This window comes from Camelina sativa, chromosome 20, assembly GCF_030686135.1.
Source record: "Camelina sativa cultivar CO46 ecotype springtype chromosome 20, ASM3068613v1".
Classification (NCBI taxonomy): domain Eukaryota; kingdom Viridiplantae; phylum Streptophyta; class Magnoliopsida; order Brassicales; family Brassicaceae; genus Camelina; species Camelina sativa.
In genome coordinates, this window is record NC_141899.1 from 25,667,033 (window position 1) to 25,727,980 (window position 60,948).

Here is a 60,948-nt window from a genome sequence, read left to right on the forward strand (position 1 = left end):
GTGTAGATTGAATGTGAGATTTAATTAAGAGTGGGGTAGATATTTTTTTTAGTGTACGTTTCTCTTACTCTTAAGTCGTTTCGATTACACAACATGATAAGGATTACTGAGCGAGTCTCACTCTGTTTTTGCTGGTTTTTTTTTCTAAGTAATTGGGTGTAATTTTTAAGAGCTGAGACATTTATCAGTTTGGCCTTTATTTGTGCAGAGTTATAGAATTTTAATGTGTGAAATAGAATTTTAGACTACTTTATGTAGTATGTGAACTCTTGTTGGTGTGGGCGTTCTCAACACAAACTTGTGGGTGTATCTCTACACAGACGCAAAGTAGTAAAGCCAAGTTGGATCTTACTTTGTAATTGTAATAGATTTTAGGCAATAGCAAAACAGTAAAATGTTTGTTTCAGTGTGAAGAGAAATAGTAGTTCCCATTAATGCGAGACTCATATGGTAATAAGAAGCAAAAGTTTTAGACGATAAGTGGAAGAGAAGGGTAGACTTTGAAATAAGCAGGAAATTGAAAACTCGTTAATAAAAGCTGGTGGGGTTTGCACGTCAAGGGTATTATGAGATTTGGTCACGGATTTAGGTGTTGTGGCGTTGGATCTTGTTGTTATTGTTGTCTTCCAGTTGTAAGTGCGCAGCCTTCTTCTTCGACTTTCCACTTGAAGCATTTGTAGATTGTCCGGGTTCCTTTCCTCCCATATCTCCTTCAATGTCTTGCTCAGATGGCTTGCTATGGATGTTAATATTATCTTCCACTATACGGTTGACTGTGAAAGTTTGACGGGTTGCCCTGAAATTGTATTCTGTCAGCTTAACCTGAAATTTGCATGAGCGACCAACAATGTCTAGGATACATTGTGGTGTCTTCTTGCTAAATTTTCCAGAGTCGTCTGAATCATCACCCTAGTAATAATTTGATAAAATGGTTAGCATTTGATTTATAGTTTTATATTTTCTTCTTTGTTTGGTAAATTATCTTAAATAATTTACCTCAGGGAATTCAAGTGAGAAAACTTCTGCAGCTCTTCTTCCGAGAAAGTGTAACCCTTCACGGTCAAAAATGACAAAGGTTGCGACGTCGTTGTTGGCATCAGAGACTAATACTTCGAAACGGTACCTGAACAGACATTCGCAGGTGACGTGAAGGGTTTAGATTAGAAAATAAAACGTCCCACAATATGGTGGAGATGTGGTTGTTCTGTTTTAAATAACTGAAAATACCTTAGCATCCCAACCTTGTTAGGTTTGTTACAAGTTGTGCAAATCAGTGTAGTGTCTGATTCTTCCAACATTGTATTACAGTAGGTGCAAGAAACATAATTCCAGCCAGATTCGCCAAGTATCTTGATGATGGTGACGGAGCATAGAAAGTTGATTTTCTGTTTTACTTTTTTTGTTACACGTATATGAAGTGAACGTGTAGTGAAGAAGCAAAGTTATGAGATAGTTTAGTAGGTACCTGTGGGATTTCCTTTTCGATAAACTCATTGAGCTCATTTATAGTCAACGTTTCAACCTTGGCTACGGCGGTGGATGAGCTCCCAAAAGCTGGGTCTTGTTCACTTAACCTGATGATTGGGTAGGGTTTTATTCAAAAGTAGTGGATGAATGTGTGATGTGAAAAATTGCAAAGAAAGTGTAAACATACCATGTTATAAACTCTGAGGTTTCAGCAATGTCAGCGTCGAAGAAGACGCGAGAAGCAGATGTTGAGCTAAGTGTTACAGCACCTACGTAGAGGATGGTGTTAGTTAGTTGGTTTTTTTTGGTAGTATAGAAGTATGATATAGATTGTGTACCTCCCAAAAATTTTGCATTGGCAGTGGTGAGGAGCAGAACATTTGGTTTTAACTCACTGGCATTCCATCTTGTACGGAAATTTGCAGCAATGATATCCCAGAGGTAAATACGAATTGTTTCGCCACTGTTAAGAAGTAGATTGTAAAGAGTCAGTTGGGAATTATTTGATCAACATTTATACAAATAAAAGTATGTGAGACCGTACTCTCTCATGAGGAGGTGCAAGAAGATTATGTCCTTAGACTTCCCGTTGGCAGTTCTTGGTGCTTCAGCATTTGTAGTAGTGTCTTGTAAGTTGTCCCCAGTAATGAGACGAATTTGGCCAATGACATCTACATTAAAACAATATATAACAATTAGAATGAATTAGATTTTTAAATCAAAGAATCTAAAATATGTTTAAGTAGAGAAAGCGTTTCTTACCATAAAGCTCACCGTTTCTGTCAACGATGGATGCAAAATCATTGAAAGGTCGGAGCCTAAATTTCTGAGAAACGATTTTGTGGTCTCCTTTAGTAACTTCTTGCAATTCGGTTTGATTGCAGAAAGATATGCCGTATTTGTGATCAGAAACTTTGAAAAGTTTCTTGCACGGGCTGATTATGAATTTGTTGATGGTGTAGACTGAATTAGCTTTCAGGAAGACTTCATACCGACTGATTCTGTTAGCAGGTATGAAGGCTTGGATTGTTGTTGCCTGGTGGGAAATGCCGTAGTTAGCAAATGCTTTATTTAAAAATATGGTAGATGTGCGCAAGGACATAAGGGATTTCATTACTTACATTTTCATCTATCAGTAACAGTTCTAGACCAATGAGAAGGTTGCCTCTAGTGTGATTGCGAGCCTCCTAGAAGTGGATTAATCTGAATAGAATTTCTTCTTTGCAGAAAGTGCCTTCAAGGGTGTCGAATGTTCTGTTTTTTTTTTTTCACAGGGATGGAAATAGATGCAGATGCCATGGTTGGTTTTGAAGGTGGTTTGACAAAGTTGTAGTGGTGATGGTTTCATTACGGCGGTGGTGGTTTTATAGGGTATGGGAAGTGAAGATAGTAATGAAATTATAATGGTCATTTAAGTGTAAGGAGAGTGGGGGATGGAGTACTTTAAATGGAAACGGTGGTCTTCATTGCAGGCTCTAGGAAGCTGACTAGATTTGAGATGGTGGCTGTTAATTGCTGCAAGTAGGGTTTACGCAGAGAAGAAGAGGAACAGACCTTCGGATGATGATGAATTCATTATGATTGCAAAAACTGAGTAATCGTAAATGTGATGTGTGTATAAGCCCGAAACTTAATTGGACCTAAAAGCCCGATATAAGTCACTCGAGAGTGAGTGGTTTTTTAAATTTTTGGTTCTTTTTCATTTAGTCGTGGAAGCACAATTTATTGTATTTGTAATTTAATTATTAAGTTTTTGATAAATTTGTAAAGAAAAATTAAAGACATAGAGGAATTAGATTTGAGAACTGCTGAGGTGGCTTCTTGAAGAAAAATTAAAGACATAGAGGAATTAGATTTGAGAACTGCTGAGGTGGCTTCTTGATAATGCTTCACTTTTTGCTTAGGTGGACACTCTCAGAGGGCTCAAAATGTCCCTTTTATTATTAGTAATTTTTAATTTAGATTCGGCTAAACAACATCCAAAACTGGAGTACACGGCCCATTAAAAAAAAAATTACACAGTTTATCTAAAATTGCTTTAATTATATATAAGTAGAAATTAGTAATATTATTTCTACGCTTATAAATAGTATCTCTTATCGGCTTACCAATATTATAGTAGTGCTAGATTAGAACACGTCCGATGTGCGGGTTTAGAATATTTAAAATAAAATAAAATTTAACAAAGAATATAAAGTAAGTATTTATAGTAAGTATTTCTAATAAGTAAAAACTATCTATAAAAGTAAATAGATACATCGAAGTGTTCAATATAAATATCTGGTGTAAAAGGTGCGACTCTGCGGTTGAGACTATTAATCACGTTTTTTTTGAATGCTCTCACTCGTGGGAAGTTTAGGATTTATCTCTAACTCCGGTCTCATCAGAGGGTTTTCCATATGAGTCGGTGAACTCAAATTTGGATTTTGTTTTCTGGAGGGATGTACAGGATGATCCTGATAACTTCTTCAATTACCATGATTTTTATGGGCAATCTGGAAGGCCATAAAAAAATTAAGGTTTAGAGATTGAGATGAATAATATAATTGCTCAGGCTTTGGGCGATAAGTTAGCTTGGGAAGAGGCGCTATCTTTTACGGCAGTCATGTCGGCTCCATCTCCGTCTTCGAATGTCCAGGTTTCCTCACCTTGTTGTCAAATTGATGGTTCTTGGAAAGCAACCAATGAGCATTCATGATTGGGCTGGTGGTGTTGCATTGGTGAGGAGCGAACCTTATTGTTGGGGGTCAAGTGTCTAAGACGGAGCCCCTCCCCCCTGCATTCAGAGTTAGAAGCGTTGTTGTGGGCCATGGAGCGGATACGTGCTGAGTTACTCACTATGGTGCATTCTCTGAATATTGGCCATCCTTCTTCAACTTGCTTGATGAGTTTAATTCGCTGGAGTTTATTCCACTATTCTCTATCTCTTGGATCCCGCATGCGACAAATTTGAAAGTGGATTGTCTTGCCCGTGCTTCGCATTCTCTTATCTCTGAAGTTTCTTTTGTAAACCTCTTCCCTCTGGCTTGGGCAACTAACCGAGGAAATTTCTTTTAAATTATTGTTTGGTTGAAATAAAAAATAGATACAATTTTAGTTAAAGAAAATAGTTGTAGATGAGTTCAAAAGTATTTAAATTAAATTAAATTTAATAAAAATATATATTTAATATTTTTCGTAAGTAAAAAAATGTATAAAAGTAAAGAGATAAACTTTTAGTTATAGAAAATAGTTGTTTTTTTTTGCTATAATACACTAATGTATATCCATTTACAAATGTACTGTCTACATTACCACCAAAAGTTTATTTGTACATCCAAATATATTTTATTGTTAAAATATACTCTCTAGTCTTAACTACTACCAACAAATTGGCTTATGAACACATTAAATAACCTATTATATGTCTCTTCACTTTAACATTTTTATAATTACAAAAACGCATACGTTTAGTTTTACACATTCCTATCATATATATTATAATAACAGTCTTTTGAATTAATTATTTGATTGATGAAAAAAATATGAGATGATCTATTTTTTTTTTTTTAGTTCAACAATCTTTTTCTTTATGTAAAAGTGAGTATTTACATTTTTTTAGAAACAGTAACTAATTGTATAATTTTCATAGTCATTTTTTTATCTTATATAAAAAGTAATATTTTTCTTGTAATATAGCAACTAAAAATTAAAATAAGTAAACAAAATTATAATTTTATATTTTATGGTATACATATGTTATCTTATAATTAGATTCTAAATAAAATTAGGTTTTATTTTAGGGAGATTCTCAAAAATAGCACAATTTTAAGTTTTTGTTCCAAATTTAGCATACACTTTTGTATTTTCCAAAATTAGCACACAAATTAAAGCACTAAAATAATTAATTAAGTATTAAATAAAAATCTCCATCTTTATCTCTACAATAATGAGATTTCTGAGATTTCGTTTTCACCGGCGTCATCTTCTCCAACTCAGCGAGCTCATGTCTCGATTTCTCCAGAACCATGTGCCCTCTTCTTCTTCTTATTCTTTAATTTGCTCTTTAATCGTTTCACCAAGCTTTGCTACTTGTAATTACCAATTCACAAAATTATATGAGCCGAAGCGTGACAAACCATGAGCCAATCGAGTCCTTACTCTCCCAAGACCTTAAAGCATCATAAATTTCTTGCCAATCAATTTTTATTTCCCGATCTTTCGCTGTCTATGGGTTTTCGCCGCCGTGTTCACAGCCGTGTTCTCATCATTGATCTGTCCTCGCCGATCTCGCTTGGAGCTCCGATTACATGTTCATATATAGTTCCGATGAAGCATATGACCGAGATATTATCGATTTCGTATTTTGGAGATGTTGGTGACGGAAAGACCTTGAACACCAGCACATTCATTTCAATGATTAATCAAAAGGTACTCCAACATCAACGATGGAATGCTACTCTATGTGTCTTGTGGTATGTATTTGACTCAGAGCTTCAATCTCACTAGTCATATCACTCTATACATCGCCGATGGAGCGGTTATCAAAGCCCTTTAGGTGAGTGATTGATTTTGATCAAATAAACCTTATATGAAGAACTTGATTCAGGGAATATATTTGGAATTTTTTGGTTTGTGTGTTCTCTAATGATGTTTGATTTTTGAAACTGTGTTTATAGTTGGAGATTTAGGTTTAGACGTGTATCATTGTAAAAATGTGTTAATGTTTTGAGTTTTCCTTGGTAGTTGGTGTGATTTTCTTGTGTTATTTTGTGTGTATTGGTTTAGTTTATAACATTTTGTTGATGGATAAATGAAGTTTCTGTAAAAGTTTCAGGATAGCTCCAACTCTCTGTTTCCTCTTTGGAATCATAGTAGGCTTGAAGACAATATTGTAATCCTTTTAGCTTATTGTTATGTAGTATCTCTTATGTTCAAAGCATTGGATTTGTTTGAAGTGCTCTTAACAAGAATCACTCTAGTTTTTCCTCTTGTTTAAGTTCTCTATTTTTTAGAATCCCTTCTTCTGTTCTTGCAATTTGAAATCCATCATCCAGCAAGCAGCATCCAACACTCATTGAAAATTCAGGAAGGATCGCAAGAAATTCAGGAAAGCTTCTTTCCACTTCAGGATGACCTTCATAAAAAGTTTTGATTTCAGGATGAACTTAATGATAGATAATCAGAGAACACTAAAGATTTTTTTCACTCATGGTTTTTTCTTCCTTTTGTTGTGTGTTGGTGTTTAGTTTGCTACATATTGATCAGATAAATGAGTTACTAGTAAAGCACCAAAAAGAAATTGTTTCAAGAGATTTTAGCTAAGACAACAACTACAAGTAAAGAAAATTGAAAGATGAGAAGTGAAATTACAATTGTGCAACCACATACACTAAATTTCTCCTTTATGTGTTTCAAATTTTGTAGTAATGCTGAGTTTTTATGTGGAATATATTCTTGTTTTATGAATTCAAATTATTTTCATAAAATTATTATTTAAAGATGCTTTCTTACTTAATGCATACCTTTGTTGGTACTTTGTAGACTCCTTTCAACTTGAAAAACCATCACCTAGCACTCCTTGGAAATTTCAGGAAGGAATCCACAAAACTAAAGAAATCTTTCCTCAATTTCAGGATGACCTTCATAAAAAGTTTGAATTTCATTATGAACTTAAGGATGACCTTCAAAAAAAATCTAGATAATGGTAAACACACAAATATGCACAAAATGATATCATTACCCTTCACTAGTGGAGTAATGTGAGACAACATATTTAAAATAGTTTTAGTAATATATTATTTAAATTGAGGAAGAATTCGATAATATTTAGGAAGAAACCCTTAAACTTCAGGATAGCCTTCATAAAATATGTAGGAAGACACAAAATCAAATTATTACTCTTATAGTTAAAATATCAAGATGTTGCCTAAAATAAAATAAAAAATCAGGATGTTGCACAAAACAAAATCAAATATCCTTAATAAATGGAGTTATGTGTGATAGATTAAGGAAAAAACAAAAAATTAAAAGATGCAAAAACTTATTTCTTTATATTTAGGAAATATTTCATAATATTTAGGAAAATATTCTTTCAATTTAGTAAAGCTTTCCTAAATATTCAGAAATCGTAAAAATAGTAATGAACATAACCAAAAAATCTTATCTTACTGTCCTCCACCTCATGAACACAACTAGGCAACTCCAAAAACTCATTTCTTTATATTAATGGATGAAAGCAAGTTCAAGTTAGTTCTTGGTCTTGCTATATATGCTGAGCTCTGACTACTGTGTGGTTTCATATTCTTTTGCATTTGATGTCTCAGGAAATTGATAGTATACCCGGTCTGATGTCTCAGGAAGACCTTCCTAAACTTCATGGAAGCTTTGCTAAGTAGTTGTTCAACTCGTTCAAGTAGTTGTTACCATAGAATCTGCTCAATCTTTTCTTATCTTGGCAATCTTAGCCTCGTTCAGAGTTCGAAGTCGTACGTCTACACTCTCTCTCTCTCTCTCAAATTTGATCATTGTCCACTATTTCCCTGAAATTCTTCTTCTTCCTCCGAATCTTGTTATTTTGTAGTTGTATTTTGAAAATTCAGGAAGCATTATTGAGAATTCAGGAAGACTTTCCTCAAACATATTTCCAGATTTCAATTTTTATCCCAAAAAATGGGATTGAAGATTTCTCGAAGCTATGTGATGTATCTACATACGACACAAGATGCAAGTATTATTTGGATATAGTTAAAGAGTGTGTTGACATTTTATAGGTCTATATTCCTTTATCCAGTTTTACTTTATCTGTTTTTAGACATGTATGATGTTTGTGAAACATTTTTGGATTGTTTTTGTACTTGTGTGATGTTTTTGCGCCATGACAGTGTCATATGTTTCTGTGTTAGCATTTAGTTTTAACGGTGATTGAACTATATAAATGATTCTATGAAATTCAGGACTAATTCTATGAAATTCGGGAAGGAATCTATGAAATTCAAGAAGCCTTACTTGAACTTCAAGATGATCTTCATAATTTTTTTTGGATTTTCTAACATCAAGATGTGCATAAAAATAAAACCATTACCACTTACTAATTGAGTAATCTACTAATATTTGACACATTGAAGCAAAACAAAAAAATAATAATTTAGAAAGACATTTATTTAAAATTTAGAAAGGATATAATAATATTTAGGAATGACTCATTGCAATTCAGGATCATTTTCATAATAAAAAAATAATTGAAATATCATATGAGATTACATATTTAAAGATGGTTCCTGTATAAACCTCATAATGTTTGAAAATAACTCAATGCATAAAATTTATCATATTGGAGTAATCTGTGATACATTAAGACACCACAAAAAAATAGAAGATTAAAAACTCATTTCTTTAAATTAGGAAGGATTTTATAATATTTAGGAAATTATACTTGAATTTTAGGAAGGATTTCCTGAATGTTCAGAAATCTCAGAAATGGTGACGAACCGTTTACTCTCACCAACTGTTTCTATAACTTATTTTTGTATAGATTTTTACACACACAAACTTATTTACTCTTACTAATTGTTTTGTTCATAATGACATTATATCAAACACTTGGTATGCAATAACTTTGGCAAGAAGAGAAGAGAAGAGAAGCTTCTATTGTTTCTTCTGAGTAAATTTGGCTCCATAGCTTCACCTGGATCAATACATCGACCTCTGCGAATTTAATACCCATCAAATCATGAATAATCACCTAATTAATAATCATCAAATCAGATTTGTTTTGCTCTTAATTTCAATAATTAGAGTGACAGATTTTGTTGACGAGATCTCAATCTGATCCTTCACGGTGGCATCAACGTACGGGAAATGACACGCTCTCTCCATAAGAAAGCCACTATCATCATCTCCTCCTTCACCACCAGCTTTGGCTGTTAGAGCTCCTCCGGCGAGGAAACCGAGTCATGAATATCCCTTTTGGCAGCAATACTAGTTTATCGGTCTTCTCTTTGTCATGCCTTTGAGATTCTTCTATCTTGTTCTCTTCCCTTACCTTAGCCTCGATCTGATTTCGATTATATGCTGGCCTCCGCCGCTGGGTCTGGTAAAGAAAGTGTTGAGCTGTGTTTCATTTCATTAAGTGCCTTGCAAAATCGGAAAGACGATTGTTGGAGGAAGACGATCCTGGAGATGACGATTATTGGAGGAAGACGATGCTATAAGAAGACATATACGACATCACAACTAGATGGAGCCACCTCATCTCGCCGGAAAAGACATCGGAGCATGTTGACGAAGTTAATGGATTTGATATCACACAAAATCAATAATTTATTTTGTTATATAAAATAAATAATAATTTGAATATATAAAAACGCTAGTTTTAGAAATTTGAGAGTGTGTGCTAACTTTGGAAGAAAAACTTAAAATAGTGCTATCCTAGGGTATTTCTCTTTATTTTATCTATTTATTTTTATATAAAACCTTTTAAGTTAGGTTTTGAATTTTCATATTTTTATTTTTAAAATTTTTAATAATAAATTAATATATGTTTACATCTGAATAATATAACTAACATGTGTCATAATTTTGTTAATGAATAATTTTGTCTATCAAAGTTTATATAATAAGATATCTCCTTGTCCCATGTTCGATTTTTTTAACAATTTCCATTTAGTGACATACTAAATGTCGAATAAGTCCTTGTCTTCAACCTCTTAAAACCGAGATCTGCAACCCTAAATCCGCCGTCACTTTTTTTTCCCGTAGTTTTGATCATCACGATAACACAGTATCCTTTTTCTCCTTTCCGGTACTCTGTATTCTTCTATTGTAGATCCAATGGCGATTTCCAAAGATTTGTATCCTTCTCAGGAAGACCTTTTGTACGAGGAAGAGATATTGAGGAATCCGTTCAGTCTGAAGCTGTGGTGGAGGTATCTGATTGCGAAAGCTGAGTCGCCGTTCAAGAAGCGTTTCATTATCTACGAGAGAGCTTTGAAAGCTCTTCCTGGGAGCTATAAGTTGTGGTATGCTTATCTTAGAGAACGGCTCGATATCGTTAGGAATTTGCCTGTTACTCATCCTCAGTATGATTCTCTCAACAACACTTTTGAAAGAGCTCTTGTTACTATGCATAAGATGCCTAGGATCTGGGTTATGTATCTTCAGACTCTTACTGTTCAGAGACTGATTACTCGTACTAGGAGAAATTTCGACCGTGCGCTCTGTGCGTTACCTGTTACGCAACATGATAGGATCTGGGAACCATATCTTGTGTTTGTTAGTCAGGATGGGATTCCTATTGAGACTTCGCTTCGGGTTTATAGGAGGTATCTTATGTATGATCCTAGTCATATTGAGGAGTTTATTGAGTTTCTTGTCAAGTCAGAGCGTTGGCAAGAGTCTGCTGAGAGATTGGCCTCTGTGTTGAATGATGATAAGTTTTATTCCATCAAAGGGAAGACCAAGCATAAACTGTGGATGGACTTGTGTGAGCTTCTTGTGCACCATGCCAATGTTATTTCGGGTCTTAATGTTGATGCTATCATTAGAGGAGGTATTAGGAAGTTTACGGATGAAGTGGGAATGCTGTGGACTTCTCTTGCGGATTATTACATTAGGAAGAATTTGCTGGAGAAAGCTAGGGATATCTATGAGGAAGGCATGATGAAAGTGGTTACTGTGAGAGATTTCAGTGTTATATTCGATGTTTATTCCAGATTTGAGGAAAGTACTGTTGCGAAAAGGATGGAGATGATGAGTTCAAGTGACGAAGAAGATGAGAATGAAGAGAATGGGGTAAAGGACGATGATGAGGATGTCCGTCTCAATTTTAATCTGTCGGTGAAAGAGCTGCAGAGGAAGATACTGAATGGGTTTTGGTTGAATGATGATAATGATGTTGATCTGAGATTAGCTCGCTTGGAAGAACTGATGAACAGAAGACCTGCACTAGCAAACAGTGTGCTCCTTAGGCAAAATCCACACAATGTTGAGCAATGGCATCGCAGAGTCAAAATATTTGAGGGAAACGCAGCAAAGCAGATTCTCACATACACCGAAGCAGTGAGGACTGTGGATCCTATGAAAGCTGTTGGGAAGCCTCACACGTTGTGGGTTGCGTTTGCCAAGTTGTATGAAGACCACAAAGACCTGGTCAATACAAGAGTGATTTTTGACAAAGCCGTCCAGGTAAACTACAAAAACGTAGATCATCTCGCCAGTGTGTGGTGTGAGTGGGCTGAGTTGGAGCTGAGACACAAGAATTTCAAAGGAGCATTAGAGCTGATGAGGCGTGCTACAGCTGTACCTACAGTCGAAGTCAGACGGAGAGTTGCTGCTGATGGCAATGAACCTGTCCAGATGACGCTGCATAGATCCTTGAGGCTTTGGTCCTTTTATGTTGATTTAGAGGAAAGTCTGGGGACTTTAGAATCGACAAGAGCAGTCTATGAGAAAATATTGGATTTGAGAATAGCTACGCCTCAGATTATATTGAATTATGCTTTCCTTCTTGAGGAAAATAAGTACTTTGAAGATGCGTTCAAGGTGTATGAAAGAGGTGTCAAGATATTCAAGTATCCTCATGTGAAAGACATATGGGTAACTTATCTTACAAAGTTTGTCAAAAGATACGGCAAGACAAAGCTGGAGCGGGCAAGAGAGCTGTTTGAACATGCTGTTTCAATGGTAAGCTCATCTATCCTTTTATCCATGCTGGCTGCTTTTTGTTTTGTCTGACCACAGATCTGATCAAACAAGCACCTAAGTTAACTGCTTGTCTATTGATGTGGTGATATTGTTCGTGATCTAACCTGTGATTTATCTTTCTTTCAGGCTCCGTCTGATGCTGTCAGGACCTTATACCTTCAGTATGCTAAGCTAGAAGAGGATTATGGTTTGGCCAAGCGAGCCATGAAGGTTTATGAGGAAGCAACCAAAAAGGTTCCAGAAGGTCAGAAGCTGGAGATGTATGAGATATACATTTCTCGTGCCGCAGAGATATTTGGTGTTCCTAGAACAAGGGAGATATATGAGCAAGCAATTGAATCTGGGCTTCCTCACAAGGATGTGAAGATCATGTGCATAAAATTTGCAGAGCTGGAGAGAAGCTTGGGAGAAATTGATCGTGCTCGTGCACTCTACAAGTATGCCTCTCAGTTTGCAGACCCAAGGTCCGACCCTGAGTTTTGGAACAAGTGGCATGAATTCGAGGTCCAGCACGGAAATGAGGATACTTACAGAGAAATGCTCCGTATCAAACGAAGTGTTTCCGCAAGCTATAGTCAGGTTAGTCTCTTTGATCCATGGGTAAAGCATAATACTTTGAAGTGTGTTTGCATGATTCACCATTTTCTTCCAGCTCTCAGAGGAGCAACTTTTGTTGTCAACTCTGAGAATCCATTTACTGTAGTTGTTGACTTGGATTTGCAAACTGACTATTTATTTGATCGTTTTGTTTCAGACTCATTTCATTCTACCAGAGAACATGATGCAAAAAGACAAGATGGTAGATGTGGACGAGGCAAAAGACGAGCTGAAGAAAGCAGGCTTACAGGATGACGAAATGGCAGCTCTAGAGAGGCAGCTTTTGAATACAACGAGTACCAACACAGAGGCAATGAAGGATGGCGGAAGAAGAGTTGGGTTTGTCAGCGCAGGAGTCATCTCACAGTCTGGTGAGAATGCGGGGAAACCAGTGACAGGGAATGGAGAAGACATCGAGCTTCCCGATGAAAGTGACGATGAGTCTGATGGGGAAGACCAAGTGGAGATCGCTCAGAAAGAAGTCCCTGCTGCTGTTTTTGGAGGGCTCGCCAGAAAGAGAGACGGAGATGAAGAAGATGGAGAAGACGGTGCAGCCGAGAAACTAGGTGCACTAGAGAGGATGAAGAGACGGAAGCTTGTTCAGTGAACAATTAGTCTTGTGCTTCACTGATTCTGGTTCTAAACTTAATTGTATAATCGAGAAACATGAACTTAGAGAGGAAGGAATTTTGTATTCTGTTTTGTCTTAATTTGACACTTTGTCTACTGAGTTATCTGTATTTCCTTGGTCTCTGAATTATTGTGCATCATGAACTTTTTTGTAGGTTCTGAAAATGATTTGCTTTCACTTGAAAAGAGAGTTTTATGGATTCAAACACAAACTGATTATACTTTTCATTGGAAGGACATTTCGTTTCTTCCAAAAAGAGTATTTGATCTAAAAACTCATCATCCCATAAAAATTGTTGTAAGCTACAGGGGAAACACTAAAGTCTCTCATCTTCATACATTCTCGTTTGAGCTTGAAGAAACCTCAGCTTTCTTCTCCTCTTCTTTGTTACTCATTGCTACTGGAGATGAGTCGGTAACAGAATCTTCAGGTTCCGTCTTAAGCTCAGACTCGAACTCTTTTGCAGCCTACATTATACAAAACACGCACAATGCTTCATCAATGCAAGTAAAATGATAAAAGGAACACTAAAATCATACTACAAGAAGCTATATATCTCAGAAAACCAAATTAGTTATAACCAAATCACAAGCAAACCCTTGTGATTGGATTTTTGGAAAGTATTAACCAAACATAACAACATGTTTACATCTATATTATACAACAAAGTTATCAATAAACTTATTGTTTAGAAGCAAAATAATTTTCTATATAGCAAAGTTGTTTCCATTCTTTGTTAGTGTTCTTATGGATTCCACACAAGCACTTGAAACAGTAAAGTCCCAAAAACACATTCCTTCCTAAGACCTTTTAATCATGAGAAGCTTTTCCAAATGCCTTTGCACAAGAAAACTCCAGAGCATAAAGTTATCAATGAACTCAATGCTTATGCGAAGGAATGTTTTATTCTTGATATAATACAATATACAGTGAAGTTATAGCCACTAGATTCCCAATTTTTCTGAGTATTCTTATCAATTCCACACAAATCCAGACAGAAGTAAGCACTTGAAACATAGAAATCCCCAAAAACACATTCCAACAACAAACTACAAGCTTTTCACATGACTTGTCACTAGAATCTCATAAAAATGTTGAGTCTTCTTTTTATCAATTCCTCACAAATCCAGACACAACTCATACAATAACTAAGCACTTGTAGCATAAAATTCCCAAAACATACATCAATTTCAACAACAATCAACAGGCTTTTCACAGTAATTGGCAATAAGAAAACTCCAGAATTGCACACAAACAAACCTGCTGAAAGCTTTTGACGGTTTTACCAATACTCTTGCCAATCTCAGGAAGCTTCTTAGGTCCAAAAAGCAAAGCAGCGACGCCAGCAATCACAGCGAGCTCAGGCACACCGAGACCAAACAGGGCATTACAAGTCAGTGGCTTTCTTGTCTGTTCCGGTCGGATTCTGCGTCGAATCGCCACCAAAGAACGGTAGTTTTGTCGTGTCGGCACTGTGAAGCAATTGGAGAAGAAGGAAGAGCGAGATGATGCGAGAGGTAGAGATACTGGTGGAGGAGAAGATAGAGTCGCAACAGATGTCGCCATTGCTGCTACTGCCTTTTCTTTTTCTTTTTTGTTCTTCTGGTTCTAAAGCTATCTGTTTTTTTTTTTTTTTTTGTGCTTTTATCCAATACAATCCTGAATTCTACAGTTCCCCATCTAACAAAATAAAATATTTTTTCATATTAAATGAAATATTAGTAGAAACTATTGTAAATCTGACTTAGTCCATATTAGTAAAATTTAATGTGTAAATACAAAAATTCATTTAAAATGAAATAATTTTGAAGGTAAAGTAAAGATCTACTTAATAATAGTATAATATATTATATTATCTTCGGAATTTTTCTTTATAATATTTTCAAAACGATATTGAATATTATACTATGTTAAACAAATCCATTGCATAAAATAAAAACAATTTAACATAATCAAATTATATATATATATATACATAAATAATTATGTCTGATATAGTGATATGGTATCTTTTTTTAATATATATGTTTATATGATACCAACCACTCAATATATCGAATTGAAACAAAAAAACAAAGACCAATACATAGTGGGATTACATTACAAACATCTTGTGTAATGGGTTTAAAAGATGGCAAAAAGAAATCATCAAGATATCAATAGAATTCCAATAAAATTTTGGGAATAAACAAAAATCAAAAGTAACTAGATATTCACCCGCGGTACACCGCAGGGCTATTTTTTTTATAAAAGATTTAATTTGTTTTATAGATTAACTATATATATATAAGTAATGTTTAATTTGTATTTTTTAACATGTACAACCTTACAAATATAGATATATTAGTTAGTATAGAAATTATAAAGTATTTTGTTTGAGGTTTATTGTTTTTTATTATAGTATAACATACAATTAAATAAGTAGTGATTTATAGAAGGAATATACTGTGTTTTTTATTTATTTACAGATAGTAGTATTTTTATTATTTTAAATTGTTTAGATATATGTACCGGATAATTTTGTATTGTAGTTTTGTATTCCCTATATAATAAAATGGAAGTACACAACTTTTTTGGTAGACTATATAATTTTTATAAGTTGGTTACAAAATAGGCTATAGATTAAATATAGGTTGGTTACAAAAAAAGGTTATAGATTAATTGGTCAATCTGTAAGCTATATGAATACACTTAAGAATATCCCGAAAAATCCTCTTAAAGAGAATATTCTAATAATTTATACAATTCATCAAATAAAATCTTTAGTATTTGATGTATTGTTACAAAATATATATTATTAGGCATAAAAATATACTGTTAAATGTAAATTTTTTTTTTTGGCAATTTATCACACTTAATTTTGATTTCCGAGATCTTATTGTGCTGTTGAAAATAAAATCTTAACTGAGCACAGATCATATTAAAAAACTTTCACCAAACATGTTCAAAAATTAAAATAAAAACAAACAACAAACATAACCATTTCTCATACATAAAATTACAAAATTAACAATATAACACTTACAAAATAGATGTTTTTTAAAGTCATTATATTTTGCATATGATTTTATTGCATAATATTTAATCCAAAAAACTTCTAAAAACAATCATATTAAATTATATTTTATTCTAAAGTTATAATATAAATAAAAGAAATTTCAACCCGTGCTCTAGCACGGGTCATAATCTAGTGTTTTATATATAAAGAATCAGTTAATTTTAGTATATATAATTTTGTTGTGAAATGCAAATAAAAGTTGTTAGCAGTTATTTGTTTGACATGAATTCCACATTATTTTTCTTTTAATAAACTTTGGTTATTAAAATAGACCCAAAATGTGTATATATAATTTGTTTAGGAAATGTTTTTATGGAGAAAATATTATTTTGTAAAATGGGAAACTTAATATTAATTAAATTTGTTATAAACTTAATATTTAATGTTAAAGAGAGTGGTTCCTATTGTTTTGGAAATTTTCTTAGGATGAAAAATCTTATTTCTAAAAATTGAAATTTAATATTAATAAATTAAATGAATAATAAAATTAATAATTAATGTCAATGGCATGGTTGTAAATAGGTTGGAACTTCAAGATTTATTTCATAAATGTCTCCAAAAATGTATATATAGATTAAGAAACTACCATAGGACCCACGGTGTATTCTCTCTCCTCATATACAATTATTTTTATATCCATTACATATATTACATGTTATTTGTTTAAATATCATGTCATTTTTGTTTTAATGAAATTATATATCGGTTTGGGTTCACAAATGAAATGATTAAGGCTTAAATTTTACAATTGGAACGAAATTATATGTCGGTTTGAGTTCACAAATGAGATGGTTTGGGTTTAGAGTTTACAATTAGAACGAAATTATATGTCGGTTTTGGTTCACAAATAAGATGGTTAGGGTTTAGATTTTACAATTATAACAAAATTATATGTCGGTTTGGGTTTAGATTTTATAATTAGAACGAAACTATATGTCGGGTTGAGTTCACAAATGAGATGGTTAGGGTTTAGATTTTATAATTAGAACGAAAGTATATGTCGGTTTGGGTTCACATATTATATGTCGGTTTGGATTCACATATGAAATGATTAGGGTTTAGATTTTACAATTAAAACGAGATTATTTGTCGGTTTGGGTTTACAATTAAACTCTATTTAGTTCAATATAAATATCACATGCTATTTTAAAAAACCACACCAAATCTTTCACTCTTTCTATCTAACAATAAAACAAAAAAGGTGATCGTGTTTTTTTACTCCAAAAAACATGGGTCCTATGGTATTTTCCTAAAAAAAATATGCTGTTGTACCCGGATTACCCGAAGTTCACAAAATTCAAAATTTTAGTATCTGATTTACTCTAAATTATTCAATAATACGCAATATATCTGAAAATTTAGAGTATTTTTTACCCAAGTTTACTAATAAACAGTTTAAATACTTCAAATATCTAAAAATATGATTATTTTAGATACTTATATTATTAAAATTATAAATATTACTAATATATTAGTACTATATATTAATAATATGGGTATATTCCGATACCCGTTCGGATTTCGGTTCGGATCGGGTTCGGGTTCGAGTTTTCGAATTTTCGTATATTTAGAACCCGTTCGGATATTTTACAATTTTGGATACGGGTTCGGATCGGGTTTTTTGGATCGGGTTCGGATCGGATCTTCGGATCCGGATATTTTGCACAGGCCTAGGCTTGAGGTCTCTTAATGGTAAGTAAGAAAGATGAAGTCAAGATTCTTCACGTTTAAAGACAATATTCCCTCAATTTTGGTGAATTCATTAAAATGTGAGTATTTTATGTATTTTTGATTAAAATTATGATGTTATTTACAGTTAAATTTATTTTTGATGTTCTAAATCTTATACCCTCAGTTTTAACCAAAGTAAAATGTTTAATCTGCTATAATTAAACTATATATCAGATGGAATATTTAACTTTGATATTCTATTCTCCGCTTGCCTTTTTTCTTTCACCATCTGGTCCGAGCTCACCCATCAGTTACTACGCCGTCAGCTCAGCCCGGACTGGTCAAGAACCTGAGCTCCACTCTGCTCAAACTTCGATGTCATAAAGACATGACACTGCTCCGTATGGTTTTCCGACCTACTCTCTACATGGTTTGGAGATTTCACACAACAACCGCTTTGGTTGGTACTATTACCAAAGCCATTACCGACCGTATCACTTCTCTAAAGATACCACCAACAACATCGAAGTTTCATGGCCTACAAGTTCGCTGGGACGAGCTGCGACAATGATATGTTCTTAAGCTGTTTCAGTTTTACTTTCTTTGTCAACCTCCGTTCTAGGCTGCTCTATTTTGCCTGAACTGTTTGAGTCTTCCCCACACAATGCATAGCCACGTTTACTATATATAAATTTCAAATTTCATAAAAAAAAATGTTTAGTAGTATTAAGTATTAACCACTTAGGTTATATTATTATTTATGGTACCAGATTATTATTAGTAGGATATTCTTATAAATCTTAACAGAAATTAGAAAAGGTGATTAAACTTACAAAGTAAAATACTTAAAAATGAATAAAAATTAGAAGTTCAACACAAACAATCAACGAAGAAATGGGTTAAAAAACAAGAAGAATGAGTAGTTAAATAATCTGAAAACAATTCTTTACAAAACATAAAACATTTCATTTTGTCTCAATATCTCTCTTGATAATGTTACAAATCAAGATTCTTCTTAGCAGCTACTGATCCCCAACGCTTCGAATACGTTTCTGCAGATGTTCCAAGCTCTCAACTCTACGCATGGAAGCTGTTCTGTTAATCTTGCACCCGGTCAAAGCCTTGCTTTTGTTACCCGAGCTGACGATCTCTGGCGTGGTCAAATGGCTGCTTGTGGTATCTGGAGAAGTTAATGTCACTGAAGGACGAGAGAGAGTTGTTACAATCTGAGGCATAGTGTGGAACATTGGGTTGAAACCTGTGAGTCTCTTCACTGTCTCTTCAGCCATTTTCACCTTAAGAAAAATAAACATGTTTTCAAAAGTCTTGTATAATGCTAAGCGGAGTTTCCGTAGAGAGAAGAATAAGGGTATTACCTTTGCCCGTAAGGTCTCGATATTGGCTTTCAGAACTCTGTTTTCTACAGCTGCGTCGTTGAATGTTTGAGTTACATCAGTGAGACCTTTCATGAGCTTTGAATTCTCTACACGCAGCTGAGAAACCTAAAACGAGATGGAGATTGTAACAAGTGAGCTAAAGAAAGTTTAAGGAGAAAGAATAAGAATGCGGGCGAGATTTAAATACTTGTGTCTCTAGCTCACTCAAGTGTGCTTGCTTTCTTCTTCTGGACCGTCTAGCTGATTCCCTGTTAGAGAGCATCCTGTAACAAAACAGATGTTCTAATCAAGATTTTGTCTTCTCAGTGGATGTTTAAATACAAGAAAGGATGTAAATACAAGATTTACCTTTTGACGCGTTTAACATTGGTAGGGTTCATATTAGTTTCACCATCAGCTTCTTCTTCATCACCAGAGAGCTCAGATCCACTTGTTATAGCACTGCTCATCATTGGTGAAACTGACAAATGAGAAAAACCATACAGACTAGTCCATTAGCATTTTTACAAGAATCTTTAAAACAAACACAACATCTTAAAAAGGCTGCTCCTCATAGAGGTACAAGAATCAACTCACGTCATTGCTTGTAAAACTACATAGAAGCACACGAGTAACCAAATTCAAGAACCATGAGAGCATAGTAAGTAAAACCTTTGGAAGAAGCTAGAGAGTCTTGTTCTGATGTATTGGTTGTATATGCTCCTCCTCCATTGTCAGATCTACCAGAATTAGTATCCTGAGGTTTGATGAAAGATCCCTATCAAGTTTCAATAACAACACCACAAGATCACTTTAGAGACAAGATAAGGCTCATACACTCAAACCATATCCCAATTCAAAAAGAACAAAACAAGCTTAGTGTTCTGAGTTTGGAAGAACTCATCAACTTAATCCCAAACCATGTGGGTCGATTCACCAGATCAAAAGATTTGATTTTTTTTTTTCTAATGCTCAAGTGAGTTATCTAAACTCTGAAGATTACTAAAAATGAAACGTGAGCTGTACCCTTTTCATGGCGACAGCAGCACAAGCTAGATTGAGTTTACTCTTCAGAAACGCTCTGTATTCCTCTGAATCTACCGGAACATTCGGAGGAGAAGAGACGGAAACACCAGTCGCCGTAGCTGAAGATTCTCCGGCATTAGCGTCGTCTGCGGCTGCGGCGGCGGAGGATTCTTGTATGAAACGATGGAATGCCCATTCGGAGGCACTGCGATTCAGCGCCGTCGCTCCATCCACCGCCGACCGATGATGGTTACCGGAGATTTCTTCGATTGAGAAATCTTTTTCCATATTTTTGTAGTTTGTAGTTTTTTCTTTATTTTAGTTTTTTTTTTTTTTTTGTATATTTTTTTTTTGGTTTCAACTTCTGCTTAGTCCTTACAGTTTCTTCTTATCCGATTGGGCAGTCTTTTCATTTTAACAATGTTCTTTTTTTTCAATTGTTTTCTAAGATATTTAATTATCAGGTTATTACACCAAAGCCCCCGACAAGAATATTGTATTCCCATTCACAACTAAACCTTTTGTTTTATTCTGTTTAAGTCATATTTTCTCTCTTTTATGTTAACAGGTCAACAAAATGACAACTGATTATAACTAAGATTATCGTAAATATAATCCCTTTATCAAAAACTTCACTTCCTTATTACAATTTTTTTTTTTAAATCATTTCGAATGAAAATATGTTTCCTCGTTTGGAAGCCCATGGCGAGGGGCTTCTCTTTATAGAAACAAATATTGGTATGAATTAATGAAAACAGGAGACTATGAGGAGCTTAAAGTAATATTGTTGATGCTACCACCAAACTACACGTAATAATAATATTGTTTTTGCCTTATTGGATAAAATAATAAGTTGTCCAACGCTTTTCGGGTCAAATCCAAGTCAGACTGACGTGGCAAAAGGTATTTTATTCAATAAGAAATTGGTTTCCTAAGAAATTTTGATTTGTGTCGCTAGAATATTTACAACATAATACAATATATATAGTATATACAGAATACATACAGTAGTTCTCATTTCCATTTGATTTGTATTGTTTTCATTAACTTCCTTCATTTCATGGGTCCATTTAATAATATTTCTATTTGCATTTTATAAACGAGGACAGATCCGAGAGGAACATAATATAGAGTTTTTTATATCTGAAGTTAGATTAGGGAAATGTACTAAACTTATCGGTTTTGGATAAGAATCTACCAAAAAGTTAAAGTTGCACATTATCTTGGGTCCTTTTAGGTTTGCATATATTAGTACACTTGTGAGAAGTCTTTTTTCAGGGAAAAAAATAACACTTGCAATTGTATGTGTCATATTCTATCTTTATTGTCGGCCAAAAATAATATTATGGATATGATTGGTAATACCAGACAGAGATTAAATATCCTCTATTGCCTAGGCAGGCCTGTGATTATTATCCTCTATCCCTAGATATCTGTATTTGTATCCGAATCCGCTCCGAAAAAATGGATATCCAGACAAACGGATACGAATACGAATAGTGAAATAGCGGATAAAACGGATACGGATACTGATACGGATAGTGCTAAATTTTAAAACGGCTAACAGATATCCGGTTTTTCTCGGATACTCTGTATAATATTCGGATGCGGATACGGATAATACTAAATTTTAAAACGGATATTCGGTTTTTTTACGGATATCCGATATTTATATACAGATATCCGGTATTTTTGTCCAAAATACATGGTATTTTAGTCTAAAATACATATTTAAAATATATATATATATATATTTACGAATATCCGCAGATATTCGCGGATAATCAATTTTTTAACAGATATCCGGATAACGGATATCCGAAATTTTCGGATACAAATACGGATAACAAATTACGAATAATACGGATATCTCAAAAAAACCGGATATTCGCTCCGTTTACAGGCCTACTATTGCCCACCCATCATCACCAAGCAGTTTGCATGCTTTAGTGACAAGAACGTTGATCCTCAATTTAATCTCCTCATATTTTCTCTGCTAGCCTAAGACATAAATAATGTAATATTTTTTTGTTTAGGGTCTGAATAGTAACTGCAGATTTGATAGTGCGGAACAAATGATTTAATAGTACGATACGGTTTAACTGCGGTATGTGCAAAATAAATATATATGTGGGATAAGTGCGGTTTATGGAAAATAAATGATACAAAATAATGTTTGATTGGTGAAAAATAATTTACGATGCGGATTTCATATTATTTTATTATTAGTTAGTATAATCATATATTTTGATTTGTTTTAATTAATAAATAAATATTTTAAATATAGTTAAAAATTAAAAAAGTTAGTGTTATTGAACAAACAATTTTAAAAAAATTACTAAACTTTAAATATAAAATTCCGCTTTTAGGTGTTCCTCAAGTAAAAACCATTTTTTGCAATTATAGTAGTCCAAGCGACTTGAATTGTCCGTCTCTCTTTGAGAAAAGAAGACTGGATCTCGTCTTTTGAGTAATCTACTTTTTGGGATAAGGTTCCTTCAAAAACAAGGATTTAAAAGTTAACATGGCTGAACCATCATCTGTAATATATAACATGCAATTTTATCCACTAAGTAGTCATCAACAAGAGTAGAAAGAGGTTTTTGTTGTTATAACAGGAAAGTCTTTCGTTAGATCCACTGCACTAACAAGGACATCATGTTTACTTTGAGCTAAAAGATAAAAACCAAGTCACACTAAATAAATGAAACTGATTTACTTTGGGCTTCCTCGTCAGTGTTTTTGGGATGTGATACGTTTGTATTATAGCTTATTTATGTCTTTTCATTGTTCTTTAATTTGTGAAGAGATTAAGATTAGAAATTTTGGTGTTTATAAATAGGGTCAAACATCATTGTATTTCTTCAGTTTTTAAATATAATAAAAAATGAGAGTATCTTATCGCTAGCCTCTCTAAGCTATGTTACTGCTGCAATAGTTAGCCCAAATATGAGAAGTAAAAAGGAAGAAAAGAGAGTATAGATCTACCTGAATCATCTCAGGATGATCTCTAGGGTTGTTACCAAACAAGAGATTAGCATCCTACATTGTTTTTCAATTTATCGCTGAAGGTATGGATGAGATAAGAAGCTTTACACAAGATAATTGTATTCAAGATCTTTACTTTCAAAGGAAGATGATAGATTCTGGATAAATCTAACTCAATTTGCTGAATAATACTTCCGTAATCAATTAGAACTCAAAGAGATGAACAGAGTTTAGGGAATTACAACGAGAGAGAAAACTTAAACTGAATAGAACTGATCAACATTGATCAACGAGCACATCACTCGCTCCCAAGCACATCGCAAGAGAATTAAACCCAGAATAAGCATGAAAGTCACACAAGACAATACAACGGCTCTTATAGCCTTCAAGGAATAACAGAAAACCCTCTGAACCGTTCCGAGTCTCTCAGCTACTTTGACTTCAGTTGACCAGTCAACTCCTTCTCCTCATTTGACTCATCCGATGCTGACGTGGCTGACGACTTCTTGCGATAATAAGCCTGATGAACCTTATCAATACTTCCCCCCCGGAGAAACAGCTTGTCCTCAAGCGTGAATTGTGGAAACAGCTGCACAAAATCCTTAGAAAGCATCCATGAATTCTCTGAGTCTGGCCTATCGAACCAATGGACCAAAAACTCTCGACCACCAGTGGCATTAAAGCGAACCTCCAAGACTTTTTCTGGAAATAAAAACTCATCTTCGATAACCTCAGGAGGGTCTGTATATTGAACCTGTTGCGGATCACCAACCACGGCCTTCAACTGAGAAACATGGAACACATTGTGTATCTTAGCAGAATCCGGAAGTTGTAATCGATAAGCCACCGGTCCAATTCGCTCCAGTATCAAAAAGGGGCCAAAGAACTTTGCTGCGAGCTTGGGGCAAGGGCGTTTAACCACATACATTTGTCGATATGGTTGCAGCTTCAAATATACCCAATCCCCTATAGCAAACTCCACATTCCGCCTATGCTTATCTGCCTGTTTCCTCATCAACTCTTGAGCCCTCTGTAAATTTCCCCGTATATGAGTCAACATAATGTCACGCTCCTTCAACTGCACTTCTAACTCCCAGTTCGTGGTTGAACCATTCTCATAAGACAACAAGACTGGCGGATCTCTTCCATAAACTACCTTGAATGGTGAAGATTTAAGAGCCGTATGATATGCCGTATTATATGAATACTCTGCCCAAGACAAAAACTTAGCCCAAGTGCGTGGGTGACTTGAGGCAAAGCAACGCAAATACGTCTCCAGACACCTGTTCAGTACCTCCGTTTGTCCGTCAGTCTGCGGATGATACGCTGTGCTGAACTTAAGCTGAGTGCCTGACAAGCGAAACAGTTCCTTCCAAACACTACCCACGAACACCTTATCCCGATCAGATACAATTGACTTAGGATAACCATGTAGCTTAACCACATTTTCAACAAACTTCTGTGCCACATCAACAGCTTTAAATGGATGTTTAAGGCCTAGAAAATGAGCTGCCTTGCTAAGTCTGTCCACCACTATCACGTTGATACCTCCCGACGTTGGTAGTCCTTCAATAAAATCAAGAGACACATCTTCCCAAATAGCGTTTGGAATAGGCAACGGCTGTAATAAACCCGCAGGTGCCAATGTTGAGTATTTATGAGTTTGACAGATCGAGCATTCTGAAACATACCGTTTAATATCCTTGTACATACCCTCCCAATGAAACACAGACTGGACCCTCTTCATCGTCTTCAATATGCCTACGTGGCCTCCCATTTTACTGTCATGAAACTCATGGAGGATCAACGACACAAACTTTGAAGTTTTAGGGATCACTAACCTCTTTTTATACCATAACCTTCCCTCCACAACATGATATTTGGGATGGGAGCCTGGAGATGAGAACTGTCGAACCAATGACTGAAGAGAGGCATCAGATTCTATTTCCTTGAACAAGTCTTGCAGTTGGATTGCAGAAGGAACAGAGAAAGCCAATAGTGAAGCTGACATTGTATGAGGAATTCTAGATAGGCCATCCGCAGCTTTATTTTCCACTCCCGGTTTATAAACTATATCCATATCAAACCCCAAAAGTTTAGTCAGCCAACGTTGATACTCCATATTGACCTCTTTTTGTTCCAACAAAAATTTGAGACTCCTTTGATCAGTGTGTACTTCAAACTTCCTCCCCAGCAAATAATGTTTCCATTTTAGAACTGCCATCACAATAGCCATCAACTCCCTTTCATATGCTGGTTTCAGTTGCTCCCTTGTGGTTAAGCCATGACTGAAATAAGCCAATGGTCTCTTGTTCTGAATAAGCACTGCACCCACACCAGTTCCTGAAGCATCAGTCTCCAAAATAAAAGTCTTGGTAAAATCTGGTAATCCCAAAACTGGCACTGATGACATTGCAAGCTTCAAGTTATCAAACCCCTCTTGAGCTAAGCCACTCCACTGAAAACTATCCTTCTTCAACAAATCCGTTAATGGCCTTGCTAATGTCCCATAATTGCGAACAAATTTTCTATAATATCCAGTAAGGCCCAAAAAACCCCGAAGTTGTTTGATATTAACAGGAACCGGCCATTGCATCATCGCTTCAGTTTTGACTGTATCCGTAGCTACTCCGTCTTTAGAGATAACATGACCCAAATATTCCACCTTAAATGCCCCGAACACACACTTCTTTTGATTAGCGAACAACACATTATCATGCAATAGTTGTAGCACCAAACCCAGGTGAATTGCATGATCTTCCACACTGCTACTATACACCAAGATATCATCAAAAAACACCACCACAAACTTTCGCAAATAAGGTTTGAATACATTGTTCATCAACGCTTGGAAGGTTGCAGGAGCGTTTGTAAGGCCAAAAGGCATTACTAGAAATTCGTAATGGCCCTCTAATGTGCGGAATGCTGTTTTCATGATATCCTCCTGCTTCATCCGTATTTGATGATACCCAGACCGTAGATCAATCTTTGAAAAAATCATAGCACCATGTAATTCATCGAGAAGTTGATCAATGACTGGGATAGGGAATTTATCTGGAATTGTAGCTCGGTTAAGAGTCCTGTAATCAACACAAAAACGCCAAGACAAATCTTTTTTTTTAACCAGTAAGACAAGGCTCGAAAACGGACTGTTGCTAACTCTGATAATACCCGAGGCTAACATCTCTCCCACCATACTCTCCATTATTTCTTTGGTGGCATGAGGATATCTATATGGGCGAACTGTGATCGACTGCACTCCTGGTTTAAGGTTAATACGGTGCTCCTGTCCTCGTACCGGTGGTAAACCGACAGGAATAGCAAACACAGCCGTGAACTTCTCTAACACCTTGGTAATGATCGGATCAACAACTGAAGCTGAATCAGTGGACTGCATAGCAACTAGTTGTGTCTGACTATCAGAGGCGAAACATTGTTGAACGGGAGCATCGAGAGTCTTTGTTGATAATAAAGGACCATGTAAGGAAGGATCACCCCATAATGTAACTTTCCTTCCTTTGTACATAAAGGACCATTCCTGTAACTTCCAATCTACTTCACACCTCCCTAGTGTTTCAAGCCACTGTACTCCAAGGATGACATCTACTCCCCCCACTTCTAACGAGATAAATTCACTCTCAAACTCTTCACCACCAAGCTGGAATTTGACATCTTTGCAAATACCATAGCCGTGTACAGATGCACCGTTCCCCAACAACACTTCCAAGTTTCCTGCTGCACATGTTTTCAGTTTGATCTTGTTAACCACTGATGGAGTTATGAAATTATGTGAAGCTCCCGAGTCCAAAAGTACCACCACCCGACACTTGCCAATAAGGCCTACCAATTTTGTTGTCTTTGGAGAATGAATACCAAGAAAAGAGTTAAGAGATAAACATCTCACCTCTGCAGTCTGAACTATTTCCTCTATAACCTCAGTCTGAATCTCCTCAACCATCACTTCCAACTCTAACCCATCCACAACAGTCAGTATTTGTAACTCTTTTAAGGGACAAATATGACCTCTAGAGTACTTCCCTTTACACTTGAAACATATGCCCTTACTTCTCATCGCATCCAGTTCCTCTGATGTATGTCTCTGTCGTGGTGGACCTCCTTGTTTCTCTATCGCCCCAGGTTGTACAGCTTGACCCAGTCCCTTAGGCAATAACACGGGTTTAGTCGCTGTATAAGTAACTGGTGACTTGGAAACAAATTGCTTCTGTGGAATAACTGGTCTGTTCTCCTTCTCACTGATTAATTGACAAAAAGAGCTTGATTCCATTCTCAACACTGCTGCTTTCTGATAATCAATCCCTTTAGGCTCCTTCATCTTGATTACTTCTTTCATCTCTTGTTTCAATCCATTGTAGAATATTTTCTCCAAATGAGAATCATCCAAACCAGGAACCTGAGCAGATAAATCTTCAAATTCTGTTACATAGGCTGCTACTGTCCCAGTTTGCTTGATCGCAAATAAACGATTACCAGGATCAGCTTCAATAGATTCAGCAAACCTCAAAAATAGTCTCTGCTTAAACTCGTTCCACGATCGAAACTCTCTGCGATTCATCTCCCAGTTAAACCACTTCAATACATCTCCCTCCAAACTTAACGCCACCAAATCCAGTTTATCAAAATCAGAGTAACGACCAACGCGAAAAAATCTCTCTACCTTAGATAACCACTCGTATACTTGAGATCCATCAAAAACAGGCATATCAATCTTCCGCAATAAGCTAGATCTATTCTCTAGTGGTAGATTCCGATCATCAGCAACACGCGGAGAAGTATCGTAAGTATACCGTACCTGTGGTGGAGGACTCGACGATTCCGACTGCTCCGGTCGTTTCCCAAGCTGAATTTCAACTCGCGCTAAGGTACTGAGCACTGATTGCAACGTCGCGTCCAACGATTGGATCTTATCCTCGTGTTCCACCTTCGATTGAACCAAACGGTGGTATCCGCCGCGTAAGAATTGCATAAGGTTCTCCGTTGGGTTATCCTGTAGGTTCGCCGATTCGATTGGCTCCGATTCACTCATTTCCACCATCGCGATCTAAACAATCCAGTTACGCCGCACCAATGATAGATTCTGGATAAATCTAACTCAATTTGCTGAATAATACTTCCGTAATCAATTAGAACTCAAAGAGATGAACAGAGTTTAGGGAATTACAACGAGAGAGAAAACTTAAACTGAATAGAACTGATCAACATTGATCAATGAGCACATCACTCGCTCCCAAGCACATCGCAAGAGAATTAAACCCAGAATAAGCATGAAAGTCACACAAGACAATACAACGGCTCTTATAGCCTTCAAGGAATAACAGAAAACCCTCTGAACTGTTCCGAGTCTCTCAGCTACTTTGACTTCAGTTGACACGTCAACTCCTTCTCCTCATTTGACTCATCCGATGCTGACGTGGCTGACGACTTCTTGCGATAATAAGCCTGATGAACCTTATCAGAAGATTAGTAAACAACAAGCAGATGCCCTATCCAAGAAGGTTATATCCTATCCTATTTATCATGTCGTTCTTGAGAATTGTATTGGCTTTGTCCAATAGTTGAGAAGGATACACATTATGTTTGTAATCTGCTATCTAAATCGTCTTTTGAGTAAATAACAATATAGAAAAACTCTAACCTTTGCATAGAGGAGATATGCGGAGATCGGCTATTTGGGCTTTAGATGATCCTCAGGTTCCTAGAAAACGTCATTGTTGTCAGTTTTCTTGCTTATTACTATCAAACGAGAATTCATTCATGTCAACTTGGTTGTTGATTAAATGTAGCCATCAACTTTATTAGTTGTGGAGATCTTGCCCAAGCAGTTTTCTATTTTTTATCATCTTCAAACAGTACTTTGCCATCAATTACAAGTTCAAGAATATACAAACAAGGTAGAAAACATTTCTTTAATAATTTCACAGTGGTTCACACCTTTACAAAGGGGTCTTTTTTTTTTGCGGACAAGTTCTTCCATTCTTCTCTAGTCATATTCACAACCAGTATTCACTATTTATCGAGAATACATACATTCATCTTCAAAACTTAGCTTCAAAATCACAAATACAAACAAGAAAAGCACCTTTTTAGCGCTATAATAGGTCCATTTACGTAACGGGAGGAAAACTGCTACTATACGTGGTGGGCTATAGTAGCTGGGGCTGTCATAGCGTTTATAGAATTGCTACCAAATTGATATAGTAGCATTTTTAGTGAGCTACCAATGGCCAAATTTCTTGTAGTGACATAATTCCAGAGTTTAGAAGATTACAAAGAAGGGCTTTCCCCAAAACCTTACACAAAGAAACATAAAACATCAAGTAATGGTCCATGAAAGCTTTGAAACAAATACTTAGAAGTAGCTTGGGACATGTGAGATCATGGTTCCTTGAGTTATCATCCTCAAGGGACCCGAAGGACGACAAGATAGTCATGGTCATAACACTCTTTGACATTGAAAAGAGAATCAAAGTCAAATGCTTCACTGTCGCGAGGTGCAATTGCATAAGTCATGCATTGACAAGGATTTGGTAGGTAGCAGATCGGATGGTGGTGGTGAGATGCTGAAAATTGGTTGTCTAGCATCGTCGGATGAGAACCTTAGCGTGTCGGGCGAAAGATCAAAGGGCTGCACACCAAAATAATCAGACCAAACATAGGGACCAGAAGCCAGAGGTTGCCGAAGATATGTGTCAATACGTAACGATGCAGGTGGGGTCCTCTCTCAGATGGCGCCCATAGCCAAGGAGATAAAGGAATGCACACAAAGCAGGTAGTCAGATTGACAATGAGGAATAAGCGACATGCATGGACTTTTGGGATGTTGATATTATAGACATGATGTGGTTACTTGAAATGACGCTTAAGGAAGGTTGCTTTGCTTTGTCGAATGAGCATCTTGGAGTATAGGGCAAAAGACCATAGAGTTACAAACCTTTACAAACAGACCAAAACAAAAAAGAATAAACTAGAACAATCCAGGGAAGTATGACAAAAAGTACCAGTGCAGGTGGGTTCTCTCCCATATGGCCCCCTTTGCCAAAGACATAAAGAATTCCACACAAAGCATGTAATCAGATTGTTAATGAAAGAGTTGAAGGAAGCTTGTTCTTATGGGTTGGCGGTAGCATAAGCAGGGATCGGTTTAGGGGTTTAGGTTGAGTATTGAAGACCCTAGATTCAGAAATCTAAAATCCTGGTTCATCCAGTTAAGATACCTAGTAAACAATGACACAACACTACAAGAAATATGCCTATTGTTAGCACACGAAAAACGCCATTATATCGTTTTGATAGCGATTTCGTAAACGCTGTCTTTGCTGGTGCTATCTTAGAGGAGTCACATATAATAGTGCTTTTTACCTATGCTATTAATTGTCAATATATAATAGCATCATAATATGACTATAGTAATGTTATTAGTAGCGTCTTTTATTTGCTATAAAATAAAGTTAATAGTAGCAGAATATTTGTACTATGTTTTTATCTAGTGTAGCTATGTATGTTTGCTATAATTTATTTTCTCATTGCAAAAAATTGACACTATAATTTAGTTTTATGTAGCTGTGAGTTTTTGCTATGCTCTATAATCGATATATATCCGATATTTCTATAATATATCTATATATATATATACATATTATATAATGCTTTGCAAGAAATAAAATTTAGAAGAATTTTATTGTAGACTAAAAATACCATACATAAGATTCAAGTACAAGTCTGAAAACAACACTCATTGATCTAACCATTCAAGTACCAAGTCTCAACCAAACGTTCAAGCATGAAAAAAATGAAAGTTATAGTGCTTCTTACTCCAGCATCTTAGACGATGATCACTTTGTCCGCTGGCTATGCTATGGTGGTACCTATTGCATCTTCCATATACTCAATCTGAGAAGAAGGCCTCCAAACAGCAGCATCATTGACCTTCACTACGTCTATCCATACACGAACTCCATCAGGGCCCAAAGGAACAAAGTGAACTGTTACGTCAGGATTGTTTGAAGACCATCTTCCTTCAGCAACCACCCTTCTATTTCCAGTAACATCCATCAACATGCACTTCTTATTTTCGTTGACAACACCGTTTGTAGGACTGTTATGCTGCAATGTTTTCCCAAAAAGAAGTACTTAGTCACTGCTTTAAAACTATCAAAATTAACCATAACTTATCTCTGTACAGAACTGATAGATGTTACCTGAATTTGTTGAGTAGGAGACTGTGAAAAGGATTGCGAATCCTTCTGAGGTTTCTTCAAAGGAGCTGGGGGTGTTTCTGCAGAATCTAGTTGAGAAGGAGACACTGAACGTGCTGGTGTTTCATTGTTTAGTGCACAGAACATTACTCTGTGCGCAGGACATGCTATAAAAAACTTCAAACAGTCCTCATGGATTGTCAGCTTAGAATTGGGCCTCCATAGAAATGTTTCAGGTTCATGCACAACATCTAGGAATATTTTAACAGCTTTTGGTCCAATAGCAACTCCATTAACCAATGCGTCCTGATAACTCTCCTTTTTATGTGTTTTTAGAATCCTTTTTTTTGTCCATATTTTGCATTGTTCATACCTCTAACTTAGTATTTTTAGGCCATTAACTGTAGGAATTCTTTTTTAGACAATTTAGGGTGTTGTATTTCTGCATTTGCATATTTTGGATGAAAACAGGTGCTAAAGAGCCAAAAATGGGGAAAAACAAGGACAACTCGAGCATGTACCTGAAGGAGCCATCGAGCTACAAGAACAAGTCTGAACCCCAACACGATCGAAGAGGATCCAAGAGCGTGAAGAGCAACCCAAAGATCCACCCAAGGAGTAACCCGACTTCACCCTCGTGTACCCCATCGAGTAGACCATCGGGCAGGTCTGGGAAGCTAGGTCAAACGGTTTCCATATATAAACCTCCTCTTTCCCTAGCTTGCAAACGAGCACGCCGCAGACCTTCAAACCAGAAAACGAGAGCTCTTGTGGGAGAACTGAGCGACTCAAACATTTTCTTCTTGTTTTGCATTATTATTTTGTAGTTTTCTTAGATTTATATCTTGTACTCCTTCTACTCTACTCTATCTTTTAATACAATGTCATTTTCATTCATTTCTGTTGTTTTGTTATTCGTTTCTATGTCCGAGTAGTGTAGTAAAGTTTCTAGGGATGGGATAGATGATTTTGTGTTTTTGATCGGTTAGGATGCTTTAGTTGATTGTAAATGATTGATAGATTTCCTTCTAGGTTGGTGTTCTTAATGCTGTCAACAGAACGAAAGGTTGAGATTAGATCTAGGGCGTTTACAAATGCTACAGGCCGAAAGGAGTAGATAGAATGCTTGATTTAGCCAATGCTAGAGGTTTACTTAACTCTGAGTAAGAAATTAGATGAGTTTAAGTCTACTGACAATAATGAATCGTTCTTAATGCCTGCTTGTTCATATTGCTAGTGTGACAATGTGGTAATGTGTTCAAGGTTGATTGTTGCTAGTGCGAAAGTGTGGTGATAAGGTTTTAGAGGTTCATTGTCTAGGAAATAATTGCTTGAGGTATGTAAGGCAGCCGTACTGGTCTAGGATACTTAGGATTCGATTACCCCCATCCTTAGGAACTTTCGTATTTCCATTATTTGCATTTTCTTCACTTACTCGACTACCTACCCGATCAGGTACACGATAACCTGCATCGAGTAATACCTCGAGCTGTTCATATCTCACTTGCATACCCGATCACCCCACTCGATCCGGTACTCGATTTCTTGCATCGAGTACTTAGGTCGTGTGGTTTCTTGTTTATATTATTTTCTTTTGTTTATTTTAGGATTGTTGGAACCAAAAACCTTATCTGCTTGGCTTGACTTGTATTGTACTGATCATATCCTTCCTGCTAGCAATAGACAACCATTTGGATTGATAACCCTTTGTACTAGAACTGCATAGGGGATTGATACCCTGGGTGAAAACCTGTCTATCAATTTGACGCCGTTGCCATTTGGTTGTTTTAATTTTGCTACGTTTAGGATTTCAGCACTTGCTAGATCAAGTTTGTTTGTTTATATTCGGTTCGGATACTGACTTGTTTGCTTTCACATTGTTTGTTTTGAATCTCAAGTACAACCTGAGCACCCACCCGACCCGTCACTCGATCACCTGGATCGAGTTGATCCTCATGTACACACTCGGATACCTACCTGTGCATGCAAACACGATCCAGAGGTAGCCAGAACCTGAGTCCTTTCATCGACAACATCGATAGACCTCAGGTACTCAGACAACAACAAGCTCAACCGGAACCAGCAATCATTGAGGAGATGATGAATAATCAGAACGGTCCACCAGCTCCTCAAGCAAGGACCAATATAGGAGCAGAAGATGCTCCATCTACTCACACTCAAAGGAATGACATTGTGCCACCAGCTGTGCAGAACAACAATTTTGAGATCAAGAGTAGTATCATCCAGATGATACAAAGCAATAAGTTTCATTGATTGCCAATCGGAGGGCCCATTGGATCATCTGGATGAATTTGATAGGCTCTGTAGCCTCACTAAGATCAATGGAGTCAGTGAAGATGGATTCAAGCTCAGGCTTTTCCCATTTTCTTTGGGAGATAAAGCACACATCTGGGAGAAATCGCTCCCCAAAGACTCCATCACCACTTGGGAAGCGTGCAAGAAGGCATTCCTAGCCAAATTCTTCTCCAACTCCAGAACCGCAAGGCTGCGAAATGACATTTCTTGCTTTGTACAGAAGAACAATGAAACGTTCAATGAAGCTTGGGAACGTTTCAAGGGATACACTACTCGATGTCCACATCATGGGTTTAGCAATGCTTCATTGCTGAGCACACTATACAGAGGAGTGGTCCCCAAGATACAGATGTTGCTGGACACCGCAAGTCATGGTAACTTCCTCAACAAGGATGTTGATGAAGGTTGGGACCTAGTGGGTAACTTGGCTCAATCTGATGGCAACTATAATGAGGAATATGATTGATCTGTGCGATCTACAAGAGAGGAAGATGCCAAGTACAAGAGGGACTTGAAAGCCCTCAATGACAAGCTCGATCAGCTCCTTAACCAGCAGAAGCATGTTCATGCTATATCAGAGGAAGAGCAGTTTCTACAACAAGATGGGGAGAATATACAGCTAGAGGATGTTAACTACATCAACAACCAAGGAAGTTACAACAGAGGGTACAACAGTTTCAAGCCAAATCCGAATATGTCTTATCGGAACCCGAATGTTGCGAATTCTCAGGACCAAACTTACCCATCTGCAGTTCAAGGGAACCAGGTCCAACAGAAGCCTTTTGTCCAGTACAACCAAGGCTATGTACCTAAACTGCAGTACTCATGAACCTACAACCAACCACCTGGATTCCAACAACAACAAGGTCCACCAACCCAATCACAAGAAGCTGAGTTACGCGGTCTCATTCAGCAGATGATTCATAATCAGGCTACAGCTTCTATGGACATCACGAAACGGTTCGCAGAAATGAGCAACAAGATCGCTCCGGATACAATGATCTCAATGCTAAGTACGAATCACTCAACACAAAGGTTCGATACCTGGAAGGCCACCACAACAACCAACCAGCCCCAAAGATCAACCAACTCCCAGGTAAGGCTGTTCAAAACCCCAAGATTATGCGACTACTCAAGCCATCTTCCTTGATGATGACTATGAGGATTACCTCACTGGGGACAGTGATGCTCAAGATGGGGAGGATGTGGAACACCCATTGAAAAATGAGGCCAAGTACTATATATCCGAGAATGAACCCGAGTCTTCACCCGAAGAGACTGATCGAGTTGATGATTGAGCACTGGTTCGAGAATCACAAACTGAAGAACAACCCGAAGTGGAACCCGATGACCTACACCACCACCTAATCGGATGATGCATCGAGTAGATGTTGAAAAGAGAGATCAGCCTCAACCACCTGCACTAGTAGAAAGGAAGTTGGAGGAAAGGTTCCATGCTGCACTTGACATTCAGCTGGAGGCGCTTGCAGAGCGAATGGCTAAGCATAAAGCTCCACCACCTAAGCTTTTGCCCCCACACGAGCTTCAGAAGGAAGCTGCCAAGGAAGCAGCTCGATTGGAGGATGAGGTTAAGGAAGCTGTCAAGGAGATCAGTATTGAGATTCTGAGAAGTAGAGTTTGCTTGGATCCTGAGCTAAGAATTGAGGAAAAACTTGAAGATCCTGGCTCTTTCACCTTGCCGTGTTTGATAGGACTTTGGATCTTCAAGAACTGTTTGTGTGACCTTGGAGCTTCGGTTAGCATTATGCCGCTTTCAGTTGCCAACAAGCTGGGATTCACTGATTTTAAACCAAGTAAATCGTATTTGGTTCTGGCCGATAGAACGTGAGGCATCTGATTGGTATCCTGGAGAATCTGCCTCTCAGGATTGGAAGTCTGGAAGTGCCTACCGACTTCATGATCCTCGATATGGACAAGGAACCAGATGATCCATTGATTCTAGGAAGACCATTCTTGGCAACAGTTGGTGCTGTGATCGAGGTGAAACAAGGCAAGATCAAGATAGAGCATGGTGAATATTTCAAGATGGAGTTTGATGTGAAGAAAGGGATTAAGAGGCCAACCATTGATGGTCAAGTTTTTTCTACTAAGACCAAACAAAGGAAGATCCAACATCTTGAAGAGGTCAACACCACATTTGCCTTGGAACCTGGACAAAACCTGAAAAATCTTTTGAACCAGCCTACTGTAGTGGGGAGTATTCCAGAACCTCTTCCACACGGATCCCATGCTTAAGGAGCATGAAGAGTCAAGCTTAGTGACTTTAAACAAGCTCACTTGGGAGGAAGTCCCAAAAGTATCTTTTAAATTTAGTTTATTTGTTTTATTTACTTTTATTTAATTTTTTTCTTTTTTTTTTTGCAATTTTATTAAAAAAAAAAAAAAATTGGAAAGAGGAAAATTGGGGAACCCGAGGGTCAACCCGACACTGTACTCGATGCGCCTGATCGTGTCCCTACTCGGGTGGCGAGTGGAGTCTGAATTCCACAAGGAAGCCCACTCTCGGTGAAGCCCACCAACCAAACCCTAGCCTATTTAAAGGGTTTTGAGGCTCTTCTCCCTCATTACCACCGATAAGTTTCCCCTCTACTCTAAAAGCTTTTTAGTTTCCATAAGTTTCTATTCTCTCTCGATTTCAAGCTTTATCGATTTTCTTTGGAGACTAACCTTATTAACCTCGAGACCCAGCCTTTCTTTTTCTTCTCAAGGAATCAAACATGGAGCCAATTGCTAAAACTTACCAAAGGAAGGGAAGGAGATCCACCTCCGCCGCTGCTACAACCGGAGGCGATGCCGTCAAAGTTCGAGAGTCTCAAGGGAGAGGAAACGTTCCAGATTCCCAACCGTTGGATGGACATTTTGCCTCCCCAACCCGATGCACAACCCGATGCACAACCCGATCCACCACCCGACCTGATGCTTGAGTAACTGATCGAGTAGGCCTCCGAGTTCGCTCACCGAGTCCAATGGCGAGTGCTGTCCGCCGTTCTTCTCGACGTAGGGACCTGTCTACGTCTGAAAAAACACTTACCAACCCTATGGAGGTCGATTCTGATGCTGGAGGAGAAGAGCAAGGGGAGATCCAAACCTCTCGATCAAGGAGCAGAGCCGCGGTTGCAAGGGGGAAGAGACCGGCTTCAGAGAAGGCTGAGAAGATAGTTGAGAGAGCGGTTGAGGAAGAAGATCAACACGCCGAGGAGGAGGAAAGAGAGAGAGAAGAGGAGCAGAGAGAAAGGACCCGCCAAGCCTCGCGGAGGCTGAAACAGAAGGAAGTAGACACTCCAGCGAGACTATTCAAAGTCTTCAAGAAGATGAGCTTCGTTGGTATCCGATACCCTCACCGCGAGACCATGAAAATGTTGGGCATTGCAAGGGAGGTCGAGTTTCTGTTCGACATGTGCCACCTGGGCCAGATGATGCGAGCCCACCTCGAAGCATATGAGGAGGAGACGGTCCACTTCCTTTCGACCTTGAAGCTGCACTATTTCGAGGATCGGGTTCGGGTTCATCACCTTCTCCGTGAGGAACAAGGACTACCGACTCAATTTCAAGGAGATTGAGAAGCTGTATGGCTTCAAAGCTGGTAGTGGAGAAGGTATGGAGGTTAGCAAGGAGGAGATGAGGTCCCTATGGCTGACAGTAGGAGACAAGCACCCCTACAAGTCCACAAGCTCCAAATCCGCTCAAATAAGGAGCCCTGTCTTGAGGTATTTTCACAAGTCCCTCGCATTCACTCTTTTTGCTAGAAAAGAGACTGGGAATGTGAACGACCATGAGCTTCAGCTGTTAGATATTGCACTGTGTGGAGTTTTGGATAGCGCTACGGATGGAACACCACTAGTAGGAGATGTAGCTGATACTAGTATGGTGTTTGTGTTACTTGATCAATTCCTCTACTTGAAATCATGGGCCGTGAAAAGAAGAGAAGGAGGCGGAGAGATCTCTATTGGGGGACTAGTCACACCAATCCTAGTGGCATGCGATGTGCCCTTGAAGGGAATTGTGCAAGAACCAAGATGGCTGGATGCGGATTACCTCGTGCTGGCGAGATTTTTGGCCTATGAGAGGCCTAATGACATGATGCTGTTCAAGTTTGTCCATCCAACCGTCGGAGCTGCTCAAATGATCCTGCCCAATGTCATATGCACCAAGGTTCGGCTGGGAAACAACATTGACTTTGCACCACCTTGGGAGGAGCTTTACAACCCGGATGAGGAGTCCGAAGCTGAGAAGAGAGAGGAGACCGGGCAGAGACAGGGAGATAGCTCGGAGGAGTTTGATTTTGAGGAGTATGTATGCTCTCAAAAGCAACCGGTTGGAGTGAGGGAAGCTCACAAGAGGATCGGTTGGCTGAAGAGGATGAACAAGTTCTTGGCAAAGAAGGTAGAAGATCTTGCTGGTTTGGTGAAAACAATGGGAGGTCAAATCAAGGAGCTGCAAGACAAGGCAAGATGTGCCTCAGCTCCTACCTCGGCACAAGCACCCGTTTGGATGGGGAGAAGCAGACCGTTAGGAGGAACTCGAGGACTGCCACCTCCAGAACCTCAAAGAGCATCATCATAAGAGCCCCAAGCTGAGGAGAACATCATCCGACCAGAAGCACCAAGGAGAAGCCATTCTGACGCTTACCCGACGCCCAACCCGATGGGATACACGATGAACTATCCGATTCACCCGTCGAGCACCCAATCGGGTGATTATGCTGGTATTTTCCCTCCACCCTACCAGATGCCATTCACGATGCTGTACACGATGCACCCTGCGAGTGGATACACGGGTGATCATTCTGGACCTCTTCCGCCAGTTCCGTCGTACTACCCGATGCCCTACCCGATGAGCTACGCGATCCCACCCTTGATCAACACCTCAGATGCTGGTCCGAGTAAGTCGTCTGTGTGCATTTCTGAGCTCTCTGACGAGCAAACACCGGCACCTGCTGAAGCTGGCGACGACCCTGGCTACACGTTGGCAAGTATGGAGGCTGCTGCAACCTCCTTCTTCTCTAACCCATGAGGTACAAATTTCATCCAACACTTGTATATACCATTGCATTTAGTTTAATTCATTTTGTGTGATTCTTGGATTCTTTTCCAACTTTTATTTACACATGAACTGTGTAATTTAAGTTTGGGGGAGGGTCCTAGAATGTATTTAACATTGTGTTTTATTTTCTTATTTTTATTATTTCAAATTTTTGCATGCTAGTTTTATTCATTTGAGTCTGCATCTATGTGCATTAAAAAAAAAACCCAAAAAATTTGAAAAATTTTGAAAAAAAAATAATAAAAAAGAATTTTCATGTAGTTGCATTTACATATTAGGATTGAGTCTAGTTTGTTTCATATAGGATTATTGCATATGCATCTTAGGGGACAATGATTAAAATCACCTTGTTTAAAATCAAACCTTAGGATTGAAGCTATAGCCCTTAGTCACAGTTAATTGTTGCTAGATCAATCTTTGGAAAAAAATGAAAAATCTTTGCTTAGACCATTTGTGTCGTTTGAATGCTTCCTCCACTTGCTTGAACATTAGAAAATCTCTATATTATTGGATTTAATTTGAACTTTAATTGTCTTGCTTATGGAACTTGAATACTTGCTCATGGTAACTCTAAACTCGGGTTAGCAGTCCACTTTTTACCAATCTTTTCGTTTAACCCGATTCATTTGTCCTACCCATGAACCCAAACCTTTCTTTCAAACCTTGTTGTGAATTGTTGAGTGAAGCCTTTTTCATTGTGCTATAGTTTGTCAAACCTTGAGAGTATTGAGAACGACAAAGAACTGCCTCTTGATTTAGCTAAGTTAGATTTGAACTAGCTAATAGATTCGGTTTTGAAAGATAGGTGGTTAGAACGTTTATTTGGGGTTGGGTTGTGGAATAAATAAAAAAAAAAAGAAGAAAAAGTCCCTAAGGTTAGAATCAATTAACTCTAAGTCTTTAAGTAAAAAAACAAAAAGAAAAATTCTTGCTATAGTCTCCTAGAAAGAAAGAAAATGATATATATATTTATATTAGGAGTTTAGCAAAGAAAAAGAAAAAAAAAAGAGAAAAGAGAAAGAGCTAGAAATTCAAAGTCTAAAAGTCTAAACCTTAGGGAGTAAAAAAAAAGAGTTAAAATCAAGGATGTGGGTAGTTTAATTCTAGGGGGTTTAAAGAAAAAAAAGAGAGTGAATGAGAAAAGGGTAGATCATCAAGAGTTAAGCTTTGTATGGCCAAATTGTTCTCAGTCTTAGATAGTTTTCACAACTGTCTAGCATTCCATCTTTTGAGAGAAAACCACCCAAAGAATTTGTTTGAAACACCTTACTAAAAAACCTTACCCTTGAAACCGATTGAGCTTGATTCACCTTCCATTTGCAAGAATTCGCCAAACACTTAATTGAATGTGAAAGAGATGTTCTTTATCTTTAGTTGGAGGTTGAGCTAGATCGATGCATGGTGATAAGCATAGAAAAATATTTGTAAGTATGTTGATTGATCTTAGCACTATTAAACTATCTTTAAGGACTATAGCTTGAATCCTTCACTTAGCATTTTTAAGGTCATGAGTCCCCACTTTCAAACCGTACCCTCTTACTTCCTTACTAGAGGAATAGCAAGATTTAAGTTTGGAGGTCTGATAACTCTCATTTTTATATGTTTTTAGCATCCCTTTTTTGTCCATATTTTGCATTGTTCATACCTCTAACTTAGCATTTTTAGGCCATTAACAGTAGGAATTCACTTTTAGACCATTTAGGGTGTTGCATTTATGCATTTGCATATTTTGGATGAGAAAGGTGCTAAAGAGCCAAAAATGGGGAAAAACAAGGACAACTCGAGCATGTACCCGAAGGAGCCATCGAGCTACAAGAACAAGTCCGAACCCCAACAAGATCGAAGAGGATCCAAGAGCGTGAAGGGCAACCCAAAGATCCACCCGAGGAGTAACCCGACTTCACCCTCGTGTACCCCATCGAGTAGACCATCGGGCAGGTCTGGGAAGCTAGGTCAAACGGTTTCCATATATAAACACCCTCTTCCCCTAGCTTGCAAACGAGCACGCCGTAGACCCTCAAACCAGAGAGCGAGAGCTTATGTGAGAGAACTGAGCGACTCAAACATTTTCTTCTTGTTTTGCATTTTTATTTTGTAGTTTTCTTAGATTTCTATCTTGTACTCCTTCTACTCTACTCTATCTTTTAATAAAATGTCATTTTCATTCATTTCTGTTGTTTTGTTATTCGTTTCTATGTCCAAGTAGTGTAGTAAAGTTTCTAGGGATGGGATAGATGATTTTGTGTTCTTGATCGGTTAGGATGCTTTAGTTGATTGTAAATGATTGATAGATTTCCTTCTATGTTGGTGTTCTTAATGCTGTCAACAGACCGAAAGGTTGAGATTAGATCTAGGTCGTTTACAAATGCTACAGGCCGAAAGGAGTAGATAGAATGCTTGATTTAGCCAATGCTAGAGGTTTAATTAACTCTGAGTAAGAAATTAGATGAGTTTAAGTCTACTGACAATAATTAATCTTTCTTAATGCCTGCTTGTTCATGTTGCTAGTGCGACAGTGTGGTAATGTGTTCAAGGTTGATTGTTGCTAGTGCGAATGTGTGGTGACAAGATTTTAGAGGTTCATTGTCTAGGAAATAATTGCTTGAGGCATGTAAGGCATCCGTACTGGTCTAGGATACTTAGGATTTGATTACCCCCATCCTTAGGAACTTTCGTATTTCCATTATTTGCATTTTCTTCACTTACTCGACTACCTACCCGATCAGGTACACGATAACCTGCATCGAGTAATACCTCAAGCTGTTCATATCTCATTTGCATACCCGATCACCCCACTCGATCCGATACTCGATTGCTTGCATCGAGTACTTAGGTCATGTGGTTTCTTGTTTATATTATTTTCTTTTGTTTATTTTAGGATTATTAGAACCAAAAACCTTATCTGCTTGGCTTGACTTGTATTGTACTGATCATATCCTTCCTGCTAGCAATAGACCATTTGGATTGATAACCTTTTGTACTATAACTGCATAGGGGATTGATACCCTGGGTGAAAACCTGTCTATCACGTCCTTATCGCTGCTTTGCCACCGACCTTTTGCCACAACTTCTTCATCATTTGTTCCCCAATGTAGTAGTCTGCTGTAGTTGATAGATTCTGGGCTTGGACTCTAATAAACATACGCAGAGAAGAAGATGATTATGGCTATCTGAAATGTAAAATTAATGGTAAACATTTGAAAGAAACTCAAACCGTACCTTAGGATCAATGTCTTCTGGTATCGCGTCGTCTATAACAACAGTAAAATTATGAGGCCATGCAATCATTGATCAAATTGCTTTCCCAACAGTATTCATCTTAACAGCAGGTATCCAAAGCCATGCATCTGGAATGACAGTAGTTTGCAGCAACACCTTATAACACTTAGGCCCTAAACGAGTATCTATGACGTAGTCATCAGGATCAGATGACATGATCAGTCCCTCCGCAACTTTATCATCACTACCAGACCAATCATGCAACATACATTTGGGTTTTGCATTGTTGGTGACACTCTACAAAGCGATATGTATATCATTCAAAATTTAAATCCATCAAACATAATATATTTGGTATGAGCAAATTTCAAGTACTTACTCTTTGAGCAGAGTTTTCACCTACTTCAGGTTCAGTTGCTTTCTGTGAAATAAAGCAAAACCAAAACCAGAAATAGAATTCCCTGTTAATATATTATCAATACCAGTTGACTATTAAAATAGATACATAAATTAGTAAGCCTGGCTATCATACCTCGCTATTCATTTTAGCAATTTGTTCTTACAAAACCTTTACTTGATTCTCTAAGTTGATTTGGTTTTGTTGCATATCAGCCAGGTTTTTATTCTTGACTTGGAAACAAGCCAATTTAGTCATAGTCATCCCTCTACCCATTGTCCGCAGTCTTCCTTGTTGATCAGGACCTTGATACTAAGATTTTTGTATCTCCTAGTAGGTCTCAATTAACCTTATGCGTTGTAATACTTAAGGTGTCAATCCAGTTGGGAAAGTTTACTATCACTCAAGATGCAATCAAGAAGTCACAAGTTAAGCCAATTCAAAGAGTGTTTTTATCTAAAAGTCCTAGAATGATCAAAATGCGAAACAGAAATGAGTCACAGAACTAGAAACAAGAATGCATGATAAGAAGCGAAAGTGAATAAAAACACAAACGATTCTAAGCATGAACAAACGAAACTGTTCCAGGAATGTAATAAAAATCAGAAAGAAAGAAGTCCTAAGGATGGGGTAATTGATGTCGGTAGAGTATCCTAGTCTAAGGAGTGTTTAACATACCACAAGCAAAGTATCCCTAAACAATGAACATCACAACTTAGCTAATCCAATCTCTTGGCAAAAGCTACTCAGACTCAACCACTTCCATACCTAGCTCTCGCTAGAGAAACGTGGTTGAGCAGGCATGACAAACAAGTTCATTCACGTCAACAAACATCCTAGACAACTAATCTCTTAGGCTAGGAACGTAAGTCTCTGGCACTAGTTGGTCAGACATTTCATCAAACACCTTTAGGGTGTGGAAATGTCTCGAACCTAGTTCCAATTGATTAGAGAGAAACTAGTAATTCTAACTCTAGTCCAGAAGGGAATCATACAATCAAAGCTTAAACACTCTACATCCTAAGATCCTCCACCTAATCTATCCCATCCTCAAGAACCAACACACTACTCAGATCCGAAAATCATAGTCAAGGATGCAAAAACAGAAATCATTGAAACAAGCATTATTAGGTAGATAAAAATAAGATGAACAACTTTGTAGAAGGAATCAAATGCAAAATCTTAATAATCTCAAAGATATTGGAATACAAGTCTGAGAACGATTTTTTGGTGGCTAGGGAAACCTTACAAAAGAAAACGAGATAAAAACTAAGATGTCCTCAGCCCAGACTTAACAAAATGTATTTATAATAAAAACATGTAAATCCCTAAAACTTAAAACGACAAGGTGAAGCGTCGGTTTGAGAATCTCCTGAAGCGCGTAAGACGGAACATCTTCCTGACATGTGCGAGTCGAGTCGCGTGTCGTCTCTCCCTAGAGTGAGGTCGAGTGGAGTGAGTAGGAGTGGCTCCAGTGGTGTGAATGAAAATGGCTCGAGCATGGTCGGTGAAAGTGGCTCGAGCTGGGTGTATACGCATTGACTAAAACGATGATAACTCTTGAACCACCCCTCCGATTGGCTTGAAATAAACGGCATTGGAAAGATGACTCAATTCTCTACAACTTTGATGAAGACGTCAAAAGCACAATCCCTAGAACGGTGGCTCGAGTGATGGCTCGATTGTGGAAGTGAGGAGGGCTCGACTGTAGAAGTGAGGAGCGTGGCTCGATTGTGGAAGTGAGGAGGGCTGGACTGTGGAAGTGAGGAGCGTGGCTCGATTGTAGAAGTGAGGAGCGCTCGATTGTGGAAGTGAGGAGTGTGGCTCGATTGTGGAAGTGAGGAGCGCTCGATTGTGGAAGTGAGGAGCGTTCGACTGTGGAAGTGAGGAGCGTGGCTCGATTGTGGAAGTGAGGAGCGCTTGATTGTGAAAGTGAGGAGCGTGGCTCGATTTTGGAAGTGAGGAGCGCTCGATTGTGGAAGTGAGGAGCGTGGCTCGATTGTGGAAGTGAGGAGCGTGGCTCGATTGTGGAAGTGAGGAGCACTCGATTGTGGAAGTGATGAGTAGCTCGATTGTGGAGGTTGAGCATGACTTGGTTGCGGAGGTTGAGCGTGACTTGGTTGCGGAGGTTGAGCATGGCTCGATCCTCTGTGCTTCCAACGTCTCCTAGACACCTGAAAAACTCCTAAATGCGCAATGTATGCAAGGATGATGCATAAACTTCCTAAACATGCAAAATGTACGAAAGAGGTTCTAAAATGATGCAAAACGACTAGTTGTCCTAGCTAAATGCAAGACAAATAAAGGCTAAGGAGATTGAAAATATAGACATATCAACTCCCCCAAACTTATTCTTTGCTTGCCCTCACGCAAACTATCAAGAACAAAGTATGGAAGAGAGGTGTGAAGATGGGGTCTCAGAACCTAAAACATGCGAAATAGAGTAGTTAGAATCAAGGTCCTTGTTTTAGTTCTATGATGCATGGTGAAGGAACTTTATTTCAAATCTACACATGCAATCCTATCAATCATCCCCTTTAACATTCATTAACAGAGAACCGTGAATCAAGCTAAGCAATGTCATTAAACTCATTTGGCTAGGGTAAAGGTTAGAGACATAGATGGTCTCCTCATCAAGCGGTTTTATCAATACAGAACAAGGTTCTCTCACGAAAAGGAGTTGAGCTTAAGAGAAAGCTAAAGGTTGAAACCAACTGATACATACAAGAGCAGCGCTCTGTCTACCCAAAGAACACTCCAAACCGAAGTTGGTCCTATCTCTACCCTTCATCAGAAACTTCATCTCAAACTTTTTACACTTAGTCTTAGGAGGAGTTCACTTCTTTTCATTCTAGCGGATTGGGAAATCTTTATTATCACTATGGTTCGTTTTCTTTTCTTCTAGGGACTCTAGACAACTTAAACATTTTTTTCTTCTTTGTCTAATCTTTTTATTTTATGCCCAGAACCAATAACTCTTTTTACTTTGCTCAACCCAAATCCTTTACTAGACTTGTAAACTATGTAAACACACCCCCCTCCTAAAGACTTTCTACCTCTTTACTTTTCTGCACAAATCCATACCCAATACCCAAAATCGAGTTCTCACCTAGTCCTACTAGTCCGGATAACGCGAACTAGAACTACACAGGATCCTACTCTTGTCGGTTAGAACCTAACACTTTCTAACAAGCTCAACTCGGAAAAGGCCTGACACTCAAGAATACAATTGGCTTGAAAGAACGGTTGGTTAAGGGTGCGGGGAACTGTTCCAAAGATGGAAATCAGCTACTTGGATTGACAAGGGTGATAAAAATGTGAAAGACAATCCAAGTATGTGTATGGTATCTATGAGTTCAACTTCAATGCATCACATGATAATTGCAAGTCAGGATTAGGTTCAGGTAGATAGGGAATGATATCAATTCAAAACATGCTTCAATCTTACATTTTCAAGTTCAATCAACAAGCATCAAAGAACTAATAGGGCCTTGATCCTATCCTATTGAATCCAGCATGCTAACAAGGTTACAATCATCATCAACCCCTATGCTAAATGCAACAACCCTATATGAATAAACCTAGACTCCATCCTAATATGCAAGTGCAAACTACATGAACACTCTGTTTTTGTGGAAATTTTCAAATTTTTTTTTGTTTTTGTTTTTTTTTTATGTTTTTTTTTTATGCAATAGATGGATGCAAACTCAAACATGATATGATGCAAAAATTAAAATAAGAATCACAGAACACAACATCAGATACATCATCTCAAACCCTCCCCCAAACTTAAATTACACAGTCTCCTGTGTAAGAAAAATTTGCAGGAGGATTTAAGAATCACAACAGAAACAATGCAGGAATGAAATTGTATGTACAAAGGAAAAGTGGGAGTACCTCAGTAGTAGAAGAAGGAGTCCGTGCTCGCCCAAGGAGGGGCGTGAAACTGACTCTGTCCTTCGCCTTGTTCGGGATCCGCGGGTGTGACTTCAGCTGGTTGGTCGACTTGTTGCTCAACCGCTGGCGTGTTCTGGTACATGTTCTGCTGCTCGTCACACTGCATGTCATCGACTCTGGACTCACCATGGTCTGATACCAACACAACAACCTCGGTAGGCTGATAATCACCCTGATGTTCAACTCGCTGCTCAACCTCAATCTCAACCTCATGCTCATCTTGAGCTGCAGAACGACGCGCTGATCACCGACTAGAGGAGGCTCTTGAACCTCGCGAACCGAGTCTCCTTCTCTCCCTGGACTCATATGACGAGTGGCGTGAAGGAGCCGGTGAAGGCTGACGCTCCCCTGACACATATGAAGATTGACGTGCTGGGGAGAGAACCGGAGAGAGTATTCTCTAACGAGTTGGCTCGATGGAGACTTCGTGTGTGGCTCGAGAGAGGGGCTCGATCGGTTGTTGGCTTGAGTGGCTCGAGCATGGTAGTTGGAGCGTGTGCGGAGTGAGATTGGCTCGAGTGTGACAACGGAGGCTTGGCTCGAACGAGTGCAGAGTGATGAACCTCTCAAGATGGGTCGAGTGTGATTCCACGCAGTCGGTTGAACCTTGCTCAAGTCGACGATGGTGGAGAACGCACGGTGGTGGTTGAACTCTGCAACACCTCTTCTTCATTATCCCAAACCTCTTCCTTAATTTCCTTGGAGGAGAACTTTTCATTGTACCTTGGAGCTTCTTGATTTGCCCACTCATCTCCTTCACCATAGTTGTTAACTCTTTCACTGAATCCCTTAGATTCGGAGTATTTTGGAGTTCATATAAACTGTCAAGAGCGGGAGGACTTGACTCTTGCGGTTGGTGAGGTTTAAGAAGCAGGGCTTGACGCTTAGGGAGGGTAACGACTGCACTCGAGTTGGAGAATGGTTGAGTGACACTTTGAGTTTTCTCTTTGGTTACCAAAACCTCTGTTTCTGCCTCATTCACATCCTCAAAGATGTCAAACCCAGATTTATGATCTTTCTCTTCAATCACGAAGGTCTGTCCATCAATAGTTGGTTTCTTCCTAGAATCCTTGATATCAAACTTCATCTTGAAGTTCTTACCCAGATTGAGATCAATCATCCCCTTTTTGACATCAATGACTGCTCCAGCTGTAGCTAAGAAAGGTCTTCCCAGGATTAGTGGATCTTTAGGCTCTTCATCCATTCCTAGCACCACGAAATCAGTAGGAATCTCAGCTTGTCCAATTTTGATGGGCAAGTTCTCTAGTAGACCATGAGGCAATCTAGTAGTCCTATCAGCCAATATTAAGCGGAGGTTGCATGACTTGTATTCGTTGAATCCTAGCCTCTGAGCTACAGAGAGTGGCATGAGGCTTACTGAAGCACCAAGGTCACATAGGCACTTTTTGAAGGTCAATGGTCCTAGAGAACAAGGCAAGGTGAAAGAACCAGGGTCCTCTAGCTTCTTTGGGATAATCATCTTCTGAATAACAGCTTTGCATTCATGAATAGCCCCACCTACGCCATGCACTACCCTCTCATCTTCCAAAACCTTAGCTTGAGCTCCTTTAGCTATCTCCTCCTTCTCTTTGGTCCTTTCTGTTGCCAAATCAGTTAAAAACTTTTGATATTGAGGCACAAGTGCAAATGCATCAAGCAAAGGCATCCTAAGTTCAATCTCCTTGACTTGGTTTTCGAACAGAGCTTTATAGTTCTCAGTAAGCTGCTTCTTAAACCTCACTGGAGATGGTAGAGGTGGTTTGTATGGTGGAGGAATGAATCTTGTAGGTTTATCCTTGGGAGCAGTGGGTTCTTTGGTAGCTTCAGGATCATATTGTTTGGCTGACTTAATTGGATCCTTGAGCACTTCGACAGGATCCTTTATCTGAACTTCATCTTGAAGAGAATCCTCCCCATCTAAACTCTCAGTGTCCTCAGTGAGCCGTACATCTACAACTTGGGTGGTGATGGCATGGATAGTAGCATAGTCCTTGGGGTTTTGAACTGCTTTTCCGGGTAGTTGGCCAGTTGTTGGGGTAGAAGTAGAAACAGTCTTACCTTCCATATACTTCATCTTGGAGTTAAGAGCTTCAAACTTGACATTCAGATCATTGTAAGAACATTCCATCCGCTGACTGAGTTCAGCAAATTTCTTAGCGGTATCTAGAGAACCACTAGCTTGACCTTGAAGAAGTTGTTGCAGCATGTGCTTCATTTCTTGATCTGGAGCTTGAGTAGGTTGAACTTGTTGAGGTGAAAATCCTGGTGGTGGTCCGGAAGGAGCGTGATAACCTTGCTGGAACTGTTGCTTAGGCAGGAATCCTTGATTGTAAGGAACAAAAGGTTTTTGCTGACCTTGTTGTTGCTGCTAAGGAGGGTACACCTGATCTTGTGGATTTGCAACATTGGTGCTCCTGTAAGACAAATTGGGGTTTTTCTTGTAGGGGTTATAACCCTTGTTGTATCCTCCTTGATTCTGGACGTAGTTGATTGCTTCAGACTGCTCACCCTTCCCATCCTGAACTTGAAAAGGGTCATCCTCAGATACGAAATGGACAGTCTGCTGCTGACTTAGCAAGAGGCGGTCAAGCTTGTCATTGACATTCTTAAGGTCCCTCTTGTACTTCTCCTTAGACCCAGCGTCGCCGTGAACTGTGCGGTCATAGTCCTCATTGTAGTTACCGTCAGACTGAGCGAGATTCTCAACCAGTTGCCATCCTTCCTCAACGTCCTTGTTAAGGAAGTTACCGTTAGAAGCGGTGTCAAGCAACATACGTATTTTGGGAAGGACACCACGGTAGAGAGTACTCAGTAATGACTCGTTGCTGAAACCATGGTGTGGGCACTGGCTGTGGTAACCCTTGAAACGCTCCCATGCTTCACAGATAGATTCTGAGCTCTTCTGAGTGAAGCTGGAAATCTCATTCTTGAGACGTGCTGTTCTGGAGTTGGAGAAAACTTGGCCAAGAATGCTTTCTTGCAACCATCCCAGGTGGTGATTGATCCCTTTGGAAGGTTTTTCTCCCATTGATGAGCCTTGTCTCCCAGGGAGAAAGGGAAGAGGCGCAACTTGTAACCATCCTCACTCACGCCGTTGATCTTGGTGAGACCACAAAGACGGTCGAACTCGTCCAAGTGGTCGAGTGGATCCTCCATAGGCAACCCGTGAAACTTGTTTCCTTGGATCATGGTGATCAGACCACTTTTGATCTCGAAGTTGTTGTTTGGCACGGCGGGAGGGACGATTCCAGCACGTTGAGTATGAGTGTTCGGTGCATCCCCAGCACCAATGTTTCGCGGTCCCTGATGTGGTTCATTCTGGTGTTCCATAGTGACGTGTGCGGGATGATCATTGGGTTGACGAGCTTGTCGTGGGCGTTGCAACTGATTGATTTCATTGATCACAGGAAGGAGATTCTGATGCCCTCTTGATCTGGTGTGCATGCAAGGTTGCAATCAACAGGTACCTGAGATGCAAAACAAACAAGCAGAAAACCAAAGCAAGTCAGTACTCAGAATGATTGTGTAACAGAACTTAATCTTGCAAAACTTGAAATCTTAAATGTACCAAAAAGAATCCCAAATGGCAACGGCGCCAAATTGATACTAAGATTTTTGTATCTCCTAGTAGGTCTCAATTAACCTTATGCGTTGTAATACTTAAGGTGTCAATCCAGTTGGGAAAGTTTACTATCACTCAAGATGCAATCAAGAAGTCACAAGTTAAGCCAATTCAAAGAGTGTTTTTATCTAACAGTCCTAGAATGATCAAAATGCGAAACAGAAATGAGTCACAGAACTAGAAACAAGAATGCATGACAAGAAGCGAAAGTGAATAAAAACGCAAATGATTCTAAGCATGAACAAACGAAACTGTTCCAGGAATGTAATAAAAATCAGAAAGAAAGAAGTCCTAAGGATGGGGTAATTGATGTCGGTGGAGTATCCTAGTCTAAGGAGTGTTTAACATACCACAAGCAAAGTATCCCTAAACAATGAACATCACAACTTAGCTAATCCAATCTCTTGGCAAAAGCTACTCAGACTCAACCACTTCCATACCTAGCTCTCGCTAGAGAAACGTGGTTGAGCAGGCATGACAAACAAGTTCATTCACGTCAACAAACATCCTAGACAACTAATCTCTTAGGCTAGGAACGTAAGTCTCTGGCACTAGTTGGTTAGACATTTCATCAAACACCTTTAGGGTGCGGAAATGTCTCGAACCTAGTTCCAATTGGTCAGAGAGAAACTAGTAATTCTAACTCTAGTCCAGAAGGGAATCATACAATCAAAGCTTAAACACTCTACATCCTAAGATCCTCCACCTAATCTATCCCATCCTCAAGAACCAACACACTACTCAGATCCGAAAATCATAGTCAAGGATGCAAAAACAGAAATCATTGAAACAAGCATTATTAGGTAGATAAAAATAAGATGAACAACTTTGTAGAAGGAATCAAATGCAAAATCTCAATAATCTCAAAGATATTGGAATACAAGTCTGAGAACGTTTTTTTGGTGGCTAGAGAAACCTTACAAAAGAAAACGAGATAAAAACTAAGATGTCCTCAGCCCAGACTTAACAAAATGTATTTATAGTAAAAACATGTAAATCCCTAAAACTTAAAACGACAAGGTGAAGCGTCGGTTTGGGAATCTCCTAAAGCGCGTAAGACGGAACGTCTTCCTGACATGTGCGGTCGAGTCGCGTGTCGTCTCTCCCTAGAGTGAGGTCGAGTGGAGTGAGTAGGAGTGGCTCCAGTGGTGTGAATGAAAATGGCTCGAGCATGGTCGGTGAAAGTGGCTCGAGCTGGGTGTATACGCATCCACTAAAACGATGATAACTCTTGAACCACCCCTCCGATTGGCTTGAAATAAACGGCATTGGAAAGATGACTCAATTCTCTACAACTTTGATGAAGATGTGAAAAGCTCAATCCCTAGACCGGTGGCTTGAGTGATGGCTCGATTGTGGAAGTGAGGAGGACTCAACTGTAGAAGTGAGGAGCGTGGCTCGATTGTGGAAGTGAGGAGGGCTGGACTGTGGAAGTGAGGAGCGTGGCTCGATTGTAGAAGTGAGGAGCGCTCGATTGTGGAAGTGAGGAGTGTGGCTCGATTTTGGAAGTGAGGAGCGCTCGATTGTGGAAGTGAGGAGCGTTCGACTGTGGAAGTGAGGAGCGTGGCTCAATTGTGGAAGTGAGGAGCGCTCGATTGAGAAAGTGAGGAGCGTGGCTCGATTTTGGAAGTGAGGAGCACTCGATTGTGGAAGTGAGGAGCGTGGCTCGATTGTGGAAGTGAGGAGCGTGGCTCGATTGTGGAAGTGAGGAGCGCTCGATTGTGGAAGTGAGGAGTAGCTCGATTGTGGAGGTTGAGCATGACTTGGTTGCGGAGGTTGAGCGTGACTTGGTTGCGGAGGTTGAGCATGGCTCGATCCTCTGTGCTTCCAACGTCTCCTAGACACCTGAAAAACTCCTAAATGCGCAATGTATGCAAGGATGATGCAAAAACTTCCTAAACATGCAAAATGTACGAAAGAGGTTCTAAAATGATGCAAAACGACTAGTTGTCCTACCTAAATGCAAGACAAATAAAGGCTAAGGAGATGCAAAATATAGACATATCAGACCTTAAACCTGTGATAGGATACTTTCTTTTGGGTTTGTTGATGTTGACGAACTCCCAGAAGCAGCAAGCTCATTTGCCTTTTTCTGAATATATGACAGACTCTATTAGAGAAAAGAACAAAGAGAAACCATTACACACAGAGATGGTTATATACTTACAATCGTTTCAGCAGCTCTTGTATTGACAGGTGTGCCATCTTTTTTGGTGCGTGACCTGACCCAAACTTTTGCTCTTGTGATTGTAGATGGATCTTCGCTTTCTTTTTTCTAAGAAACATGATTAAACAGACATTGATCATACCATTACCTATCAAAAGTTAAATCTGACGTAATAATGTATTTTACTTACCATATCTTCTGCCAATCTAGTCATTCCTTTCCGACTAGTGGTGTGAGGAGTCTGCCTGCGTCTTCTCTCCGTGTACTGATCACTGACAGCCTAGAAAGAAAAAATGATAGTAAATTAAAGATTGAATAAGATATTGTTGAAGTGTTTACCTGGAATTCTTGACTTGTTTTGATTTTGATATAGTTGCGCCATTCTCCAATAGGAACATTACTAGGCCGCAGCTTCATCCTACCAACATTGTTATTCACATCTCTGACTTTCTGTACCAAGCTTGATTTGTATGATCTCCACAAGCATCCCATATGCTTCAGAACATATACCTTTTCATATTCTCCATCAAAGTCAAACCTTGCCTGCATTCACAAATATATACAAGACAATTAAATGTAATAAAATTTGTAGTGACTATATGAAAGAATTATGATGAAAAGTTCACCTGGACAGATTTCCAAAGAACTGTTTTGCGCTCATCACCAATTTTCCTCAAGTCAGCAATAGTGATAGGAACATGTTCCCGCACCAACGAGCCTAGGTATGATGACAACTTCACAGACCCTGGTCCACATGGTTCTCCGAGATCATTGAATTCAACAGTTATTCTACTATTTGGATCCTTGGCGATGTCTTTCATCTTTGTTGGTTCTCGACGTCTTTTAGGCTGTTGTACCGACGAAGTTGTAGGGTTATCACGTTGAGGCTCTCTCTCTGTTTCTTGTTCTGTAGGCACCTCATTTTGTGCAAGTACCACATTTTGTGCAGGCAACTCATTTACTGCAGGCGTATGATCTTCTATAGGCACTGGTGCAGGTACCTCATCAACTGGTTGCAACGTACATATAAATTCTGGCTCCTCATCCTCATGACGCCTGGTTGACATCTTCTTTCGCTTAACCATCTTAGTTCACCTAGAAAACTCAACAAACAATAGTAACCAATAACCGTAAGTTAATTTATTGATCAGTCAGTGATTCAAGAGAGTGAAGCAAGTCTTAACATATCAATATATAATTCAAGTAGACATATTCGACAGCCTACTAACTAAAATTAAAAAGACATCAAACATATATTCCTTCACAATCACTCCAAGCATTCTGAGACTCATCCTCATGTACGTCTTCAATAACCATATCAATAGTGGATGGCAATGGTCCAACTTCTGGAAGTCCATCGTTTACAGCTTCCTCATTGTATCTTCTGGAAGGACCTCTCATGACAACATACCAACTGGAAGAATCATCTTCTTTTGAATAAAATACTTGCTTTGCTTGAGATGCTAGTATATATGGATCCCTTGCAAAAGAGGTTTGACTCTGCTTCAAGTTAACTAGTGTGAAGCCATCTTCTATTTTTACTCCATTACCTCTAACTGCCCATTGACATTTAAAAAGTGGAACATAAAAAACGTTGTAGTCAAGGAAAATAATATCAGTGACTCTCCCTGTTGGGATTTAAGCGGAAGAGGTTGAGAAGAAGAGAATTGTCGGCAAGAAGAATGAGAGAAAGTTATATTCCATAAGTATATCTTACAAAGGTTTACAAAAGACTATATATACTAAGAGAACTAGGGCTACACCCTTTACAATAAATCGCATAAGAGATAAGGAAAGAGAATTGGTTCTTCCCAAGATTGAAAGTGACCCCTCCTTGTTTCCTTAAACGAAGCACAACCCGTGACTCCACTCTCTCTTCTTCTCTAACGGCTACAAGGAGGATCTCGAACCTTCTCATGGGCTTACACCAATAAGGCCTCCTTATTCTCATAGATAACTCGGCCTTGTCACATAGTTGTACGGACGGCCTCATAGTTGTACGGACAAGGTGATCTTGGTCAATACTCCCCCTCAAGCTTAGCCAAGGGAGACGGCTAAGCTTGGAACCCGCGTAAGATCACCTCATTAAAAACCTTAACATAGAAAACCACATGGGACAAAACCATGTTAAGGAAAAGAGTATGATCTTCACAGGTTAAAGGAGTTTCTACACGGATGTGTTGGATCTACTAGTCCAAGCTTGCTGGAAATGTATTCGCAAATCTGAGGACTCGTTGCTTTGGTGAAGATGTCCGCCAGTTGGTCTTTGCTTGGAGTGTAACACGGCAAGACTACACCTTCTTCAATCTTTTCTCGCACTTTATGGCAATCTACCTCAGTGTGCTTAGTCCTTTCATGGAAGACCGAGTTGGTTGCTATGTGTATCGCCGCCTTATTGTCACAATGCATGGTGATTGGTTGATCAGACTCCACTTCAAGGTCCTTGAGGAGGCCTTTGAGCCATGTGAGCTCGTTGGTTAGCTTCTTCATAGCCCTATATTCCAACTCGACACTTGATTGAGACACAACTTTCTGTTTCTTCGACTTCCAGGTCACTAGGTTCCCTCCAACGAATGTGCAATACCCTGTCGTGGACCTCCTATCTATTGTATCACCAGCATAGTCCGCATCACAGTAGCCGACGAGTTCCGTGTTGTTGTTCTTTCCCATCCAAATGCCTTGTCCTGGACTACCCTTGAGCTAACATTGGATCCTCTCGAGCGTCTGCCAGTCAAAATTCGTTGGAGCCTTCATGTGTTGGCTGAATTGGTTCACCGCATAGCATATGTCCGGCCTCGTGATCGTAAGATAGATAAGCTTGCCCATCAGCCTACGGTAGCGTCCCACATCTTCGTATGGTTCGTGCGACTTGTTAACTGGAGCACTAGGTGTTGGCTTCTCCCCCTTTCGCTTGACCTGGTAACCTTCCTCAAGCGGCGTGGACACCGGTTTAGCTCCTATCTTACCTGTCTCATGTAAAAGGTCAAGTGTATACTACCTTTGAGAAAGAAACTATCCCTCCGGAGAGCGAGAGATTTCTATTCCAAGGAAGTATTTAAGTTCACCTAAATCCTTAATATAAAAGGTAGAGTTAAGAAGAGCCTTAGTGGCACAAACACCGTCCTTATCATCACCGGTGATAATGATGTCATCAACATAGACGAGAACGACGACGCGGCCACCATCAGTCCGGAGGGTGAACAGCATATGATCAGATTCAGAGAGCTTGAAACCATTCGTGCGGAGTGTAGAGCTTAGCTTGTGGTACCACGCCCGCGGAGACTGTTTGAGACCATAGATCGCCTTGTGAAGCCGGAGCAACAATGTGCTCTAAACCCGGTGGAGGATGCATGTAGACTTCCTCTGTCAGCTCCCCCTGAAGAAAGGCGTTCTTGACGTCCATTTGACAAAGCTCCCGAGAGAGTTTAGTGGCCAAGGACAAGACGACCCGGACTGTATGGAGTTTGGCCACCGGAGCAAAGGTGTCCGTATAGTCAAGTCCATAGCTTTGAGTGAAGCCGCGTGCGACCAAGCGGGCTTTGTAGCGCTCGATCTCTCCAGTGCTCAGATATTTAATAGTGAACACTCACTTGGAGCTGACAGCCTTTTTACCTTTAGGGAGATCAGCCTCGTCCCAAGTTCGATTCCGGATCATAGCCTTCGTTTCATCGTCCACCGCATCAAGCCACTCCTTATTTTGCTTAGCTTCCTCGTAGGTTTGAGGAACAAAGTGCTCATCAAGCTTACCAAGGAAGGCAGAGTGATCCGAGGAGATAAGGTAAAGCGAACACACGGCCTGAATAGGGTGGGCGACAGCCTGATTGTTGTAGTAGACTCGTTGATTCTTTAACCTTTCACCACGCCGCGGTTGTTTTAAACGTTCACTGCGCCAAAGTGGTGGTGGAGATTGTGTGGGCTGGCCTGTCTCAGCTGTACTATCGTCAGGTGATAGATAAGGTGGTGTAGTCAAGGCTTTTTCGGATTGTGTCTCTCTTGGCTCTTGAATATTGTTCTCCGTATGGGAAGGAGAAGCATCATGAGTTCCCAGAGGTTCCGATAATATTGTAGGCCCATCGGAGGGTGGTTTTGGTAGAGACGCCTCGGGATATGATGGTTTGGTGACGCCCAAATGGTCAAGGAGGAACCGCAAGTTGGCCGCCCGGTCAGTATTGGGTTGATATAAGTCTTTGAGGCCTTCCCAGTCCTTCTTATCATAGTACCCTTGTTGTTCAAGAAACTTCACATCTCTAGAGACTAGTGTGCGGCCAGTGATCGGATCGTAACACTTGTACCCCTTCTGACTTGTTGAGTAGCCAATGAACATACTTCTAGTGCTTTTGGCCTCAAGTTTATTCCTTTGTTCTCCGGGCACTAAAACAAAACAAACACACCCGAACACGCGTAAGTGATCAAGAGAAGGTTTAATTTTGTTTAGTACCTCATAGGGTGATATGTCATTTAAGACTTTTGTTGGTGTCCGATTGATCAAGTAGCACACCGTCATGAATGCATCACCCCAAAACCGCTTAGTGACTTTCGAATGAAACATCATTGACCGAGCCACCTCCATTAAGTGTCGATTTTTCCTCTCGGCCACTCCATTTTGTTGAGGCGTGTATGGACAGCTGGTCTGTTGGAGGATTCCATGCTTAGCTAGGTGCTCTTTGAGTTTGTGGCTTGTATATTCACCTCCATTATCCGATCTTAGTACCTTTATTTTTGCATTAAATTGATTAGTAACATAATTCTGAAAATTGACAAAGGCATCATAGACTCTATCTTTAGATGGTAACAAGGTGAGCTAAGTATATTTAGATTTCTCATCAATAAAGGTCACAAAATACTTGTTATTATCCCTAGATAGGCAAGGAGATGTCCACACATCAGAATGTACTAAATCAAAGCAATGTTCATAAATAGTACTTGATTTAGGGAAAATAGTCTTGCAATGTTTACCAAGAATACAAGACTCACAAGTGGAGTTATCAAACGAAACATTTGGCAACATTAATTCAAATGCACGAGAATGAGGATGGCCTATTCTAGCAGGCCACACATCACTTAAACTACTACTAAGATTAGAAGCAAAAGAAAACGAATTAGAAGGACTTGAAGCTTTCTCTAGGAAATAGAGATCTCCTCTACCATCTCCTTCTCCAAGAACCTTTCCACTCTCAATATCCTGAAAATGTACACTGTTAGGCCCAAAAATTGCATAACAATTCAAATCTGTAGTAGCTTTCTTTACCGATAAGAGATTCGAAGTAAATGAAGGCATAAAGAAGGCTTTAGAACTTTTATCAAACAATTTTAGTTCTCCTATTCCTTTAACCTGTACTCTATCTCCATTAGCAATGATAACATTACCTAGTGCCGGTTTTATGTTGTGTATAAGACTAGGGTTACTAATCATATGGTGAGAAGCACCCGAGTCTACAACAAGTGAGGTACTAGGTTTTGAAGCAAAGAAAGTGGTACTGGAGTCCTTTAGTGCAGCAATGGACTTGATGAGGGCCTCTAGGTCCGACTTTCTCACCAGGTCTCCAAGGGAAGCTACCATGGCCGTGGCTGCTGCGTCTCCTTGATTTGCTGCTCCGGTGCCTTGACCACTTGGTCCTCCTTGCGATAGGTTGGCCTTGAACTTTGCCGGCTTGAGATGCGGGTGAAGGATCCAACATTTGTCTTTCAGATGACCCCTCTTCTTACAATTGTCGCATACCATTGCTTTCCGGTCCTCATGCTTGTAAACTCCCTTGTTAGCCGTAGCCAAGTCCTCCTTACCGCTAAACAAGCCTAGCGACCCTTGCTCTTTTTGAACTTGAGAACACACATCTTCAAGAGTCGGAAGCTTGTCACCACAAAGGATGTGCTTGATAAGGTCGTTGAATGCCAGATTCAGAGTGAGAAGGAGACCGAAGACGTTGTCTTGTTCCTTTCTTTCGTTGAGGATGGCCGGATCTATGGTGCTCGGCCGAAGCATCTCTAGTTCGGCCCAAAGAGACCTAAACTTGCCAAAATGCTTTGTGAACTCCAAGTCTTCTTGGTGAAGACAGTTTATAGCCTTTTTGACTTTGAACACCCTGGTCAAGTTGGTCACGTTTCCATACACGTTCGTAAGTGTCTCCCATAACTCCTTGGCCGTCTCACAGTAAGAGTATGCTTCAAGGATTGGTGCATCAAGCGAATTCTGAAGAATGGCAAGCACGGTCTGATCTTCTTGAAACCATTTGATTTCCTTCTCGAGTTCAGCCTCCGTGTCTTCTTCCTTTCCTTCTTTACCGTCGTTCTTGGTGACTTTTTTGGGAAATTGGTCCGTTTCAACGTGAATCCATAGTCCCCGGCCACTCAACGCGGTCTTTGTGGTTCTTTTCCACAACAAATAGTTGGCCCCCTTTAAGACCACCGGTGTAACAATAGGTTTGGTAGTGTCCATGAGCGAGATTCGCGAAAGGTAGAGAGAAATGATAACTAAGAATGTCGAGTAGCGAGTATAGAACGCAAGTAATCGAGAATAGAGAGAAAGATTGAAGAGGATAGAATATGAGGGAGAATAATAGTAGGTTTAGAGAATCAAAGATCGAAAAACTGCTCTGATACCATGTTGGGATTTAAGCGGAAGAGGTTGAGAAGAAGAGAATTGTCGGCAAGAAGAATGAGAGAAAGTTATATTCCATAGGTATATCTTACAAAGGTTTACAAAAGACTATATATACTAAGAGAACTAGGGCTACACCCTTTACAATAAATCGCATAAGAGATAAGGAAAGAGAATTGGTTCTTCCCAAGATTGAAAGCGACCCCTCCTTGTTTCCTTAAACGAAGCACAACCCGTGACTCCACTCTCTCTTCTTCTCTAACAGCTACAAGGAGGATCTCGAACCTTCTCATGGGCTTACACCAATAAGGCCTCCTTATTCTCATAGATAACTCGGCCTTGTCACATAGTTGTACGGACGGCCTCATAGTTGTACGGACAGGGTGATCTTGGTCAATACTCCCATAGTATGATACCCAATCAGCTACTTGGGAAGTGTCCTTGGCACTAGATCAACACATGGCTGTTGCTTCATAAAACACTCCACTATTCTTGCTTAGCCTATCAACAGAATTTGTGTGAAACCTCAGCCCATTCACTATATAACCAATGTAAGTTCTAGCACTAGTTCTAGGACCATACGCCAACCATTTGAGTATATGGTCATGATCATCAGAATCTAGAGGTATCTACAAAACAAAAGACAACGAGTTAGCATATTGAATGTCTTAACGAGATAATATATGAAAGTTTATTTATAAGATAAACCTTGCCTGTTTTTTTAACCAAGTAGCAAAATTTTGTGTATGCGTACTCCATAAAACACTTGCATCACGTCTGCATCTTATGTTTGAGTCTTGTAGGTATTGTAGGTGCATGCTACAATAACAGAAAAAAAAAGTAAGACAGGTAGAGGATGTAATGACAATTTAGTATTATGTGAAATCAGATAGCATCATACTCCACATAAGGCTCCACCAGAACTGTATTCTGAATGACAGCAAGATGGGCTATTTTCTTCTCCATGTCACTTAAAGTAACAGATATACCAGCGGAGATAGGACGCCCCTCTAGGATAGAACTGTTCTCATACTCAGTGTTCATATCTGCTTTTTCTTCTACACTAGTGGTTTTCTTGAAAAAAGCACTGCAGAATTCCATGCATTCTTCTGCGAGATACGACTCAGCTATGCAACCCTCTGGCCTCGCAGGATTTCTTACAAAATCTTTTAAAACTTTCATGTATCTGCAACCAATAAACAATAAATCAGAAGCTAAAACTATATCAGTACAGCTAGCGTAAAGAGGATAAAATAAAAACCATACCTCTCAAATGGATACATCCATCTAAATGGATTTGTCCACCTAATCTGGTTTCTCTGCCTAGATGAACACATAAGTGCACCATTATATCAAAGAAGCTTGGAGGAAAGAATCTCTCGAACATACACAGAGTTTCTATAATTTCATTTTCCAATGCTGTGATCTTCTCCATATCAACAACTCTCTGGCAAAGATGGTTGAAAAATGAGCAGAGGCGTGAAATTGCAATCCTTAGACCTTTAGGCAGTAAACCTCTAAGTGCAACAGGTAGTAATTGTTGCATCAAGACATGGTAATCATGTGATTTAAGACCCATTACCTTGCACTCATCTAATGATATGCAACTGGATATATTATAACAATATCCATCCGTAACATTGAAGTCATACAGCCGCTTACAAAATACTTTATTTTCTGCCTTTGATAGAGACCAAGGAGCAACTAGAAGGTAGATACATTTACCTCTTTCTTTAGGATGCAAATCCTTTCTAATGCCTAGAAGTTGGAGATCTTTGCGAGTCTTTAGGCCATCATTTGATTTCCCACAGTGCAACAATGTCGCCACGTGCAACAATGTCGCCACAATGCTTACAGCCACATTTCTCTCCACATGCATCACATCTAAATTGTGTCTTACT

At 38.9% G+C, this 60,948-nt stretch overlaps 4 protein-coding genes, 2 non-coding genes and 2 pseudogenes across 10 annotated transcripts; 2 read left to right on the forward strand and 6 right to left on the reverse strand.

Moving 5' to 3' along the window:
- Positions 1 to 409: 409 nt before the first annotated feature.
- LOC104772691 (uncharacterized) lies at positions 410 to 3,162 on the reverse strand. 4 transcript variants are annotated; one of them, XR_015594172.1, is made up of 9 exons: positions 2,589 to 3,092; positions 2,230 to 2,503; positions 2,012 to 2,138; positions 1,806 to 1,930; positions 1,655 to 1,736; positions 1,466 to 1,574; positions 1,242 to 1,349; positions 997 to 1,123; positions 410 to 909 (listed from the first exon to the last, which is right to left on the reverse strand). XR_015594172.1 is itself a non-coding variant. In XM_019241779.2 (9 exons), the coding sequence occupies exons 3-9, from the start codon at positions 2,017 to 2,019 to the stop codon at positions 586 to 588; spliced, it is 933 nt and encodes a 310-aa protein (XP_019097324.1). In that variant the 5' UTR covers positions 2,020 to 2,138; positions 2,230 to 2,503; positions 2,589 to 3,162; the 3' UTR covers positions 410 to 585. The 4 variants fall into 4 exon arrangements, 2 of the variants coding, with proteins under 2 accessions (XP_019097324.1, XP_019097325.1); XR_015594171.1 differs by having other exon boundaries at positions 1,242 to 1,385; XM_019241779.2 differs by having other exon boundaries at positions 1,228 to 1,385; positions 2,589 to 3,162.
- Positions 3,163 to 10,044: 6,882 nt separating this feature from the next.
- On the forward strand, positions 10,045 to 13,563 carry LOC104771302 (uncharacterized). Its single transcript, XM_010495808.3, has 3 exons — positions 10,045 to 12,129; positions 12,277 to 12,729; positions 12,905 to 13,563. Exons 1-3 carry the CDS (start codon positions 10,279 to 10,281, stop codon positions 13,352 to 13,354), a joined length of 2,754 nt encoding a protein of 917 aa, XP_010494110.2. The 5' UTR covers positions 10,045 to 10,278; the 3' UTR covers positions 13,355 to 13,563.
- LOC104772692 (sec-independent protein translocase protein TATA, chloroplastic) lies at positions 13,257 to 15,101 on the reverse strand. Its single transcript, XM_010497278.3, has 2 exons — positions 14,639 to 15,101; positions 13,257 to 13,845 (listed from the first exon to the last, which is right to left on the reverse strand). The coding sequence occupies exons 1-2, from the start codon at positions 14,942 to 14,944 to the stop codon at positions 13,711 to 13,713; spliced, it is 441 nt and encodes a 146-aa protein (XP_010495580.2). The 5' UTR covers positions 14,945 to 15,101; the 3' UTR covers positions 13,257 to 13,710.
- A 3,829-nt stretch (positions 15,102 to 18,930) lies between these two features.
- LOC104771303 (basic leucine zipper 63) lies at positions 18,931 to 20,948 on the reverse strand. 2 transcript variants are annotated; one of them, XM_010495809.3, is made up of 6 exons: positions 20,510 to 20,948; positions 20,156 to 20,261; positions 19,853 to 19,964; positions 19,692 to 19,767; positions 19,484 to 19,609; positions 18,931 to 19,402 (listed from the first exon to the last, which is right to left on the reverse strand). In XM_010495809.3, exons 1-6 carry the CDS (start codon positions 20,795 to 20,797, stop codon positions 19,130 to 19,132), a joined length of 981 nt encoding a protein of 326 aa, XP_010494111.1. In that variant the 5' UTR covers positions 20,798 to 20,948; the 3' UTR covers positions 18,931 to 19,129. The 2 variants fall into 2 exon arrangements, with proteins under 2 accessions (XP_010494111.1, XP_087360622.1); XM_087504496.1 differs by having other exon boundaries at positions 20,156 to 20,240; positions 20,510 to 20,926.
- Positions 20,949 to 31,363: 10,415 nt separating this feature from the next.
- Positions 31,364 to 53,291, reverse strand: LOC147919352 (uncharacterized; annotated as a pseudogene).
- Positions 34,214 to 34,320, reverse strand: LOC147919353 (small nucleolar RNA R71). Its single transcript, XR_015594193.1, has one exon. It is a non-coding gene; the product is annotated as a small nucleolar RNA R71 (small nucleolar RNA).
- Positions 49,492 to 49,598, forward strand: LOC147919354 (small nucleolar RNA R71). The gene has a single exon (XR_015594350.1). It is a non-coding gene; the product is annotated as a small nucleolar RNA R71 (small nucleolar RNA).
- A 406-nt stretch (positions 53,292 to 53,697) lies between the features above and the next one.
- Positions 53,698 to 60,229, reverse strand: LOC147919355 (uncharacterized; annotated as a pseudogene).
- Between the last annotated feature and the right edge of the window lie 719 nt (positions 60,230 to 60,948).

Excerpts from the sequence above, each read along its gene's own strand:
- LOC104771303 (XM_010495809.3), bottom strand. The coding sequence starts at position 20,797 with ATGGAAAAAGATTTCTCAATCGAAGAAATCTCCGGTAACCATCATCGG. Across the intron at positions 19,768-19,852 it reads AATGTTAAACGCGTCAAAAG|GATGCTCTCTAACAGGGAAT; the intron begins GTAAATCTTGTA and ends GTTTTGTTACAG. Across the intron at positions 19,610-19,691 it reads TGAGTGAGCTAGAGACACAA|GTTTCTCAGCTGCGTGTAGA; the intron begins GTATTTAAATCT and ends ATCTCGTTTTAG.
- LOC104771302 (XM_010495808.3), top strand. The coding sequence starts at position 10,279 with ATGGCGATTTCCAAAGATTTGTATCCTTCTCAGGAAGACCTTTTGTAC. Across the intron at positions 12,130-12,276 it reads TTGAACATGCTGTTTCAATG|GCTCCGTCTGATGCTGTCAG; the intron begins GTAAGCTCATCT and ends TCTTTCTTTCAG. Across the intron at positions 12,730-12,904 it reads TTTCCGCAAGCTATAGTCAG|ACTCATTTCATTCTACCAGA; the intron begins GTTAGTCTCTTT and ends GTTTTGTTTCAG.
- LOC104772692 (XM_010497278.3), bottom strand. The coding sequence starts at position 14,944 with ATGGCGACATCTGTTGCGACTCTATCTTCTCCTCCACCAGTATCTCTA. Across the intron at positions 13,846-14,638 it reads CCGTCAAAAGCTTTCAGCAG|GCTGCAAAAGAGTTCGAGTC; the intron begins GTTTGTTTGTGT and ends TGTATAATGTAG.
- LOC104772691 (XM_019241779.2), bottom strand. Across the intron at positions 1,386-1,465 it reads TCGAAAAGGAAATCCCACAG|AAAATCAACTTTCTATGCTC; the intron begins GTACCTACTAAA and ends AAAGTAAAACAG. Across the intron at positions 910-996 it reads TCTCACTTGAATTCCCTGAG|GGTGATGATTCAGACGACTC; the intron begins GTAAATTATTTA and ends AATTATTACTAG.